This window comes from Cyclopterus lumpus, chromosome 12 (genome assembly GCF_009769545.1).
Source record: "Cyclopterus lumpus isolate fCycLum1 chromosome 12, fCycLum1.pri, whole genome shotgun sequence".
Classification (NCBI taxonomy): Eukaryota; Metazoa; Chordata; class Actinopteri; order Perciformes; family Cyclopteridae; genus Cyclopterus; species Cyclopterus lumpus.
In genome coordinates, this window is record NC_046977.1 from 7324331 (window position 1) to 7388648 (window position 64318).

Genomic DNA, 64318 nt, shown 5'->3' on the forward strand with positions numbered 1-64318 from the left:
TATATATATATATATATATATATATATATATATATATATATATATATATATATATATATATATATTATTTTGCCCAGGTGATTCTACAAATTTGCTCTTCAGGAATAAAGGCTAATCTCAACAGAATTCTTGAGATTAGCGTTGTGTTTTTTTATTTATTTAGCACATCTTCTCCCAAGATATAAGATTTGATGAAATTATGTCACAAAGAATCAGACTAAAAGTAAATGGTGATTTACGGTCAAAAAAATTGAAATGAAATCAATGTTTCTTTGTTCCCTTTTGTTCACACCTTTCTCTGAAAAATGCCAAAACGTTGTTCCTCTTGTGCACTCGGCTCAAAGGGACACAAGGAATCAAGGAAAGTCTTGTCGGCTGAAACCAAAACTAAGCTGGTGGTGGATGTTTTCATAACGATCCCAAATACGGCTCCTCGCTAAAACACGTGTGAGATGCATGAACTGTACCCTCTTGCAGCAAAATACAGGCACGTTATATTACATTGCATCTGTCGTGTCAAACCCATTGAACACATGCTGATTTTGGTTCAATTGAAGTGGTCCAGTGCATATCGAATACAATGCCCCATTCATTTGGTATCCATCAGAGTCCTGACAACAGTAAGGATGAGAGCATTTCAAAAGTATGTGTACTATATTTCTATTAGCCATTTCAAATGTTTGATTCCCACTCTACCAAAAAAATGTAGAACGCTGATTACAGTAAACTGTTCTGAGGAATGATTGTGTACAGTGGACTGCAAAATGCAAATGAACTCTGACCCGCTATAATGTATTCCCCCGTGTACGATACTTAAAGTAATACAAAGCCAGCTTCTGTTGCTACTAATAAGTAAAAACACTGGATAACTGAAGTGAATGGTGCGGGTGGGAGGAAACAAGTATCTCTGTGAGGACATCTAGTGGCAATACAGTAGTCTTGCCATTAGAAATCAGCACACAGAGAAAAAATTATGTTTTTGTTTAACATCGATAAGTGAAGGTGATCCAATATTAAACATTACATTCTGGTGTTTGTCTAATTAATCTTAAGTAAAAAGTGTTAATCACAACTCAACACATTGATAATTCATCTTGGTACAACTGACAGATGATCTGACCGATCGGACTTTCTGATTGTGCTATTCATTTGTGGTCGTTCGAATAATAACTTAAAAGTAAAAAATAAAAATAAAAAAAGCAGAAAATGCTAATTAGGAATGTGAGAATAACCATTTGCATGACTCAAGCCCCAAAACTAATCATTTACTACACACCTTAAAGAAGAATCTAGAGAAAACTAACAATTCAGAAATAATCACTGGTTAAAAAGCATAAATATATTTTTACAGTGTCAGCATACACAAGCACCTCTTCCAAATAAAGGGGTATCAAGGTCTACGAACAATGTCCACAAGAACAGTTGATTTTAAGTCATGCGACTGCAGTGACACGAGAAAATACTTCATAAAAAAAGGTTTCTTTAAAGCCATTGACAGCACTATGAAGGATGTCTGTTTGCACCCCGACACTTTGTGACTACTGCAAAGCAAAACACATTCAGTTTCCCCAATAACAGCAGATTTCATATAGTGACTATTTGAGTGAGCCTTCACACAATTGGTGAGATTAAAATAATTAACTATAAACGGCATTTGTTATTGTTTCCTCGACCTCTTTAGCCAACGGTTCCTGTAGAAATGTGGTTGTGCTTGACAGACAAAACTAAAATTTCAGATTTTTATTCTAAAATACTCTTATTCACGCCACTTTGAGGTTTGATTTGCACTTCATCTAAACTACAAGAACAATTGTCTTTTTTCTTTTCTTCAAATCTTTTAAAACACCAAATTAAGATATTATGTCCAAATGCACCTATGTCTTCTCAAAAATATAGCATTTCAGTCATCACAACAAAATAATAACAGTTCTATAAATATTAGTTGTTTTTTTTTCTTCTTTAACAAATCTTGTGTCTTCCGGTTTCTCCAGTAAATAACCACGGGCCGATTTCCCAACAACACTGTCAGCGCAAAGAGCCTTCAAGCATCTCCTCTTCACGTTTCCCCTTCAAGTTTCAGAATGGTAGGAGAGACTGTTCAGAGCTTCCCATTTCCCACCAGGCATTGCAGGCATCATTGTTTCCTTCCAACAGGCTGTAGGAGACACAGTTCACTCCCAGCTGACACAATCGGTAGATTGTTGTCACGGTGATGGCCAATAAGATGGCTAATGCTGTCAAATATATGATCTTTTGTCCGTACCTTTTGAAAAAGAGACAGAGATGTTAAATGTCAGTTATGGCCTAATGTGGCGATTCATTAAAGCAAAGGTGAGTTTTTTCTTTCTTTCATCCCCGCTACACAGTATCTCCCTGAAACAGACTCTAGGTGACCTTTAACCCCGTCTTACCGTGCCCTCGGGGTCCACCAGCAGCAGATGTTTGGCGAGTCCATTGTGCATGCCCGTCAGTACGAAGGACCCCGGGTTGGTCGTGCTCTTACGAACCAGGAAGTCCCCGTCTTCTTTCAGCAGTTTTTCGGCGTCACGGCGGCTCATTTTGCCGTGGTACCACGTCTGGCCCTCCAGCTCCTCCTGGGCCCGGAAGGCCACCGAGCGCACGAGAAGAGGGCTCGAGTTGTCCACGGACGCTGCCTTGTTGAGACCGGAGACCTGGGACTGGCCCGGACCCTGGGACGGCGGGTGGGACTGGGACTGAATGGCATCCTCGAAGGGCTCTGGGGTAGTTGAGGGCAGTGCCAGAAGGATGAGTTAACAGAGGAAGGGTATCTCTAGCCAAGGTTTTAACTGTCTAGACGTGTAAACGATGCTATCAGCTACTAAAATAGTAAAAAACCTAAAGATGTCTCTGAAACACAAGGTCATCGGTGCTTGAATTTAAGAAGGGTCTTAATTTCTAACTGTATTATTGGTGTTGTGGTAATTGGATAATCTATTCCACATCTGTTTCTACTCACACTATTCCACTGATCAACAGGTGGCGGTAACGCACTAGAAAAAGGCAGAGAAGAAGTAGACTGCTCGCACCTAATGCAAGATTTTTAATGTTTTTTTCTTTCTCACTATTTCATTTTCCACTCCAACATCGTGTTTCAAGGAACTACATCCCATTAAAATAAACCTTCTACTTCTCTACTGTTTAAACCAAATGGAATAAAGAAAGCAAAGCCACTGCTGTGGTGCTTGAGTACCATTACATAAACAATAGTAGCATAGAACAATAATACACAAAGACACATAACAGAAAGAAAGATAACCGTGAAATGCACAGCAGCTCAAGGAGGAGGGATTCATCAAAAAACAGCGCTAAATGTGCTAAATATGTCTCCCCCCAAAACTATATTGAATATACATGTTTTTAATACCCTGTTATCCTCTTAAGAATACACAAAAATATGCATGCATGCCATTTTTCTCAATTACAGAACAAATCTTCTTCTTAATCTAAAGATTAGAAAGACCCAGGTTTATTGGGACTATTTCCTTTCCATCTCTACACTCAATTTGTATGTACCGTATATCTGCATGTAAACATATATTTAATAACTATTTAATAACCTAATGAATAGTACTGCAATAAATTACTCATTCAATAACTTTAGAAATAAAATAACTGCATTTTTCCACATTGTATTGCGCAATATTCTGCTGTAGTTTGTTCGTGGAGGAACACAGTACAATGGTGACTATTCACGGCTAAATAACTACAGCAGGTGGATGATAACTCCTGCACTCAGTCTTCATACAAGAACAGTTTGAACAGAAACTCTTCATACATGGTTCAACACAACTTTATGAAACAGATCTTTTATGTATAATAATAGCAAAGCTAAGGTGCAAGTTAAAAGGAGGAAACAATATAGCCGTGCACTGACATTGACACTGATATGGTGTTATTAATGCCATGCCGACGTCACGGAGAAACAAAAGGCCACGAATCCTCTATCATTAAAAACTCTGACTCGAAAGTCATTGCAATGCAGCTCTGAACGCACGGCACAGATCCCAATGGATCGGCTCCTCGAACCACACGACCGACAGAAACCAAGACTCACTCATGTCAAACAGGTCCTTCTGTGGGCTCTCTTTGGCTGCAGCTGCCAGGCCCTTGGTCACATGGTCCGCCTCTGCCTGCAGCGCTGCCAGCACCTGGGCGTCGATCTGCTGAGTGTTCACATACGCGGGCAACTCTCCTGTTTTTGGTGCCGGACCTTTACTCTCGGGCAGACTGCTTATGTCAAATGATCCTACAGTAGATCATGTCGGAGAAACAATCACAGCCAAAGATGTTGAGTTGATGAAAATCTGCAAAGTTGCAACAACAGCAACAACAACAACAAAAGCTTGTTTTTTCTTACCCTGTTGTATGAATATAGTCTTTCTTTCATCTCCCCAGTTTTCCCTACAGTGCCGCCCTTGGTAATATGTCTGATCTACTGAACATGGGCCCATCTGATGACACACAGACACACAGGTATCAGTTAATTAAGATTGGCATTTAAAAAAAATTCATTCAAAAATTCATTGGTATTGAGATTGAGACACCTCCACATACTAAAGTTACTCTGCTCAAGTTCCTAGATTAATCCACATAAACTGAGTGGTACCTGGGATCCCTCTGGCGCTGCGTTCTGATTTGTCAGCCGGGTGTCTATAAAGCCTCCAGTGGGGGGCATCTTTCCCGGGATGTTGTTATAGTAAGGGTGTTCTGCTGACTCCTCCTCTTCCTCCGTCCATGGCAACTCCTCCATGTTTAATACCCTGGGGGAAAAAACGTGGTTTGATCATGAAAACTCAAAAGTGCAAATATGTGTGTGTGTGTGTGTGTGTGTTTGTGTGTGTCATGAACATCCCACCTGTCATGTGTGGAGGACAGTTTGCCTGACGGACACTGCAGGTACTGCTGGAAGCGGAGGTCGAAGGCCTGGCCAATGGTGCTGATGACATCCTGGGCCAGCCCGTCAGAGCACTCCAGGATGTGACATGCTGAGGAGGGCGGGAGCAACACGTTTTAATAAGCATGTTGCGTGAGCCGCTCTGTAGTATATCAAAGCAATGAACACCTACCTCTTCTGTTAACGGGGTCCTTTGCTACATAGGCAACATAATCTGTGGTGTCCTAAAAAAGAAACCCCCCCAAAAAAAGACACAAAATAGCCAAACTTTTATCTTCTGGTTTCTGGTTGTCAAATATTTTTGTTATGAAGTAGTTTTGAGTTATCACAAGACAAAGTCAATATGACACAGGCCATTGAGATACTTACAGGGTCTCCCCCTGATGCGAAGGAGATGGACTGCATGTGATGGTTTGCTATGATCTGTCAAGAACACATTTATGCAGCACATGTGAGTTTTTTAAATTCCTCTTTATACACACACAGACATACAAATGCACACGCATGCATTCTGCACGCATAGTGTAAAATGTATATCAGAATATGGTTCATTTATTTGCCTTTCGCCAATAATTAAATGAGAGATAACTGCCCGGTGTCTAAGGCAGCGTGAGGCAGCCATATTGGAAGCACTCAAGGGTCAGACGAGAAGGTCGGGACTCGTTGAGTTTGAATGCAGCTCTGAGATAAGGAACAGAGACAGCAGAACTGATACTTAAGATATCAGAAATGTTATTCTGTCGTGTCTGATTTAATATGTGTAGGATTATGAATTATATTTATTATTTTCTATATATTTTATTTGGCACCATCTGCTGGCAGTATCAAGAAAGACACAAGTGTAGACAGCAAAAGCACACTGTGAGCACTGACCACCCCCACCACATCAATAACTATTTCATTACCCCTATAAGAAAGTCAGGTCGCCAGCCTCCTCTGGTTATTCGAGCAACATATGGAGAGGTCATGTGCTCGTGCTCGTCTTCCTTCTCCTCCAACTGTTCTTTTATTACATAAAACCTCCTTGAACAAACATCCTTAATTCTATTTAAAAATACCGCTAAAAATATGTCCGCCATTGCATCAGTCTAAATTTAGAAAGCAATAGCCTCTTATCTTTTCTTTTTCTTTTTTTTTTTGCTTTGGAGATTCATTCTAATCTTGACCTTGGAGACGCTTGTGTGGTAAACAATCTAATCCACAAGGTCGCCTTACTTCAAACGTATCCCATGGCCTTCTTATTTTTGACCCTGTGTAACCCCTCCCACACACACACACACATAGAGTATATATGGTTGCTAGGAGGCAGACCCCTTAATACAATGGTGCTTCAGTACTATTTTCCTTAACATAGCATAGCATCATCTATTGTGCATCACATGTAGGTGGCTCATAGAATCAATTGTTTTCACAAGGTGGCACGCTGACCTGTTTGCAGTCAGGGGTCATCAGGTTGAGGCTACTGGTGGAGATATTTAGGTTGATGGACATGCCAGCAAACTGCAGGTTGCTCTTCCCCAAGATACTGGACAGAGCTTTTGACGGTGGCTGAGAAGAACAGAGGAAGACAGAGACAAACACAAAGTCACTTCATCAATTACACAGTATGTCAAAAAGGAATGATTCAAAAAGTGTTCTTTGCTTTCTTGCTGAGAGTTCAGATCAATGTATTGCTCTGTGAATATGAAGCTATACAGCCAGCAGACGGTCAGCAGGCAGACCGGTTTAGTTTAGCATGAAGAATGGAAACTGGGGGAAAACAGACGATATCCAACTGCGAGCACCTCTACAGCTCAGGAAAGAGTTATTTCTTCAAACTATTTCTTGCCCATGGCAAAGTGACTTTCTGGGGTCTCCACTGGCCTCCAACCACAAATTAGTCTGGAACATTAAAACCTCCTGTGAAACCAGAACTTAGTCGTTTTGCTTTTTTTGTACAAATACATGAGATGCAACATGCTAATTATTAATTTTCAGAGGCCCTGGTGAGTGGATTTTGCTACCTGTGGTCGGAGCCATGTTTGTTGTTTCCAGGCTTTATGCTAAGCTAACCTGCTGCTCGCTGTAACTTGTAAAATTGCAAACAATTTCTTTTAAAGAAGGTTTTATCATTGCCATTTCACCACTAGCAAATGTATACAGAGGAAACAATATCGTTCAATATTTTTATTGATTACAGCACATTTGATCTCATAACAGTTTTAGATACTTAATACTGCTGTGAGTGGTGATTTTTAGACGATAACAATGATCCAAACCCCGTTAACAGTGCTCAGCATGAAACTGATGTCACCATCGTGATTTGTCACACAGCCAACACAACATCATCTTATGTCTTGCATCTATTCTGAGAGAGAAACTAGTCCGTCCTCATTGTGTTATATACTCTTCTCTGACATTTGAACAAGCTCTAGAGAGCAGAGTAATGGTTCATTTCACACCCCACATTAAGACAGTCTCCTCGCACAGTGCGGACACACCATGTACATGCACTCAGAAGACAGGCGCTCACACACACACACACACACACACACACACACACACACTAGGCTCAGCCTCCTGATCACAGATATTGTGCACTACATGAGTCACTAAGCACTGTGCGCGGTGTGCAATGCATCGTGGGCTGGAGCTACGCCCACGCACATGCAATCCCATACCTCTTGATCTCTCTCCTCAGCCTCTCTCTCTCTCTCTCTCTCTCTCTCCTTTAAGCACAATCTCTTTCTCTCTCATCATGTCTTTCTCTCTCCATCTGTCTCCATTTTCTCCCTCTTTTTTACACGAAGGAAGGATCAGAGAAACTTACAGAGGCGATGCTATATATAGATTGTGGAAGGGTAAATGAATATCTAATGCCGTTTCCTCTTTTTTTTCTCTCTCTCTGTACCTTTCACTAACATTCATTTTCGCAGCTCTCTCAGTGTGGGCATCACTTCTCCCGTGCTCCCTCCATCTCCCTCCCTCCATCCCTTCCTCCCTCCCTCCATGTACCTTTCTCTTCCGCAGAGCTCCTTTGGTTCCTGGAACAGCCTCACACACCAGGCTGATGGCTTCCCTAGAGGGAAGACGAGAGGTGGATGAAGCCAAGATGGTGACCATAGACAGCCACAGACTCACTGTTATTTTAGTTGTTTTAATACAGTTACTACTCATGATTATGTACTTTCCCACTTCCACTTTTGTGTGGAATCGCGTACAGCCATGCTCGTGGTCCTATGAGGCTGTACATAAGCACAACATCATGCTAACAGGGACAATGCTCCATACTGATGTTGAGCAGTTATGCCACGTTGAGCCAAAGTTGGCTGATTAGCAATCATCACAAAGTACAGCTGGTTTTTAAAAGGAGATTTTATTTAAGGTACATGAGTTGGGGTCTTTTAGTGGTTGCTAATGGTAATGTGATAATTGAATAATTTAGGTCTTTGCATTTTTTATTATAATAATATCACTTATTATTATGGATATTATTAGTCTGGTTTGTTAATGAAGCGACTGTTTAGGAATCCTTTGAAGATAAAATATTGTATAGATGTACAGTAAATGTAAGTTCTTATATGTGTTGTCCTTGACATGCACTGTCTTGTTCTTTTATTTAATAAAAGCATCGCTTTATTTTTGAATGTATCGAATAAATGACCTGTTGCTGCAACAACATCTGTTTGGATTTGTTTTGTTTATTGTTAACATGAGAAGATGTGAGTTGTCAATTGCCAAATGGAAAATGGACAAAAAGAACAACCCCCCCCAAAAAACTGTAAATGAATACATTTACCTAAAAGTGAGGCTGAACTACAGGTTGTTGCACATAAAATGAAATCACATTGGCCACAAGAGACCAGAGTCAAGATTCAATATCCAGTGAAGAGTGTTTTATACGGTGCCATGGGGAATATTACAAATGCAGAGCACCTCTCGAAACCATGCAACTGTATCTGGTGTACAGCAACACACATTACAGAGTGAAATCTAAAATTGGCTTTCAGATGTGAAGTGAACCGTTTTATCCGCGCTATCGTTTTCATGTAAAAGACAACAATATATGGATTAAATAGTGGCTAAAAATAGAGCTGCTTTGATGCAGTCAAATCAAATCCCCCCCTAAAAAGAAGTGAATTTGGTTTCATGACCGAAACAGAAAGGTTCATTTCTGTATCCTACGCGGATAAATCACACACAGCAGTATAGGTGCTTTCAGAAAGGCAAAATCTAATAATAGCAATATTATGAGACATAAAATGTTCTCTCTGTTTGTCTGTCTCTCTCTTTATTAGAGGCAAACAGAAAACCACATACACAGAGAGAGAGAGAGAGAGAGAGAGAGAGAAATATGCTCTAGATACATAGAATATCAAAATCCTTTTTACTATTATGGATTGAACCTTTATTCATACTGAGACCTAATGTTTTGCTCGTAATTATATGTTTATATCTGTGAAAGAACGACAGAGAGCAGTGATTTATTTTGGAGTGTTTTAAGAGTAAATTATGTTTAATACTAAATGTACTTAATTTGAACCACTTTGATTCATTTGGTCACATGAAAGATTTTCACTGACCAACTTACACTGATAGCACAGTTGATAAAAGCTATTTTCTGTATATATTCTACATGTTTATCTACTGTCATCTCTTAATCACTAAAATCATTGTGGATCTGCTTAGGACACATGTTATAAACAGACACAAACTCAGGAGCATAGATATCATTAAGATAATTAACTAATGATTAAAACAGTATTCACCAAGTTCATTCACAACATGGCAAACCTATAATGTCCTTTTCTTATAAGGTAGGTTTAGAGTGTAGTCCACGAGTTCAAATATCTAGGGTTTTAGGATAAACAAATAAATAATTAAAATCTAAAATTTTAGAACTGGTATAAAAAATGTAAAAACTATTCTGACTGAGTGATATTTAAGTCAAAATGTTTGTGGTGTTTAAGTAAATCTAAAGAAGAAAATACAAATTGTCACTTGGAAATTCAAATAAAACCTATAATAAATCATTTTAGATAGTTATTTATTTATTTTTAACAAATACACACCATACTTATGTGTGCTATGTCTAAGTATCAACAATCATTTTTAAATCAAGTGAATCATGAAAAGTCAGAACATAAAAGTGTGGCCATACCGAGTAATTTGTGATCTTGTGGTGAAATCCAGGGATCTCATCGACCGAAGGACTTCTATGCAGCCCAGATACTGGAAAGAAGAAATGTCAAAAGTTACGTTCATAACAAGCACATAATATTGTACAGGAAAAAAACAACAATCAAAACTCACTAGATCCAAATACCTGCAGTTCTTCACTTGATACAAAATCACTACACCAGAAATTAAATATCTAGAAACGAGGCACTAATTCCAGAAAGGATCCAATTTGACTCAACCAATCCAAGGTACTGGTTGTTTTTGACCACTGGGAGCACTGTGGAGCAGTGTTTTTCCATAAGAGTCCCGGATTTGTTGCATCTTGTGCACATGCAGGAGGACACACATGCCCAAAAGTGTGCACACCTTCCTGTTGCCTGATGTTGGCAGTGAGGCACTAAAGATACTGAAAAGGCGGACAAAGGAGAAGGCCACTAACTAGCAAACATTGATGTAAACAATGAAGGATTCAATGAAAATCCCTTTTACAGATGTTCTATGAGGAAGGAACTACATGGACATTACAGCGTCTTCATTTACCGGGTCACTTCTTAATATGCACACTTAGAATACATTCAAGTAATGAACATTATACCGATCTTTATATGAATGGTTATATAAAGGGAGTGACTGGATATTAATTTGGCAACTTCAGTTATGATCCTTTCATCCAACCTTCCCAAATTGACTTAAAGCTGTAAGTGTATGGGGGTTTTCTACTTTCTAGTTAAAAACCAAGGCAACAAAGGCCCAAAGGCCCAAAAGGCAACGACTGACACATGAAGTTCATGCAAAGTTGTGCTTTGGAAACTGCATCAGCATCTTAATATGTCACACGAGGTGACTGTAGTCCTCCCATCCCATAAATCCACCTTCCAGCCACTTACTCACCCTACAACACCTCCTCTGATTAATACTCAGAACATTTAATGCTGACGAGTTGCTATCGTTATCACAATCACATTCATAATCTGTGTGTAAACAGACATCCAGACACCCTAACGTTATCACAATCACATTCATAATCTGTGTGTAAACAGACATCCAGACACCCTAACGTTATCACAATCATAACTTTAAGATTCTGAGGCTTCTTCTCTGCTTCTTAAGCGTTTTGGAAGCACCAGCAAAACAAATACAAAACATTTTCAACATGATTGTTTGCATATTTTTTTTGTGTTATCTATTTTTTTTGTTAGCTATTTTCAGAGCACAAAGTTTGAAGCGCACTCTTCAGCCCAACAATATATCTCACGATTCTAAAAATTGTTTGAGACCCATTCTGAGCACAACATGAAGATGTTTTTCTCTCATGCTGTACAACAAACAAATACATGGTTCACACAGCAACACTAAACCTAAAATTATGTATGAATATCAATGGGAAGCCAGCTATGAAGAGGGCATAACTGATCCCAGTGAACAATACTGGTCCTTTAACATGTACACACTTAACTCTATAACAAACAACAACCTGCAACATAGTCATATATACTGTACCATTGGCAAGGGTTATTGCCTACTGGAGTTTTAATGTTATGCTCATGAATTAATCCATTTTTTAAAGTGTCTCGCTTATCGTCAAGTTGCACTCGGGTGAAAAGATGTAACAAAACGTGTAGTTGGTCCATAACGTGCACAGTTGCTGAATTAAACAGGCCAGTTCTGTGCAGTCTAGACAGGATAAGTCAGGTCAGGAGGACAGAGCACTTATCCATGAATACCGCCAGGCCAAAGGTGAATGCAATGAGTATTAATAAATGTTGAATAAAAAAAGAAAAATGCACAGAACCTTATTTTTTTAGGAGGAACGTGAAATAAATCATTACAAATATACTAACAAACACCAAAAAAAACAGCATTATTATTTGGTTATTTAGCTTCTTGTCTTTGCATACAGACATAGTTACCATGGGCAAAAAAGTGAGTGTAAAAAGTGTCACTGTCAATCAATGTCCCTTTAGAGTAATGGTGCATGATGCGCGACGAGTGACCACATGACGCTAATTAAAAGGGCTGTGAGCAAAACACCACGTTGAACTCAATACACACAGGACCTCAAACCACAGGAAGAGCCGAGGGTGGGGGAGCACCCACCGGACACATTTCCCCCCTCTCAGTGTGGATGCTTCCAGCAGCATTGACTGGACAAATAAGCGCTGCCGTCCTTAATGCAGTTAATGGAACGTCCCGCTGGTCACAGATACTGACGGCTTTGTTTGGGCAAGTTGTGGTAGGTGTCATATGATGGCGATCACGCTGTGCAACTTGATTTTGGGAATATAACACGTCACCGAGCAATCCTCTCCAGTTTGCTCACTCAAAACCACATTCTACTTTTTGTTTTATGTGAAGCGTTCATTAAAAAAAAAGAAAAAAAAGAAAAGATGCACACTCAACTGCCAAGTTATTGTTTCAGTGAAAATGGTTTGTTCCATTTTTTTTTTCATTCCCTTTACACCTTGAAGAGCCAGGGCTCGGCATCATCACTCCTCATGCTAGTGACTCATTGCCGGCATGATGACATTCACAGCCCTCGTACTTGTGCGCCAACTTGTGCTGCTTTAAATTATGTATGAAGGCTGAGCAACAACAACATGAGAGACAAACATGCACTGCATGTGGGTCTTTTTTTTCTTCCATTTCCACCATTTCACCGTCTGCGAGCCATAGAGCTCAGAGAGATGCACAATGTACAGAATAACACATCACCATGGTTACAAAAGCATAACGCCAGTGGGTACACATATATAAGACACACTGTATGAATTGAAATGTTTACAGTATTCTCAAAATGACGCTGTTCTTGTTTTGTCATCACACTTTCCCCCCAATGTTAACCCTCTATTTTCTGGTTGCTGCTGCTGCACCTTCTGATGAAGCCAACCTACATACGCCCACTCAAGGGCATTGTTTTCTGTGCCAATAAAACATTATTTCTCATAAAACTATTATCCCACCCCCCCTTTGCATGTGGCTGAGCTTGAGTCATTGAAAGAAAAGAGAGAATGGAAAAGAAGGTGAGGACAAAAAATGGAAACGAGACGACCCACCTTCACAATGTATGTCACCCCTGGACCAGAGATCTTCTCGCTCGAGTGTAGCCATCCTCTGGCGGGTTTGATCACCAGTCCACCACCTCCACCTGGATTCCAGTCCTCTCCGCCGGGCGGCAGCTCGTCCAGCCTGCTCTTCTTGCTCATGCTGACGGCCGGCTCCAGCTGCAAGCAGGGGGTCGAATGAGAGGCCGAGCTGCACAGAGAGCCGCCCACACCAGAGGCTGCTGCCGTCGCCGCACTGGGGCTCGGGCCACTGGAGCTGCCTGAGCCCAATCCCCCACCCCCCTGCAGCTTAGACACAGCCAGGTCCTTGACAGCCGAGGGCAGGCCCTTGATGCCCAGCAGGCTGCCTGAGTTGCTGAATTTCAGGCCGGACACCTTGTTGATGAGGGTACAGAGGGTGGTGCCTCCATCTTCCAGGTGGTCAGAGCCGTGGCTGGTGTGGGTGCTGGAAGCAGTGGTGGTGGAGGAGGGCTGGACCTCAGTCGGGGGTGTGTAAGATGTCTCGGCTGCAGACTGGGGGGTGGCCGAGACCTTGGGGTTCATGGACAGGCCGTGGAGAAGCTCATCGACGGATGTTACTGACTCATTCCTGAAGCGGTTGTATTTGGTACGGTGAAGCATACCCTTCTCTCTCTTGCTCTCTCCCCTCTCTCCACCAACCGACACGCACAGCCTGCCTCTTTCACAAGTGTGCTGGCAGACGTGGCTGAGCCGTGCTGATTACCCTCTCCTGTAACATAGCAGCAGCGGTACAGGCAGCAAACGCCTTTTAGCAATCACAGGCCACCTGACTGTAATTTTCTCTATTGAGGTTACAGTGGTGGTTGTGTTGAGCTGCTGCTGCTGCTGCTGTCGCCAAAGTCCAATCTACTGTCAGTAAAAATCCAGAGCTGCAATCCAATCCGTCAGATAGAAATAGACAGACACAATCCATGAAAACACAGCATTGAGGGAGAGGGAGGAGAGGATGGAGAGGGAAAAAAAGGTCTCTAAAAGGCTACCAGTGTTGTGGTGCAGCTTGTTTGGTTTCCAGCGGTGATGCTGCTGCTGATTTCCAGCCTCAAAAATCCAAAAAGTAAGAACAGAGAAAGGTCTATGTTGTCGATGATCACGGATACTGCGAAGGAAGAGCAAATACTCTCTACTGACTGCTGCCTGCCGGCTCAGAGCTAAAGCATGACTCACTGATCAGAGAAAACCTTCTCAACAAAAGGCTTGCTGAACACTGCAAATCACTTCCTGTCGGAGGGGAAAAAAACCTCCCACTTACAGCACACTAGAACCAATCAATTTTTTAATTCCCCAGTCTGATATTTATTCTCTTTAATTCTTTCCTTCTCATTTGTCTTTCTGAGAAAATGAAATTAAGAATGAGAGGAAGCTTGATTTATTAACTTAGTAACATAATTATTGAGAATAATCGGCTTGAATTCAAGTTATACGCAATTAATATCCGATTGAAATAAACTGATAAAAGTTTAAATAAAAGGATGATGCACACAATAAATGTTTTCCAGAAATTAAATTAGTAATGAAAACTAGCATCCATTTAAATGATAGCCACAATCCTGCAAGAATATTTTAACAAAATATACAGATGTCTTTGTTACAAGAATGAAATCTCAATTTAAATGTTTCATAAAGATTATATTTTTGCTAAAAAAATTAAAAATATATATATTTATACCGTAAGTCACTGAAAGCAACAATACAGTAAAATGTTAGCGTGACCGGAAATACGCAACATCATTAATATAATGTCCATGTTCATTTATAATAGCTGCAGAATATGGGCAGACATCACTCCTCAGTTATGTACTTTCAAAAACCCATGACTTCTTAAAATACGTGTTGTTTCTGCCCAGAATATTAATATTCAAGCATTAATGCAAAAATGAATAAAGCATTTTTTTTTCTCATTAAATTGGTTTTGAAACCATTTGTCTAACGTGAAGCACTAATTCAGCATTCTGCAACAAAGGAATACAAAAAAATGTCACAACAAGGAAGCAGATTCAATCTCACAGCTTGTCTAAAATACCAGGCAATTGGTCCAGGTTGAATTACATGAATGACACAACTGAAAAAAAACACAGTGCGAACGACATGTTTCTCAAGCAGATGAGTCAATGAAACAACCAAATGGATAACAGAAAAAAAAGATCCACGAGTCTCCTTAAAACCAGCAGCAATGAAGCATCTTTGTCTCCCCGGTAGCGGAAAGCACACAGCCAGACACCATTCATGTAAAATGTCCTCAGGAGCATCTAGCAAAGCCGAAAGACTGACACTCATTCATAAGCAGCTTCCGCTCTCACTCTGCTGCAGATTTCGCACTGCAGTCCCTCCCAACATCTCTCTTTCCTGCCTGGCAAATATAGAAAGAAAAAAAAAGAAGAAAAAAAAGCACGTCTGCCTTCTCTCCTCAGAAAAAAAAAAAACAGGCAAACACAAGAAGCAGGGATGAAAAGGCAGGCCCTCGCCAATCAAAAGAGGAGGCAAAAAGACAGAGGTAAAGAGCAGAGGACAAAAAGCATGCAATATTTAGTCTTTTATGTGAATGAAATAGCCGGCTGGCATACCAATGTTTCTGTGAATGGAAGCAAGGCCTTTCTGCCTCTGCAAGGCAATCCCTTGGGATGGCATGGTCTTATCCAATGAGGAGCTGGCTGGATGACTCATTCAGGGGAGGCGAGCAGAATAGTGGAAGAGACCATTCCAGACGCAGGTGTACATTTCGTTTTCTCTTGACTGCCCTTTAAACGTGTTACGTAGATCATCAGATATGCATTGTTAGCGTGATTCAATAAGCCAATGTTCTGTTAACAAAGTAAGAAAACATATATCCAGAAAAAAGACGTTTGAATGAAAAATGCCACCCCCCTGATTTTGATTGTCACCATTAACAGTTACCACCTAGACATTTAATTAACAATATATTGTTTATATGTAAGAGGGCTGATAGTACAAATGTACTAGAACAATAAATGTATTTTGAATTGACAAATCTGGTAGATATATTGGGGCAATATTTGTCTTTTGAAAAAATATATAATTAGCATCCTATTTGATTTCATTATTAGAATTACATCCTGTATATGCTAATGTTTGATATGTTCTTGTTGATATTTTTAAGAGATATATAATAAAAGTCCTCTGCAATTGTATTATCCTTTGAGATGATGATTGTCTATCCGAAGAAAAATACCTTTTATTACTAGAACAAGGACAGACTACACCTTGTAAAATGTGGGTCTGTGCAGTATCAAACCGCAGCAAAGGACTATAAAAATCACCATGTTGCAGTTTTATGCTGGTGTCTTGCGGTTTTTCATCCTATTCCCTTTATTATATGTCAAATACAGTGTTTCAACATTGTAAATATCAATATTAAAGTGAAATCATTTCATCTATCCATTTTTAATTTGCTTATCTTGTGCTGGGTCGCGGGGGCAGCAGGCTGAGGAGGGTATTCTACACATCCCTCTGCCCAGCAATGCTATCCAGCTCTTCTCGGGGAACCCCAGGCCAGGCGACGAAATACATAATCCCTTAAACTCGTTATGGGATTACCAAGTTAAATGTGCCCGCAAAACATCTAAAAGGGGAGGCATCAGGATCAGATGCCAGAACCACCTCAGCTGGTCCCTTTTGGTGCGAAGGTGCAGTGGCTCTACCCCAAGTTCCCTCCGGATGTATGCTTGTATCCGTGATCTCATTCTTTCGGCCACGATTCAAAGCTCATGACCATCGGTGAGGGTTGGAACGTAGATGGATCGGTAAATTGCCCTCTTCACAACAGCGGTCCGGTACAACGTCCCCATTACTATACCTGTCCATCTCTCGCTCCATGGTACCCTCATTTGTGAACAAGAGCCCCAGATTCTTGAACTCCCTCGCTAACCAGAAGGCTGGTTACTCTGAGCTGCTGTACATAAGCCAGACTTCCATATAACGACTCGCAGTCAATGAGAGGCAACCCTCTTGTTTTCTTGGGGAAAACTCCAACACAGCGGCACTCAGCCGGGGGCTCGTGAGTATCCCCTCGTCCACCCTGAGCCTCTCAACCTGGGCAACTCCAGAAAAGGCTAGAGTCCAGGCCCTCTCCGGAGTTTGGTTCCAGAACAAGTGCTATGCATGGAGGTGAACTATATCCAGTTGGTACCGCTCCACCTCCTGCACCAGCTCCGCTGCCTTCCCCATCAGCGAGTTGACAATCCACGCAACTTCCATTGAACTTTAATTTGCCGGTATTTATTTCCACCATTAATTTTTTTAATATTGCCATACCAAAAAATTTAAATAGAACAACTATTAATTCTGTCAAGTAATGTTCATTGATCCTGCCATATAACCTTATATATGGAGCTAACGCTTATTAGCGAGATACAATCGATAATCACTGACTCGATATAAGAAGTCTGCTTTTCTCTACCTGTCTGAAATGTAGGACTAATTGCTTGACGGTTCATTTAAGTGACAAGATTGAAATACTCGGCAGATGTAGCAAAGGTAAAGGGGCAGGGCTCATGGAGAGGTCAGGATGAATCCTACTGACTTTCCTCTAGCACCACCAGCAGGTCAACATTGTTGTCCTTTAAATATCTCAAGAATAACTAGAAGGAATCCTATAAAAATGTTTCAGTTGTTTAGTTTATGACCAAATACCTGCAAAACCAATGACATTCGCAACAGCCTCAGCTTTACTTTATGTTTACGGCTAATTAGATAAATTAACATGGTAAAACGTATAACTGCAGAACATCAGCATGTTAGCTTTGTCGCATTCACCCCTTTACAGTAGATCTGCGAGCATGGCTGTCGGTCAGTCTTAGTTTATAATAATTTGTAAACACGGTTATTCATAAACACAATACCCTAAAACTGTATGATTCTCCTCCACTATTATCTAAATGAAGAGGTGAGAAAAGTCCTCTCAATACCCCTGAAAAAGGGTGCAGATATAAGGCTAGCCTGCTTCACATTACTATGTAGACATGGTCTCAGAGATCCCGAGGGACTGAAGGCCCACCCACTGTTTCCCTGCCACTGTGGAGAGAAACGGTGAAAAGGTGAGAATATCTGGAACATCTGCTCGACCGACAGCTGATGGCTGGTCACTGGGGGCGTTGCCTGTGCAGTCGTCTGCAGAGGCCGCAGTGTAACTTCCTGTGGTGTATGACAGGGTGGATTTGTGGACAGGTCACAGAGTGTCTAATAAATAACACACAGGATCATTCTTGTAACATCTTCACCACCTACAAGCAAGTGAGTTTTCTAGATAAGAATGCCCGACAACCCAAATATGAATGTGTCTTCCGCTTATTTCATGTATGATTTATATTGACGTAGAACATTCACAAAATATACAACTAGTCCTGATAATTACCCAAATGTAATATGTGTGAGAATAACTACTTCCAGTGATTAGGAACATAATGTTCTTTGGCAATCAAACATGTGATTTAACATCCAATTTTCATCTCAATCAGACAAACATTAAGAGTGAATGGGAAAGGAGAGACAGAGGAAAAGAGCATCCATTGGCCAGGAAAGCAGCAGACACTTCTCCACTACTGTTGCCAGGTTACGATACCAAAAACATTTAAAAAAAGCAAGAGTTATTTTCAGACTAGCTTGAAGCAAAATAACCAATGTTACAGAAAGGGCGGACACAAGCAACTGGTAAAATCCAACCTTTTTTTTTTTTTCATCAAAAAGTCCATTATTCATCGACAGCAATGAAGAGCTTCATGATTCAAATTGTAATGTTTGGGTAACAATAAAACATTCACATATGGTACATATGATAATAGACTTAATAGCATATTGTTAAGTTAAAATACAAAATTACAGCATCTCATGCATTTGTCCTGTCAAATATATTCAGAATTAGATATTTTCTTCGGGGCCATCTGATACTCATTTTCCAGATTGTCGAGACCTGGAAGACTTTTATTAGTGGCATTAGTCCTCAGCATGAAGATAACCAGTATATTTAACAAGTCCCAAACGTTGAAATGATGAACAGTCTCCAATCCCTGAAACAATGCTTTTGTTAACGCTTACCAACACATCACTCTGTTTCCACTCATAGAGGCAAGAAACTTAAATAACACTTTATTTGTGGATGGAATGAGCAGAACTTAATGGTCAATCGGTCCATATATACATTGTTATAGTTTTCTAAGATAAGACACAGCACTACAAGACTTATACGATTGGAAATCGTCCTCTTTGGTTTACACTCAGAAAACCAATATATGTTTTATGATGGGGACAGCTAGCCAGCTTTATACTAAAATAAATATATGTGCATTACATCCATTCACTGCCACTGGTTTGCTTTATTACTCTGACACTGCAGCGTTCTAACAGCCCTCCCACTTTTATTAAGTTATGCAATGATGGAAACAAACTGTTGACCCCACACATACATATATAATATCTCTTCATATTATGTGGGCCAGGGACACCTTTATGTTTGATGATAAATACAAATACAAAGTTACTCAACATCGTGTTCACACTGAATGTAGCTGAGTGTAATTTTCTTGCCCCACATCCGTGACCTAATATGAGGCTGTTTGTGACCACGATTCAATAACATTCCTGCCTGTGGTTATACAAGTGTGTAATTTTTCTTAAAAGCTTCCATGTAACATAATAAAATGAATAGCAATAAGGGAAAACAATATTTATAGCCTACTTGAAGAGAGGCGCGTGATGTAAGAATTTCCTGTGTGGACAATGTGTAGCCTTGAGAGCTCATTTTCATAATCACGTCTGGGGTATCATTTGAGCCCCTTCTGTGAATGGTTTATTTAAGAAGTGGCAGATGCAGCGGAATTATAGGGGATCATATATATCTATACGTCTGTAGCTCTATAGACACAGTCACCTTATATCGCACGCCAATAATCCAATCCATTTCAATTAAATCACAATGTGATGCAATACAAAAACTCATTTGCATTGTTTAATGTATGAAATGACTGGATTTTTTGTATTTTGACCAGCTGTCATTTACTGCCAAAAATATGCAGAGCAAAATATAAATGTCAAAAGTTGTGGTTTTTGTCATTTGTAAAAACCTACAAAATATGCTGTTTCTCCACAATATTTGTATTTTTTATATAAGTCACACATGAGACTTAAATGTCTTTCCCTGACTACCTCATATAGACTACCTACAAAAAAGACGCTTATGATCATAATTAGGCCTCCTCGCCTATGAGATGGTGTTTAGAGGGCATAATTGCACACTAGGGAAGCCAAATGATTATGAGAGGAAATGGTTTCATTTGAAATTGAATTGTTTTTGTTGTTTTTATATAACACCTATTATAACCACCGCCACCTTTTGGGTATGTTTGAGTGTATGGAATAAGTGAGTTGTATATGCTGGATGGTCTCTGTAATTCCATGATTGTATTGAGCCTTTTCATATAGAAAATACAAGATCTCAGTCATACACTACAGCCAGAAAGGAGTCTTCATCATTGTCCTTCATCTTTAATGTAAGTCTCCTTTCCAGCCAGTTAAATCGCCCAATTTTCTCCTTTTTTTATGGCTACAGTTTTTCCACCTTGAACAAATGAGCTTCTGTGGCTTTTCCCTTTACTATGAACCTGCGACAACTTAGTTTCCAAATCTTGTTGGCAACTACGTTCATAATGGTCTCTAGCATTCTTAGCCAGAAGAAAAGAAAGAATGGTAGAAGAAGGAGCATGAACTGGGAAGAAAAAAAATCTGGAGGGCCAGAAAAGTGAAAATGAAGACTGAAAGAAGAGAAGTGAGCAAAATTGGACAGAGCTGATTCTCATGCGTCCGTTAGGAAAAGTTTCACCAGCTGACTGAAGTCCCTGCTGCTCTGAGCGGCCGACCTCTGACCCCACTGAAAATGTCACAAGCACTCACTGTCACTCATCATAAAGATTCCCCACTTGAGTTGGTACCTTTAATACTTTCGTTCTTTTGCATTCTCTGTATTGTCTGAGCCAAGCAGCTTCGTTTGCGTAAAGATCTTGAACCTAGTCGGTTTAATCAACAACACAATATTAATATTTCTTATCCTTTGTTTGATATGTTAATGGTTTGCTTTAGTTCCAGGTTCACAACAGTGTCAGAATTAAAGTGTTGGGAAATTAGTAACTTAAAAAAACGGTCGTGCTGCTTTTTTGGTGAAAACTGGCTTTTGTTACCGTTATTGTGTAGAGATCAGAGACATTTTTAAACCAGTGTACTAAACATGATTTTGTCTTCCTTTTTTGCCTGTGCTCCTTTACTTGGTCACATGAGGGCGATATGACTCCAGTTGCGCTCGACAGCGCCATGAAAAATAGAAAAGCGTCACAGCTATACAGAAACCTTTGCCTATAAACATTTGTTTCTCAGTTTCATTTTTTTTCTTTATTATACATCAAGTGTCTTGTACTGAGCATTTTTTTCTGATCATCCCTAGTTTATTAATAGAATATTAAATGCCTTTTTTGTTTATAAATCAGTGAGGCATGAACATCAGGTAATATCTACAGCCTACATCTAGAGAGACATTATGTTTTCAGTCAAGGATTTTATTCCAACCGTATGAAAATGTCATAACTGGCTTCCAAGGAGAAGTGCACGGCGGTCGGTCGGTTAATAATTTAGATGGTAGAACGTGTTTCTGTGGAAAAGGCTGACGAGCGCCACTCTAGTTTAGATCCCGCAGGAGTTATAACGTGTTTATGAATCATGTCTGTGAATATTTAATCGGTCATCTGGACATAGAAAGTGTTCGAATATGCTTCAGTCAAACATGATGCATTGATGTTAAAGTCAACGTAAGCAACGGGAAGTCACTTTTTTTTTTTTATTGTGAACAAAAACTGCAGTAAAGTACACGCTGTAACAACCAATGCGAAGGAAGGCCTTTTGGATGCTCGGGTTTTCATCTGATGATAAGAGTGAGCTTCCTGTCAAACATCAGAGATATGCTGAGGTTGAAAAGAACCTCACTCCCCTCCATAAACTTCTGCATTCCTGCAATCAAAAGTCTTTGACTCTCTGGAAGGAAACCAAACACACTGTATAACCTCAAGTGAAAAACGTCAAACACGGTAGTTTTGAACCGTACAACATCCGAGACGCTTGTCAAATAAACCAAACTATTTTACAGGCCACAGATGCTGCATCGCTTTCAAATATAGATCAGTGCTCCCCATACGCCATCAGTTTTTTTTCTTCTTCTGTTCCATACAAGCAGCGCTTTCAGGATGTTCATTTTTATCAATAAAAATAGAAATAAATGCATATTCGGTGAAAAGGCAGCACACACATCCTCAGACCGATGGCCTTCATCTACTTGTCAGCTTTGGAAGGAGTCCCAACACCATCATCACAGCCAGGTGAGACCCCCCCCCCCCCACCCCTGCTGCAGGTCGGTGTCAGCAATTCGCCATCACGTGACACCGTGTCAAAAGGTGTGGTCCACCTGGGCCGAGCGAGGACCGTGTTCACAACCAGATTCAGCCAACACAAGTGAAGCTCGTGACGTCTTCACAGAGCTCAGTGGCCATCACAGCTTTCCTGTGAAGGGAAATACACAGGTGTACGGTACAAGAGGAGGAGGACGTACAACATTGTCCAAATGGGAACAGATGTTCAACGAGCCTGGTTGTAGGCCTCCAAGTCACCACATCTCCAGTTCCATCAGTCATTTGAATAATAATGAAGATAATTCAGTCTAAAGTTTACCATTTGGAAACTTGCATTGAGGGCGCTTGCATGTTAAGTTCAAACTTGTTGCATGCAAGTAGCACATCTTCATTCAAACTTAACGAGGAGGGACTGGATTCGAGTTTATCCAAACTTGTTCATTACAGCTACAGGTGGGTGATGAAATATTCCCTGAAAGATGGAGACGGAGTCCTATAAATAGATGTAATGACTTGCACCTCAATAAGAAATTCAGTAAGTTTGGTAAAAATGTCACAAGATTTGTGCGTGTATATTTTAAAGAACCCGTTGTTAATCCTTTTAAAAAGGAACATCAGTGTTTTGTTATAGCTAACGTAATTAGCTGAGTGGGGTTAATAGATCCACGTAAAACAGAAAATGTGTTAAAATATAATGCAGTTAAATGTGATGGCTAAAAGTAGTTACGCCCAAAATAAAATGCATGAAGGGCTCGTAATTGTTAAATAAGTGCGCAGTTTTTTTTTTGCCTCATTCAAGAAAAAAAGTATAATTTTTATTCATGGCATATCAATCAGCTGGCTTTAGCTTTGTGTTCCTAATTCTTTGTCCCAATAATTCTGGACTTTGCACTTTCCTTGGTGCTGAAAAAATGTGAAATAGCAGAGCTCAAACTACTCAGCTAAAGCCAAACATGCAGGGCGGATTAAAACCGGTGCACATGCTGCAAGTCGACCTGGACAATGCACAGGAACCATCGTGGCACAGTCGCATGCATGAACACAGATAGACCTACCCAGGCCTTTTCCCATCTTTTGAGCAGTTGCTCATGTACTGTGAGTGCACCTCTCCACTGGCTCAAGTCCCTGGATGGAATGCTCTCATCTGTCAAATAATAACGTCTTTTATGGAAACGATGGCAGTGGCATTGCTGAAACCAATCCCAGGCACTCCATCACCTCTCTACATGGATTACTCACAATATAGCTCACATTTTTTGAGACTTAAGCAGTTTTAATGCTCAAAATACTTATAGTCAAGGTCGACACACTGGACATTTTCACAGCCACACAAGCTTCAGGTCCAGATAAGGTCCAGATACCTCCGATAGTGAGGCGCAGGTCCACCTCAGACATGTCGTTTCCCGTGCTGGCCTCAGCGACACAGTGGTAACGGGCGTCCTTGATCAGGGGCCCCTCTCGGAGCCAGCTGCTCACTAGTACCTCCCTCTGGCCCACCGGCCGGCGGTACTCCATTATGGGGGTATCCAGGCGGTGTCCATTCATTAGCCAGTGAATGTGCACATCACTGGGACCTGAGGGACAGATTAGGACTTCATTTTGATCCCCTCCCCCAATGGTTGAGACACTGACACGCCACACTGTACGGGACATGGGAATAAGTGCCTTTGGTAGGTTCATTTGTGGCGGTCAAGTTTAGAGGCGGGAATAAAATTATATATTATATATATATATATATATATATATATATATATATATATATATATACAGTGTAAAAATATGCCTGATCTCACACATATTCAGTGCATCTTGAACTGATAACGCTAGATTTGCCACAGCTGGATATAGTTTACAGAGAATTCATATAATTGAGTCACTGATATTTTTGTTTAATATTTTCATTATATGCAACAGGATCTTAAACTTTTGGCCACTTATCGTCAGTAACGAGTCCACATTTGTTTTTTTAATAATGATGATTTTCTTCAAAAATGTAAGAAAGCAAGTCAGTGTTGAAAACATTTGACAAGATTTATTTAGCCTCCCTACCAAGAGAAATAGTCCCAAAACGCCCCCTAAATGTACAAATGGTATTTGTCTGTATATACACAACTATATTTACAGGCACAAAAATGATCCAGATAAAGTACTGAGATATTAGTCTCCAATAACACCCTGGATTTAAAAACAAATCAAAAAACTATCTTTTCTGAATTTTACAGGTTTTACTTCAGACTGTTGTTACATAATACTATAAACAAAACTGTACCTTTCATTCACATGTTATTGAGAATTGTGGGACAAACAGACCACTGAGAGGTTGACAGTTTAATATTGTATCACGTCCTTTTTAAACATTCACTCAGGCATCTCACCAGACACCTAAAATGGAGAGGAACAAGTTCTCCACTACGCCTTGAAGCAACGGACAGGCTTGTTAGAAACAGATCCAAAAACACACACACACACACACACACACTCTCTTGGTGGGTTTATGTTTGGGAAATGGTAACATGCAACGTGCAGAAAGAAAAGAGAAAGAGTGAAGTAAGGTGGGTTAAAAAGTGAGAGGAGTGGATTTCCAGTTCGGGAGGTGTGAGCCGAGTCAACGTCACCGACACCACTCACCCAACGCCAGGCAGAAGAGCAGGAAGGCCTCCTGGGCATGAACCCCCCAGGCTTGGTCCTTCAGCAGGGGAGGCAACAGTCTCACCTCTGCCTCCCGGGCCTCCACAATGTGGGGCTTGGTGGAGGTAGAGGTGGAAGGAGAGGAGGAGGAGGAAGGAAGGGCAGAGGGAGAGCTACTTCCAGAGGAGGACAGGGAAGATGAAGTGTCGACGTGAGAGGAGACTGTGAGGGAGGGAGTGATGGGAAAAGAGAGAGTATTGAGGAAAACAGGAACTCTACTCAAGGGGTGACATGCAACGCAGACAAGAGGGAGACTAATGGGCTGGGATTTGAAAGAAGAAGAAAAAAATAAACTAATTTGCTGTAATAAATAAAAGAAAAAATGAGGATGATCACAACTACTTACAAAATAGACAACATGTTATTACCACAGATATGACGCATCTTAAATAATAATTATCTGAAAAATGTTCTAAAACTGGAGGCGTAATTAAAAATAATAATAAAAAAATATCTTTTGTATAAACCGTTTCCGGGGCTGATGTTTGACATTATCAAGCATCCCGTCATATAGAACATATTTATGTTATTAACAGACCGCGAGGGAAAATGACTAGTAGAGGTTAATACACAGGACCATCACGTAGGAATGTCGACTTCACAGGAAGGAAATTAAATTAAATAGAGAGAAACTCAACATTGTCACTCAAAGACAACGCTACACGAGACAGTGGTTTTTAATTTTTTAAAGCATTATTCTATCATGCAAGTCGTCCACTTGGCTTTTCCTTCCTTCTTTTTCCCTCTGACCTTCAAACCAGACATTGGTTCACTTCACTGGGCGAGATAAAGGCCCCGTACCCGGTGACGCAGATGGCAACATCGTACAAAGCTGGGCTATAACGTGCCGAGCAAATCTTCCCTGAGAAATTACTCTAATGTTGAAGCATTGACCCGAGTCCATTAGCCTACAAAAAAAAAGATGCAAAAGCTTCAAGAGACTATCCCCCCCCCCAGACTGTACAAAAAAACATGACTCCAATTTGGAAAAACATCACAGTAACTTACCAATTTGGTAAACAGTGTTTCCAATTTGGAATTTAAGAAGTAGCTTTTCTTGCTGGACTAAGCTGAGAGGGTGTGCAGCTTCTGTGAATACAGTTTTTGCTTGATCATCATAAACCTTAGACCAGACGGGAGTTATATCTCTATGGGAAAGCGGGACGCCGGACACCTTGTGATGATTAAACTTTAAACTTCATGTGATTCTGTACACGGAACAACACTTTCAGAGAGAGGAAAGCACTTCGACTCGTGAGCTGTGGAAAGATGCACCAAGAGTGTGACCACCCGCCAATCAAAAGTCTGTGCTGAGAGAAACAAAAAGCAGGGAAGAGGCTTCTGGCTAGCAGTAAGGTTCATCTGCATCTGCGAACTGGATGGGCTGAGATTCACAGTCCACGTCGAAGGGTTTCTCCTGGGACGGGCTGTCGTCTCCAGAAGGGCCAGACGGGATCTGGCCGTTGCCGCACTCCGGCTCAGTCTCATAGCCGGTGTCGCGCAGCGCCCGGACGTTTTGAGTGGTTTGGCTGCCGTTCTGCGTCGGTTGCTCCGTCATGTTAATTTTGTCAGTCGCAGACGACTCCATTAGGCCCGCCTCGCAGGCCCGATACTCGGGCTGGTGGGTGCTCTTGTGACTGCCCAACAGAGCAGCTCGCAGCCGCAGGCAGGGAGCCGGGAGATACTGCATGTAGCAGTTGTACGCCAGCGCGGCCAGAAAGAGGAGGAAGAACAGGAGGAAGAGGAAGAGGAGGGCGGTGCTGTTGTTGTGCTGCAAATACTCAGCCGCCGGGTCCCGGCTGTCTGGGCGCGGAGCGTTGGAGCTCGGGGGAAGTTGCTGCTTCGGCTGGAACTTGACTGTGCTGCTGGGCGGCGGTGTTAGTGATGAGTCAGTTTGGGGTGGGGAGGTGAATTGGACTGTGGCTGTGAAGCTGGGAGGGGCGAGGGCCGACGTTAGTAGGGCTCTGTCTGTCTTACCATTCCCTTCAGCTGCGCGCGTGCTCGATGTCTCCTCGCCGCTGAGGGTGGTGGCAACGTGGCCCGCCTGCTGTGGGGCTCTGGGCGGGAGCTCCAGAGTGAGGACGTATCCGGCCAGGAGGCGGCTGAAGTTCTTCCCAGCAGCCAGGGCCCATTCCACTGACCAGCACTCGTAGTGACCTTGGTCTTCTGGAGCCACGCTGTAAATGAGGAGGCCGTTTTCGCCTATGAGGTGGAAGCGAGAGGCCTCGGTGAGAGCAGAGCCGTTGGATTTCCACATCACCTGCGCGAGGTTGGAGTGTCCCAGGCACGGCAACTCAGCAGAGCTGCCCGGTTTCACGGTCACACGCCGGTAGTCCTTCAAAGATGGACCTAAATCTGAGAGATAAAAACAAAAAGAAAGTAATGACTTCTGGGCCCAGTGAGAGGTTTAGTCTGTCCTGCTCGGAACACGTGCAACAGAGAACAAATCACACAATGTGGCTTAGATTCAGGACGTTTACAATTGTGATATTTGATTTCCACCGAGCATTCAAGTTATTATTAATCTGTATCCAGTGTTTTTACTCTTGCTGTCTATGTTATGAAGCTTCTTTATTCTGCCGTATAAGAGCTTGTTGCACCCTACCTGATGGACACTTGTCTGCGTCACCATTCAGGCTCTGGATTAGCTTCCTGAAAAAACAAACACGCATTGTTTTCACAGCAATCTAAAATATGCACAATCTCTGAAAAGGAAGAAATATTTAGACTGAGATCGCAAAGCAGGATAGAGTACCAGTTAAGATGTCTCTTGACGGTGGTTTTGCTTTCGTTATCCAGTGCAATAATACATGCGTGTAGAGCAAAAAGGATTACCTGAGCCTTTGGCTGGGAGCATCAAAGATATTGACACAGGCAGCAGCTTGAGGGTCCCAGGCGCAGTACGGGTCCCGAGCCAGGATGCAGTCATAGCAGGACAGATACCGGCCACAGAAGGCTGTGGGGGACTGGACCACACCCGAGTCTGAACCAGCGTACAGGGACCGTGTCTGTGGAGGCACAAGGTTGTTCACAACAAAAGAAATACACTGATAGCTTGATTTAGAATTGTACTGTTACCAATGTTGCTACTTTCAAAAGGTCACACGTATGATCCCTAAACTACACAAACAATCTACAAATAACTTTAAAAATGGCTCCCTGCAAAAGTTTTATTGCACCGCCACAAAGACACACTGCCTGTCGGTGTCATGCTTTTCTGTTGAGCTCAAAACACAATTTCTAATGCTTGTGCCACAGCGCTCTCTTTGTACGGTTTGTCACTGACCTCCGAGGACAACAGCAGGTTCTTGATGGACTCGGAGTTCTTCAGGAGCTGGATCTCCTCGACAATGTGCACTTCTCCTTCATACGCCACTGACTTGTGCATGATGCCCTTATCTAAAGATGAGAATGGTCACATGTAAATCATTCAACTGAATGAGCCTCTTTAAAAGCAAACTATTACACAGAAGGATGTACTGAATGACTCAGTTAACTGGTATCCTTCCCTTGTTTGCTTTACCACGCTAGTCTTCATCTATACTCAGCTGTTATTGGTGTTGTAAACAGAACCTCAGCTCTCTCACTTCATGCAGGCTTGTTTGTGATCTTTTTGGAGACAGTTTCTATCGTTTATTCCATTCTTATTTTAGTTTTTTTTTAATTATATATTTATTGTACTTTCTCTATTCATATGCACTACTGCTGCAACACCATTATTTACCTTCCTATGGATGAATAAAGATGTATCTCATTTAAGTTTTGGTGTTCAGCCATTGGCTTTTAAAAAGTGCAAACTGCAAAAACAATGTCCACTTAAAAAATTTGAAAACTCGGCACCTCTTCTGAGTGGACTTAGTATGTACATGCAATAATCGAATATTTACAATATTTTTATATATTGCCTACTTCCTGAAAAAAAATTTAAACAATCATATAATAGTTGTGATGCAGGAGGCTTTTTTTTTTCTTAACGCAGAGCTATTTAATTGTATAGATGAATAATTAAGGACTAAAACAAAAAATGTGAGCACTGGGGAGCATACAAGTTATACAAATTCAGTGACTCAGATCAGCATCAATATAAGTTGAACAAACTTGAAAAGCAAAACTTTATTGATAACAGTGTGCATTAATAACTGATGTGTTCTTACCCGTTCCAGTGAAGATGACGTCATAAATGTTCCCATCGAGTGCACGGACCCTCTCCACAACAATCTGAGTGTAGTTGACGTCTTTGGTGATGAGGCGAGGCCCGTTGCCGATGGGCAGGACGGGGTCCTCCAGCAGAGGGTGGTCCTTAACAAACTGGAGGGTCTTGTCTGGCAGGTTGAGGGAGCTGCTCATGTTATGCCGCCGCATGAGGTTGTTAATACACTGGTGGAGGAAAAAAAACATTAAAAAGACATTAAATAATTGTTCAGACTAAAAGACAAGAACTGGAATAAACAGATTTTTTTTTTTTCCTCCCATTCATTTTCTTGTACGTCTGTATTCTAAATACTTCATAAAGCATTTCCTGGCCAGGAAAATTCATTCAATTTGCACAAGCATTTACACCAAACTGAGCCCGGAGTTAATTATTGGAGCGGTGTGCAAGGTACTTACTGCTCCAGGACGTGGGGACGGAGTGATGCCGTTGTACCGGACCCACTTGGTGTGGGACTGCTCCACTGTGGCCTTCTGCATGTACTTGCCCTTGGAGAAGACTTCTTCCACAGCTGTCATGTTGTAAGCACACACTGCTGACAAGCCCACGTTACCCCTGGAGGACGGGGATGATGATAATGGAGACGGGAGAGAAGTGTGGGGGGAGGGGGGAGAAATTAATTTAAGGACCAGCCTGATATTGGAAAAATTCTCCTTTTTTGACCCCAACTGATCCTCTTCTCAAGATCTTTAAATCACTGACCACTGGGAGGTGAAGACCCCGTAGATGACGGTGTCTCTCCAGTCTGCCCCTTTCAGGATGAAGACGTCATGTACTACGTTGAAGACAAAATTGAGCTCGGGCATGGAGCACACCAGCTTGGCTTTCAGGAAGGACGTCCATTTCTTCTGCAGGGTGCGCTGCCCCCCGAGGTCGCCCTGTGGGAGAGAGGGTCATCAGTAAGTGGGGAGAGGCCGAGGAAAGAGACTGAAGGGAAAGGGAACGAGGAGGATGAGGGAGGGGGAATGGCAGGCGTAAGATTGTGTGCAAGGGCTTTATTTCCACTGGGGGTGGGGGATGGGGGGAGGTGGACAAGCCCCCATTACATTATTTTTCAAAATGTTATTTTAGCTTGAGCCACTTTCAGATATTACCATTCGTGAAAAGCAATAAGTGCTATGAGTGCTTGGCAGACATATTTTGCCTGGGTAATATCTTTATTCACGGTTAATATTCCCCTAAATAGATGAAAGATATGAACATCAGTTAAAGACATGACGGTAAAGTACAAGCGCTTTGTAGCAAAGATGCAAATAATACATTAATTTGTAGATAGTATCATAACTATTGGTATGAATTTAAGGTTAGTTAGTGCATTCGAAAAACAGGTTTACATAACATTTCTATTTTTTGTCATTTAAATTAAATGTAATAAATCATTAGCATTTCATAAATATACACAGTATATTGTTATTAAATGCGATTTTAGTAAAATTAAATAAATACTATTTTATGTAAATATTAATTATATAATATTTCAAGAGATTATATAAAAATGTATTTTATGGCAGATTTTTTTACCATCGGTACAGGACAGCATTTTAGATTATTTTTAGTCCAGTGGATGTGGCACTTGCATGTGAATGACACAATAAATGCCTTACTAGTTGACTAACTTGATTTGTACCTGGATCTGAGCTCAGGTGAGAGATGCAAGATAATAGAAGGAGGCAAACACAGACAGCAGGTGGATACGGGCTGAAGAAGAATGCTGCTGGGATGTGCAGATGGTCCATGACGGGTACTGACCTTACAGACGCGCGCCACCCTGGGGATCAGCAGCTTGCCAAAGAATTCGTACTCCACCGACACCTCAGTGAAGAAGTAGTAGATTTTATCGTCTTCGCCATCTACTTGGTTTCCCCCTTCACTGATCACGTCCGCAAAAACAAAGCTTGGCTCTGCAAGGAGAGCAGCGAGAGAGAGAGAGAAAGGTCTTGGTAAAAGGGAGCATAGGAAGGACAGTTGACCTGAAAGCCTCATTGTGTAACTTCTCCTCAGGGTGCCATTACACAGAATTCAGCAGAAACCTTTAGAAACGCCCCAAAATTCAAACACTAGAGATGACCCGATAGAGGTATTTTGATCAGACTCCCTTAATAATAAGTAGAAAGTCTGATCTGATGCATATCATTACCAAAATGTTGATTAAATATATATCTAGCACACTGAAATAACAGCTATAGACTAATTAATCTTAAACTCATTATTTTTCATGAGCTACTTGAATTACTGGAGGTCCAAAGGTTGAAAGATATTAAGTTTATGAGCTTCAATTATATATATGATATGAACGAAAGTTAACGTGGAGAATTTGACTCCTGAAACTGACATGACGCAACGATGAGAGAAGACGTATCAGTAAGTCCACTTGGTGTTGTACTTCATAAACAATTACATTCTGGCCTGATATCAAGTTACTCACAGAATTTACATTAATTAGAGGCAGCTGAAATGACTATTTTGTCATTTTAATTGGTGAAAGGGGCGGTCAGCGCGACCTGAATGTCTGGGTGAGCAAATTGCTCCCCGAGGACGTCGTCTAAAAGGAAGGAAGGGCTGCAGGCCGAGGTGGACAAACACAGGCGAGTAAAGGATGGACCGATATGCCTCGATAAGCACAAAAACCTCCTCTCTCATCCATTACTTTATTGACATTCATTCATCACATATTGATTGTCCCGACTCACCGTTGAGCCACGATGTGGAGTACTCTGTCCTCAGCAGGGACTGGGATGGAGAGTATCTCGAAATAATCGGTTCGCTGCCTAAGAAGTTATAAGCCGTCCCCGAGTACAGTTCTCCGTCTGATAGAAAAGCAGGGAATGAAAAAAAAAAAAATCAATTTATTGTCAAGCAATTCGGTTTTTGTCTCCCAAAATCAGAGATTATCGGGGATTATTGTGCTTTTTATAGCAGGGCTGACAACCAACAGAGCTCCGTTGTGAAACGACTTAAAACCGGCCCCAACTCACCAACCATGACGGTGGTGAAGCTCTGCGACGGGTCAAAGGAACACTTCCCCCGGCCGTCCTCAGGTCGACGGTCCAATGAAAAGTCAGCGAGGTTCTGAAAGAGGAGTTCAAGACGGCGTTTAAGTTGGTGGTTGCAGCGATGACTGCAGAGTGATGTTTCCAGTGGGGGGTTGGGGGGGGGGGGGGGGGGGGGGGGGGGGTTTGAGCGTTGACCTACCAAGTAGTCGCACTGAGGCTGGAACGCGTGGGTGCCGCAGACATACAGCCGCTCGTCGTCTACAACTTGGAGCACTCTAATGTAGTTGAGACAGTCTCTCTGCAAAGCCATCGATAAGCAAATTAAAGTACACGTGCTTATTGTATTGACACTCAAAAGAGTGATTCTAAAGACAACAGTCACAGAAATTATTATTATTATTGAACGCACCTCTTTTGACTTTCCTTTTTGCATGCACATCACCATGGGGCTTTCCGCAACTGTCCATTGCACCTTAAAATGATATATATATATATATATATATATATATTTTAAAGAAAATCATTATTCAAATACAACATGTTTTTTTCCTTCCCGTTAGAAATCTCATTTGTATTTTTTGGCACCTTGTTGTTTTTGACTGTCACGTTCTTCTTGCTGAGCTCAAAGATGGCCTCCCTGGCTCCCACATAGAGCGCATCTCTTTTCTCACTCAGCAACAGCGTGGAGTAGTTGAAGATCTCCGGCTCGGAAAACTCCATCAGATCTAAATCTAAGCACAAAAAATAAACGTGTTCTCATAAACGTGTATTCAATATTGAGAATCAAATTTGAAGCTGCATTATTTAATGAAAGTACACATTTGAACAAAATGTGTACTTTCATCTTGCGTCTCTAGCGCATCTCTCTCTTCAGAGTGAGCGTGGTGAATGGTGGCAGACCCAGAGGAGCGCTGGTGTCTGGCCGCTCTGGCCGTGCCAGGTGCGACTGGGCTCGGGTTGCAGGTGCCTGAACATAAACGCCACAACGAGGAAAGCAAATAGCCTCGCCGACTGACTGAAACCGTGACCGCGGCACAGTTAGCGCAGACACTCGGTCAAAGGGTGAGCTGTACTGGTTCTCACAGAGCGACTGGGGTTACTGGAGCTATTTATGGGCCTGGTAGCACGCAAACGTCCGTCTGACTCCTCAGCGCTCTAACTGGAGCGCTGTGGTGAGACTGAGGTTTGTCTTGAGATGCATTTTAGAAAGCAGGTGTCCCCAAACTGTGTGAACCGAGAGTTGAAAGACTTTTCATACATATGTGGCGTGAAGGCGTGGCTTTACGTTAGTGTCTCTGGATTATTTATTTAAGATCGTGTCAGCTCATAAATACCCAGTCCAAAAAGTACGACTTCCTAAATTGAGTAGCCTCTGTGACTCAAGCCGGGTTTAAATTTAAATGTTTCAAGAGAACATTGACCAGAAATGATTTGCATTTCTGAGGATGGGATTTACTGTAAAGAGGAAATGGATGTATACAAAAAAATAACTCATTATTATTATTATCAGCAAATGTTTGGTATTTTTACCTAATCATTATTTAGTTCACTTGCTCAACACCTTGTCTGTTTAATTACTCAGAAGTATTACATTTGACATCTTCTCTATGCAATGTACATGTAATGGCATCAAGTCTTACCCTGGCGTCTCCAGGAGGTTCGGGGCACAGCGTGGGGTCCGTGGGTGGAGACCTCCAGGAGCAGCCCCAGAAACACTCCCAGCACGCCGAATCCCATATTGGACTCGGTTGACTTCGGAACTGTGAAGTTTCCTCTGCAAGACAAAAAAGTAAACGCAAAACACTGAAACCGTGTTTATAAAAATGTATATTCTACGTGGACGTAGACATGACTGCTTCCTCACAGACTGAGATCTCATCTTGCGGCACACGCGCTAAAAAAAAAAAGGGGGCAGGCATCAAATCCACTTCCCTCATACTGAAAGCTGGCGGGGCCGATTCATCCTCTTTTGTATCGCTTAGCGGGTTAGTGAAGCCAAAACTCATTTCAATAAAATCAATGGAAGAAGATATTTTGGACAGAAGCTGAACAATATTTTTAAAAAGCACTCCTACAATAAAAGCACATGTATGTTTTCACGTGTACCGAACATTAGCTGGCTTCAAGTATTCTTTTACATAATATAAGTCTGTGAAAAAAGGCCACCACAATTCTGCAGTCCAAAAACAAAACAAAACAAAACACTAATATTTTAAATACCAATTGATGAGTCAATTAATTGAGATGATCTGAAGATTATCAACAACTACAATAATTGATGGCAGCCCTTTATGACACTTATGAATGAACCCAGTGAGATTTTGTATTACTTTTTATTGATGTGCTTTACTCATACGGGGTTTCAAGGAAATGGTGTACACAGCAGTCGGCTGCAAAGGTCACCTATTAAATCAGAAACTAATGCGACGCGTCTCTCCTTTACACCACAAAAGAGGATGTTCAGAAACAACTCTGACTAGTGTAATCTTGATACTGTCATTCCAGTGGACAGCTTAAAGCTTTTGGCTGAATGACGAGTTGCGTTTGGATCTCAGAAAACTTCCAGAAATGTAAAACAAAAGCAGGACGAAGTTTCTATCTGAATGCAGAATCAGACTGTTGTGCGTGTTATGACCACTGCATGACACTTGGCATAAAAAGGCTTAAAATCCCCCTTTGTTGTTTAAAGTATTATACACCTACACGAGTAGGTGTATCCGTTTGCCTCGGGTGATAATGACAACAATGAGGATGACGACAACATTCCTGGCATCCATCAGCTCTCGTCAGACGCAGGTGTCGTTTTCTGTTTATCCAATTTGTGCGGCTTTGTGATCCTCTTCCGTCTTTTAACGTCTCTCTCCTGGTGCATTCTCTCAGGATGTGATGCGCCTGATAAGGACTCCATTAGGCTGCTCTGAGCCTTTTGTGTCGGACTATCATTTATCCAGCCCCACCTCGGGAGGTCGATGCCTTTAATGAAACCTTAGGTTGTCACATTTAATTAGTTTTTCTAAATGGTTTGGTACGCAGCTGTAAAGTGAAAGTCACTCCAGATTATTCTAGTCAAATAAACGCCAAGAAGCGATATATTAAATAGTTAACGGTACTCTGGGTCACAAATGGCCTCAATGAATCATGAAATTGTATATCACAATAAAAATAAAATAATAAAATGAATCTTTAAAATGCTGTGCATTTTAGTTGCAGTCATTGTAACGAATACCATTTTTGTGTCTTCAGCCACTTGTTTGTGTCTAACATGGTGATTTCCTCTGGTTGACCACATTTCAAGTGGCCTGTTTTAGGTCAACAGAAAAGCTGGGGTGGGGGGGGCAGCTCATGCTTTAAAGCTTAAGTTAAATATTAAAATAAATCTCTAAATCTGTTCTCAATCCTGCTTGTAATACATGCAAGGTTTGCCAAACAAGGCACATGCAAAATAATCTTGGAGGTCAATTTTCACGACTGTCAACCAAATTGATTCCGACGTGTGCGGAAGAGCGATTACTCGTATCCATATGATTAACACTGAAATGCTATTAACTCAGAAAGTGATGAACTGATATAATTCAATTGGAAGACTCAAGCTTCCCGTCTCGTGATCCGATCATGCGAGTGTGGGGCGTGTCGGCACAACGGCAGCTTTGTACCCGACTTTTCGCTCGTTTAACGCAAGAGGAAGTTGGCATTTCCGATAATGGAGAGGATGCTGCAGGCCATTGGCAGAAGGCAGCTGGCTCTGGTTGGTGAATGCATGCAGTCCTCTGAGGAAGTAAAGTGATCTGGCACAAAGCAGGTTATTCTGGTTTTTCTGAAGCACACCTCCGCAAAATGCGTGGGCCGATCACGCGAAGACGGGGATAAAAGGTTATCGGATGTCTTGTAAGACGAGGACTGAGATAACAAAGCTTTTCTCTCTCAGTCTCACCACGTCTCACTAATATGGATTGAAATCGGCATTCGAGCAGCTGAAGAGAACGGCGTTAACGCGAAAGTTGGCTGAAAGAAGGCGCAGTGAATAAAGATGACATGCAAGATGCAATCCTACAAGGGAAATGTAAAGCGTTTTTTTTTGGTTTACTGCTTTATTTATTTGTCCCATTTTCAAATGTTCCAACCATAATTACAGAACAAATGAGTTGAGAATAGGACAAATGAATCATTGTCAACCACATTTGAGCTGACCTACTAGCACCAATGTGGCTCCTCGCACTACAATATAGGTTAGTAATCAGTTACACAGCCGAGGGGGAGCTGTATCGTGTGGCCCGGCACGTTCAGGCAATCAATGAGGGTCACCACAGCTCGAGGAAAAGGTAATTGATTATTGATGTGGTTGTAAATAAGAATAAATTACCCCAGCGCCACGACCCTCATAACACTGGGATTGTTGTTCTGTTTTGTGTGAGGGTTTCCACAGACTAAATCTGGCGAAGGTGGAATTCCATCCCGGCTTCAGCCCGAGCCACGGACTGCACTCTACTAAAGAGGGGGTCAAACACACAAGGACCTATTGTTTGCTGAAGATGAGGGTAGCCTCCACTCCAATCCAATCCAATCCACTCCACCCCCCCCCCCCCCATCACATCCACATCATCACTGCAGAGTTGGCAACAATGAACAGAGAGGGAGAGAGAGGAGGGAGGACAGAGGACGAAGGCATCACTTCGCCCTCTCATCCTCTTCTTTTACAGTCTTGCCAATCGAAATGCCAGGACGGCTCAGACCCGAGCCAAGCCAGTGTTTTGCAAAGGGCGCACAAGCCCATGAGATCTGGAAGCGTCCCGTAAAGATGATCCATAAACGGTCTGATGGCGGCACAAGAAACCGTTAAACAGAGACAGGGAGAAAGAAAGGGGGAGTGACGTAGGCACAGTGTGAATGGATGAGATAACAACACTAAATCCAGGATTCAATCCCAGACGGACTAAATGTATTGTCTCTCTTCTCAGCCTCTAGTTTTGGGCTAATTTCCTCCAACAGCACGCTGCATAAATAAAAGCCTTAAACTCATCCCTCCATGTGTGCACTCCTGACACCCTCCATCAATCTTTCCACTCAGAGCCCCGTTAAGGGCAAGCTTTTTTTTAAAAAAGCTTTGAGAGTCAGTGTTACAGTAGCAGGAAAAGCAAACCGGCAGCTACCCTATGCAGCTGAGAGATTTAGAGGAGTGGCCACACTGGCCAGGGTTATTCAAAACTGCTACCATGCTGGCAGGCCTCTTTGAGCCCTTTGTGTTCCCCGCTCAGCTCCTTTGGCTGAGCATGGAGGTTGACACCTGCTTGGGGCCTTGGGGTTCCCAGCACTGTCGCGTTAACTGGGCACATTGGCAGGTTGCCTCTGAGGACGGGGGGGCTCTGCCTATCTGTTCACAAGGACTGTGAATGTGTTCGTGGGTATGAAAGTGAGAGAAAACTAAATCTCAGCTAACTGATTTTATGCATTTATGCACCAAAAAACAATCATCAGGAGTGTGACAACCAATTAATTCTGATTGGAGCTAATCACGATAATAAATCACTGCATAACCAGATATACCCGCTGGGTGGGGGTTTACAGCTATACACCTTTTGATTAACGTTTTCCCCTTCAGCACACGCCGTTGGCTAAATCGAGCACAACCAAACTGACTGAGGAAGTGCTAAGGCAGGTCACTACAACTACACTCTTCACAATATAAACAATAGCTTCTTTTGCTTTTTAAGGAAAAGAAGAAATACAAGTCCAACAAGGACCAACAGATAAGAGACACATCTTTGTTTAAAAAGGTCAACAGGTGGACAAGGCGTATCTTTAACAAAAGGGTGCAGATAAAAGTCAAACTTAGGCAACGAGAACTACGGTAAAGATGAATATGGAAATATCGAGGAGGAAGGAAAGCTGAGTTCACAGTTATGCTGTGTCGTACAACCCATCCTTCCCAGTCCGTTACTGTAAATGGGGAAGCAACCTGACTTTCTGGAAATGTTAAACAACAATCAGTTTGTAACAGTAGAAGCAGTCACAGCAGTGCTGGCTGCTCCACTCCGGTTTGTCCTCGTTTCCTTTGACATTCCCACCCGATGTCATCGATAGCAGAACCAATGGATTACACGGACAACGCTGTAGTGCATGGATATTATTTTGTAAAAATATATTTCTTCATACTATTAGCGTTTACCTCTTTTTTTATTCTTAATTTAAATTATAGCCTTAAATTTGAACTTACTGTGATACTCTGTGGACGGAGGACCAAGCAACGTTTTTCATTGTACGCTGTAACCGTCTGTAACTGTGCATATGACAATAAAGATATCTTGACTCTTTGGATGTGCGCGTTCCAACAAATGTAACTATATTCTGCTTTTCAGTAACGCACATCTAGCAAAGCCGTCTCCACTTCTCACACGACCCTCGCTCACTAACACAGGGAATAAAACAACGTGAATACAGTGACGGAGCGGAATAGACCAATGTTCAGTCCCGCGGAATATAACTGAAGCTTGATACGGCCTTTATCAAATGAGCTGCATGCATTTAGTGTCGAGTGGTGCCAACAATGGGAGAAATCTGACACTGAACAATGAATCAAAACCTCTGCCTTTAACTCCAGTTAACCCCTCGTGTTGACAAGCGGGAGCCGGCTACGTCGACTTGACTGGTTTCATTCAAATGAATGGAGGGCTCAAGTCGGTCTGAAGACAAATTCAAAAGTAAATTGATGTGGACTGAAGCTGTATCAACTAAACCATCCTTCTCCAACTCAAAGATAATCAAATTCCGTGATTGATGAGCAGAAAGAAGCTCCCCGTCCTGTGAGCGGGGAGTCTGATGAGGACGCAGAGTCTGGTGTGAAGGAGTTGCACATTCAGCGCTTGCCAACAACTCGAAGCCCTGGCTTCTTTTCCCTCACTGGCTCTTTTTTTTTTCCATGCACTCATCGTCAGCATCAATGCACAGAGATGCTCTTCTTCCCTTTGCTGCAGCGAGCCAAAAGGCTGCGACTCATTTTGTTTTCTTCTCTCTGCTGCTATGACACTGATGTGCCGAGCCTCGCACACAAACTGCGTATAGGGAAATGTGCTTTAAAGAAGTTCATTTTGGGTTAAGAAGCGCTCTTTTGGGAGTTAAATAGGACATTAGAAGGAGGAATTGTTCTTTTTCGAGACCACAGCTGTTTCTTAAGACAGCAGACCAGAAACACTTCTATGTGCAATACAATTCAACAGCACCATGAACTTGGATTGGACTGCATTAGTTTAAGCAAAGCATGCCTAATAAACCACATTGTCATCGTTGCATGACCGCTGACTTTATCCAGCGGACCATCAGTGCAGTGCCCACCCAGCTGTGGGAACGCTGATAACGCAGCACTGGTTGCTCATGCAGTGGCTTTGCTCAAGGTTTTCAAATAAACCCAGTACATAGTTTGACATCATAATTGGTAATCAATCGTATAATGATCAATTAGCCGTCAGTAGATAGTGCTGCATAATGTTAAAAATCAGAGCTCGATGAAAGTGCAGGTCGCATATTATTTTATTCATTGTTTATTGAAGTGACGCATGAGGTTTTTAGTTGTCCGTTTATTTGTTTTTTTATTATTCACACTTAGATTTATATTAAGCCTTCGACTGACTTTGTAGTAACATTCTGTTGTCCTTTAGATCTAAAACAATTAAGTCAATTAATTAAATGATAGAAATAAATCACACCTATTTTGGTAATTGGTCAATAGTTAAAGCAATCTTTAAAGTTATATGTCACTAGTTACAGCTTCTCAAAGGTGTTCTTTGCCTTCTACGATAATAAACTGAATATCTTTGCACTGTTTGTTGTGGGCATATAAAATGTCACCATGGGCTGAGTGAACTTGTGAAAGGTAATTAAATTCCCATTTGCTGACAGTCTATTAACCAAATGATTATTTGATGGAGAATATACTCTAGCCTCCCCAACAGACATTTAAATAAAATGCATATTTGCATCCATGACATTAAAGTAAATGGTTAGTATGATCTGTCAGTAATCGTATGCATCATCTTTCCTTAGAACATAGATTTATTTCAGTGAGTGCTTCTCTCTCCAACAGCACTAAGACTTATATTCTCCAGGGGTTTTGTGGGTAAATTGGAGCCGGGCCTGTATGAGAAAGTGAGTGAGCAAGAGAGCCTTCACTTAAAATAAAATACTGAGACCGCAGAGGATGACACGCTGATGGGGACAGATGTGTGCTCCAATGTCATTTAGCAGATTAATAGAGTTTGGCTATAGATGTGTCAGAGAATGGAGTAATCTCACATGTGTACATGGTAATGCCAACCGCAGGCATCAAATCCCTCTTTTAAGACCAAACAGGGCCCAAAAGCCCATTTGAAAACACTGCCAGCTGCATCAGAGTTTTGGGTTTCCCCACAGACTGATGAAATGTTTTTGACATCTCCAGTATTGAAAGTCGTGGCTTTGTAGTCTCTCAGTACAAGCCGAGCTACTGGTATTACAACTCCAGCTGATGATCAGTTCTTGTTGCACTCCTATGTCATTGTGTGACCCAGAGATATTGTCTTTTATATTCAACACATTCTTCTTCCTTGTCAGAACTTGGCGCCTACATTTACCAACAATGCAACTCAATGCCCGAAAGTCGTGCTAGTAGCAGCTAATGAAGCTGCTAGCTTCAAGCAGAGATGACGCACGGGCTACAGAAGTCTGGTAACCCCACATAACTCCACACCCCAGTCCCAACTATGCCAAGTGACATCAGATGAATCAATTCATCAGACTAGATGCAGCTACCATTTGAGCCACAAAAGGCTTTACACAACTACCATGTGTGCATGTGTCGTTGTCACCTCACTTTTAATTATTTTCTTAATTCCTCCCCTTGTCTGGATAAATCAAGCCCCAACTGTCCAACCTTCAGCTGTGGTCCGTGTCCAGACCGTCTGGATTGGACTGAAGATAGACGTCAGCCTTCGCTTGTGAAGTGCAAAGCCACTTCTTGTTAACGTAGAGCCGCCTGAAAGCCAGCGGACAGCTGAATGACCTGCGCTGCACAGCTGACTGTAGCTTATACAGAGAGAATCATCTGAAAACGGCAACAGCTGACACGGTCAGTCATCGTAGGTTATCCACGGCGAGCTCGCTGGGTGACAGATGGGAGGCAAAGTTTTAAAAAGCCAGATCCAGGATTAACAGCATTATTCAATAATTGACATCTCCATTTAAGGTCGGAATGATGACTAAGGAGCACATGATGCTCATTTCTGATGCAGAAACCACTCCTGGTTGTATTACAATGAAGTAGTAGAAGTTAAAATGTAGGTAAACCATTAATGACAACCCAAATGTCTAAACTGAGGAAAAGAGCTTGTGTGAAGGCGACACTATACAGGGGATGTTAAATGGAAACCCTCCTATATAATTACTAGTTGTTGGGCCCCCGCTGAGCTAGCATGTCGACTTCAAGTGGCCACAGCAAAGGCAAATGAGGGGTCAGGTCCAGTAAAGGGTATATTTAGTCTGCCTATGGCAAGCATTTTAAAAACAACACACCCTTTTCCTGAGTCACGTGGCTTTGGAAGATCTGAAAAACTTCCCTATAAACATACAGGCAAGTGAAGTAAGCTAACTATGGGGAACAAGGGTTGCTGTGGGGTGTTCCCCGTCCGAGTACCGAATGTTCCTCTGCAGTCCGACATGGAAACATAATCACCATACACTTTTTCTTTTAATTAAAAGGAGAAAACAGTGGAGGAGGTTTTACTATTGACATCTGCATTGACAAAAATAAATGAACTCGAGAAGAAGCTACTTGTGCAAATACACATCTACCTTTGATGTCATGACAGTTTTTTCAATTCAAGCACTTTCCTAAAGCCAATTAAGGCATTACCCCTGTAAAAAAAACTGCCCTTTTTCCACAGCCAATATCAGAATGTTTTTTGTGGAAAATGCCAATATTACTAATAATGCCATAAATGGAGAAAGAAAAATGGAAGTTTCTTCCAAAACTAAGCTGAAGGAGTGCAAATATTGTACAAAACCACTTTTTGTCACCTAACTTGGGGTAAACACTGGTACAGTATGTAGCTTGGGGGTCACGTGGAAGCCACGGCTCTCAGTAAAGTCATAACCCTTTCACTTGATGTAGTTTCCTTGAGGCTGCTGTGATGCCAGCATAGCCTCGGGGCGTATAATGTGGGACTATTTTGGGAACCTGCGAAAGCCCAGCTGAAGGTCTTGTGGTCCCCAGCTGAAGGCCTTGCGGTCACAAGTTGGTGAATAGTAGTCACATTGGTGGTAGTTGTTTTAAAAACGGCAATAATAACTAAGAGCAGGTGACTTCTGGTCCCAGAGTAGAATGAATCTCAAATCGACGGATGTGGAATATCATTATCCGATTATGATTGCCCTTAGTTATATTGCACACATTTTACAGGTCTTTTGGTGCACTGGTGAAAGAATACCTAGAGATAAATGAAGATAGAAAAACAGTCTTCTAAATGACAGTTACTAGGCTTTCCCATCAGTCACAGGACATTTGAAGGGGCTGTAAACATCAGTGGCTATCTTTCCCTCCTCTTCTTTCTGCCTTTAAAAAGGGGGACTCCTTTCTCTTGTGCTTTTCTCTCAGCAGGCACCGATTTCATGGTGGTAATTCTGGCCCAGCAGAGACAAAAACCTCCTTTGGAGTGCTGTGTGAAAACTCATCCCATCACCCACAGGCTGCAACAACACTAACAGTGTGTCCTCCTGAACTTGGCATACCAGGAGATAAAACACTAATTTCACCGTTTCCTTCGCAACACAGAGAACGGATGAACAACACAAAGCCAGGCTGGAAAATTTAAAACACTTGACACACTGTTTTTCTCGTGATCTGGCGGGCAGATTTAGGGCACACTTCCGCCCTTGTCGGAATTAAAGTAATTGCAGGCATTTAAGAAAATGAGGTCACTTAAAATTCAAGCAGCTGAATAAGCAAAAATATCTTGAAATAATATAAATAAATCTTAGAATATAAGAAAATAAATGAAAGTATTGGTCCCTTGAAGACAAGTGTTGGTGAGTTAAGTTAACGTTGCTAAGCTACGTTGACATTACTCAAACTTGGCTTCATGAGTCAGCCCTGAACGGGGCATTTTGCAACAGAATCAACTACCCCACATAATAACTTAGTAAGCTTAAGATATCCTCATTGGTATTGGAAGTAACATTTGGTTATCACTGTAGGTAGTACGTAGACATAATGACAATAGACAACTTTTTATCCATTACTTTCACTGCTTGATTGTTTTTGAACTACCCTACAAGCCCCCTTCACACGGCTTCAGCATTTGGAGAAAGCTTGACAGGCAAGTCGTGTCTAGTTACGGTTGCTACGCTATGATTGGACAATCACTGTTTGGGGGAGGGTTTTTAGCAAACAATCAATTAGAGAGCAAAGCTGGTTGGCAGCTGCGTGTATGTGCACCATGCATATCATCATGAACATCATAGATAGACATAACATAGAACACCGGTTTGCTTCAAAGCAGATAAAAACACGAGCATCACAACTCAAAAGGAGAAACACAAAAACAAATCACATGAGGGAAAAGGACAAAATGATTGGTAAAAAAAAAAGGATAAAGTATCATTGGAAGGTTTGGTTGTTTTTTTTCCACCACACAGAACACACACAAGCACCAAAGCCAAGCGGAATCAAATCAAAAGGTGGATTGCCCAGGTGTGGTCGTGCAGGGGGAGAGGAGCAAAGCCCTGAGGTGGTTACAGGGGGAGGGGTTTGGAGAAGCATGCGGCATTCGTGTTGAAGCATGCGGCCCGGGAGCAGCTCAGTGTCGGTCTGCACAGCAAAAAGGGGGGAGGGAGAGGAGTAGAGTTTCTGACCTGTGACTCCTTACAAGATGCGACGCTCTTCCTCTGGAGAGAATTATAAAATCCTCAAGCTAGGGAGGGGGGGAAGAAGACAGAAAGATCAGACAAGATAGTTGTGTAGAGTGTGTGTGTGTGTGTGTGTGTGTGTGTGTGTGTGTGTGTGTGTGTGTGTGTGTGTGTGTGTGTGTGTGTGTGTGTGTGTGTGTGTGTGTGTGCCTACAAGAGGGAGGAAGCAATGTGTGTGTGTGAGGTTAGTTGTCTCGATAGACCATGGTTAGACAGATATAATGAATTGATGAAAACACATGTTACACAATGAAATTGATATCACGCATTTGTCCATCCAAGCACACACCCACACACACACACGGCAGATCATTTTGCGAAGGACAAAACAATTAAATGGTGACTTAAATATCCACAGCCTGTGATATCATATGACGTCTGTCAGGATGCTGTGCTACATTTTTATACCAAGGACAAATGAATGGTGAGCAGCCAAATGACAAACATTATCCTGTGCTAACTCCATCAAGGGATCCTGAGGCTTGTGACTGCTATTTTCATTTCCTCGTACACTCTTTGTTGTCCGCTACGTGAGGCTGGCTGTCCGCTGTGGCCTCACAGCATGTTTCAGTCCGTCTGGGATTTCTATGCAAAGATGTAAAGCTCTGGGCAGTCATGTCCGAGGATCAACCAGATGTAAATAAACTGAAAGAGCACCCCCCCCCCCCCCCCTCAACACTGTTGAATCTGCTCTGTGGGCTAATCCCATGAGAGGTCAGCCACTGCCTTAAATCGGCAAAACTTTTACTTTGAGAGAAAGTTGCACAATTCATTCAAGATTATCAATTTGATAGTGGGATGCAGAGAATCATTGCATTATGAATCCACTGTTATTAAGTTGAACTTGAATACATTGTGAGCTTTAATTGTTTTCATACCTTTCTGTTTTCCATTGCAGTTGGGATCAAACCACTCGTCTGTAAAACCACTCTGCCTTTAAATCCCCTCAGACCTTGCTTATAAAAGTCTGAGGATTTGCATCATTATTTTCAGAATTAATAGTTTTACGTTTCAGTTTACTATCATGCATGACAAATAAATCCTTTTAAATGAGAAACTGGAACCAGCAAGTGTTTTGACATTTTTGCCTAAATATGAAAACACAATTCAAACTAATCTCTTTTGTTTCAGATCCAAAAATCTGGATGATGGCACTCGGTATCATCAAAGTTGTTATAATTCATCTCAGAGAGAGACATGCAATTATGTACCAATTACCCACCTAAACATGTCTGTAGTTACGATCCACGTCGTAGATGTTGAGATATTTCACTGGATAAGTGAAAACTTTAATATGTTGGTGTTGCTAAAGGAAATGTGACTGACCACAGCTAGCACAAATAAAAACATTAGGTATCATCTATTAAAAGTATAACACCAAGGAACCCAGCTAATCTGCACAGAAGCTTATTGAGAGGAAATAAAAGGTTTTCAGAGCCTTTAGAATGTTGTACAGCTGCAGCGCTCGAGTTGTGCATCACTAATGAATCAAGACGAGAACAAAAGACTTCAGGGAATAATCTGCGAATCGGCAGAAACGGAAACAGTCTGCTGGAAAATTCTTTTGTTTCTTTTTTCCAGTGCATGAAAACAAGATTTTATAAGTCAAAAAGGGAGGAAAAGCAGAACTCTTCTTATTGCCATCGTGACAGATGGTTGGACCTCCATTCACAACACTTTCCAGTCGGTTCCCTAAGACTGCTTCCCTGAGCAAAATGAAAACCTTTACAACGAGGCTGAATACATTCTCCCTGCACAAGTAGGCAAGCTTTATTCCCACAGCCCACTACAATCCAACTCTGTTAGAGTGGAAAACTTGGACTTGCACGTTGACTTTGCCTTGACTTTCTGGTCATTTAACAGGGAATCGGTGACAAATTATCTCTACATCCTAAAACAAGTATGCAATATATCTTTAAATAAATAAAGCTGAACAAACGTCTGTAAAAAATAACCCAAAAGTGACAGACTGAAGCCGTCACCGCAGCAACGAATGCTGTCCCAGGACATGGAGACAAATCTTCCAGACAACTGAATTCAGGTCACCCAAATAAACCCAAATATGCAGATTCATTAGCATTTGCCTGGTGGGGTAAACTACTGTAATGCAGACCCCCCACCACCCCTGCTCTACTGTATAAAAGAATAATCAGATTATGTTAAGCAGAGATGATGCACACAAGACTACAAGCATGGGCAGTTAACTTAAAAAGTATCAAATGTAGACAAGAAATAACCACAGTGTCTTGTAACCAGTTAAGATGCGGTGGGGAATATATATATTACAACCGCTTATTGCATTTCTGTCATCAAATATAGATTTGAGCTGCCTGCAAATAATAGCATATTACTTCAGATCAGTTTGGTTATCAGTTTCCCAAAGCCAAGTGGATGGTTATTCCTGGAGATTAAGGTCAAGAGCCATGCAGCCCCTCAACATGCACAATGTATGACCCTTTGCTTTTCCATCTTCCTCCAGACTTCCCTTATTCGTCTATCACTTCCTCACTCAAAAAAAGAAAAGAAAAAGAACACCACGTATGCAAGCCAGCACAAATACACGGCGGAGTGAGTCCCTGCCGATCGCCCTACTCTGACAGCATCAATAGATTACTGGGAGAAGACGACAGTTGCGTAAGATTGATGAGCTGTAGGCCAAAGGGTGCAGCCCCCTCGACATCCTAAGGAAGCACTTTGACTTTGCTTCCCTCGGCTCCCACAAAACCCTGTGACAGCCGATACGGGCTTTTACTATGCACCCACAGTTCCCAATGACACCAGTGACACCACGCCGTCACACGTCTCAATTCAAGCCGTCCTGAGTGGGCGTCGAGCCCGGGTGTGAACCCAGCATTGCGCCCCCGAACCGCGCCCTCGGTGACACGACGGTCTGGAGAGAGCACAGGGAGGAAGTGGAGATGTCACGGGTCTGGATTTCTTTTTTAATTGATGGAGTGGACTTGAATGCGGACCGGGCAAAGCTGGCCTTTTGAAGACTCTTCAAGCCAGAACAAATGTATTAATAGGCCCTACTTTAGAAACCCAACCTATGGTAAACATACTGACAAAGCAGTGCCACACAACCCATATCTGGTGTGAATGCAGCATAGTGGGTGATTTAAGCTCAATTGCTGCCACCAGCATGCTAACCTTTTCACAATGCCGATGTTTAGCATGTTGATCCTCTTAGATTAGTGTGTCAGTATGCTAACCTCTGTGGATTAGCACGAAGATTTAAGTACAGACGAGGCTGATGGGAATGTCTCTTTTGCAGGTATTCGTTCAGAAACTGATGATGGCACTATATGAAAAGTTAAATCATTAAGGATAAAACCTAATGATTTTGGTGATCTGAACCAAATTTCATGGCAATCCATCCAATTGTTGTCGAGAAATTTCACCCAAAACCACATAGGGGCGCAAGAGGGAAAAGTCAGGGGATCATCCAAGTAAGTAGATTTGTCCTCTAGGTTCTGTCCCACATTTTGTGGAACTCCATGTCATCGTTATTGTGATATTTCAGTCTGGACCAAAGGTGGTGGACAAACATAGAACATCACTAAAAGTCAACGTGGAGCAACTGTTGCATGGTGAGGCAGTGAAGCACAAAGACCACTCAATATAAAACCCCTTTTGCATCCAGGTGCTTGGTGGAAAATGTGACAAATGGAATAATTTACAAACGTTCAGTCAATAGCAGATTGGATTGCACAGTGACTCTGTTAAACATGCACTGCTAACAGATCCTTCCATCGTCAAATGGCGGTTTACACTCAAGGGTGCACATTCTGACCAAACACTCCCTGGTGTTTGGTCAGAGGACATATTATAGCTTTGTGCAAGTGAAATTTAGAAAGCTTTCTCATGGTGGTTTTGGATTCTAGCTCCCCCGAGACCGACATGAATACACACACGTGGGACATTGACTGACACAGATACACCAAGCCAACATATAGACAACAGACTGGGGAAACGGCCTCTGATCTACATCAGTGTGGTTGATTAAAAGCCCCCAAACACACACACACACACACACACTCTCTCATCTGTTCAGCCATCCTTAACGTCCGTCTATAAACATCCCAAGTCTCTGACAGGGCTGTCAGCGTACACCACCACAGGTGGGGGAGGGAAGGAAAATGAGAGGGACAGAGGGAAGAGAGAGAAAACAGGGTTTGCTATGAGAGAGGATATTCGAGCGTGAAAATTCATACAGTGGATGAGAGAGGACAAAGAGAAGAACCAGGAGAAATGAGTAGGAGGAGTATTCTGCATAGGGAAAACAAAAAGGGAAACGCTGCATAAAGACACATGAGAAAGGAACATATTTCCCCTCTCGCTTCTGTTTTTTTCCCCAAAGCTCACGTGTAAAAATGTGTTTTAGACAACAGTGGCATACTTTCATGCAACTACATGCTCACTGGGCATCCTCTTTCTGCCCGACTTTCACACATGATGCAATACAGTGAACCCTGGGGCAGATCGCTTTGAAAGGAGAAAAACAGAACAAATGGGTGAAATTCAAGTTCATTAAAATCCTGGGAGGGAGGACACACACACACACACACACACACACACACACACACACACACACACACACACACACACACACACACACACACACACACACACACACACACACACACACACACACACACACACACACACACACACACACACACACACACACACACACACACACACACACACACACACACACACACACACACACACACACACACACACACACACACACACACACACACACACACACACACACACACACACACACACACACACACACACACACACACACACACACACACACACACACACACACACACACACACACACACACACACACACACCTTTGTGTTGAACAGGATTAACACAGGCTTGAGTTTCAGCAGCATGAATCCCCATCCACAAGCACTACGGCACAAATCTGGCCTTAGAAACCCTTGTCCCAGAGCATCCTGGTACAAAAGAAGGCTGAACTTCAAAGTCCTGTTATTGAAACATGTTCATTTTAGAGAATAAGAGTGCCTATTTATAGCTGGATAATCAGCTCCAGAATCAATACAGCAACACCTGCATGGACAACACGAAACAAAACTGCTACACAAATATGACGCATGTGAAAAATGTCAGAAAGCGTTAACTGCAAAGTGTTCCACTTGTTCTGGATGCGTCTGCAGGCGAGTGTGTATCTGGGAATACTGACTGGAATGCATACATCTACAGGAATGTCCACTGATATCCCGCTATGTGTAAATGTTTGCTCATGAGTGAGCTAGAGGTAAAAAAAAGAGACATTTTACTGTGTGTGTTAGAGAGAAAATAAATAGCTGTCTTCTTCTGCCCTTGTATGAATCTTAAGTAGTCCCATGTTGAGGGAGGCTTTGTTCGGGATCACCGTCGGGGGGCACGTCCTCCAACTTTTCCCCTCACTTCCTTTTGGCGTAACATTTATCATTCTTTCCCGACGAACAATCATCCTTCAACATGGCCGAGCATCTAGCACACAAAAAAAAAAAAAAAACTACCACCCCCTTTCTGGTTGCTGGGATACCTTTCATCCAACGGGACAGCTTGTCAACAACATCATCACTTACTTAGAAAGTCCCATCCTTCGCTTTGCTTTGGTCCAGCAGAGCCTTATTAAAAAAAATAAAAAAATACTGCTGCATCCTGCTTTCAAAATACAGCTTCCAAGAACATATTTATTTCTTGCTTGCCTTTTATGTCGTAACCAAAACACTTAAAACTTAAAACCAAGCCTGAACTTCTGGTTCTGCAAAAATGCATCCTTAAAAAAAAAAAAAAGTGGTACAACCTTCTAATTTGCCAAGAGGAATTCCCCTCTTGGCAAATATAGCATTATCCAGCTCTACAAAAGATGCACAATATTTTATACTGACATTATATTGTGTTGGTGGTAGCCAGGGGAACTAACCTGAGGCCTGTTTCATGGAAAGACCGAGTGAGTCACAGATCTCCCCCTTCTCTCTTTCTCTCTCTCAAAAGGGTAAACAGGTGCATTAGAAATAAGTGCAGAGATGCTGGAGGTTGACTAAGTGCATGCACACAGTGATTCACATTAACCTCACTTCATCTGCCAGTACTAACATGTATGTATTACTGTATTCCATATACATAACCCTCCTCTGGCTCTTCAAAGTCCTGCAAAAGCATACATTGTCACCATTATTTATCAAAGTATCTGCAAACAACCCGTTCCTCCTGTTTTGTTACAGGTCAAACTCCTATTTTTCAACTGCCCCGTTCATTTTCTGTTACTCAAGCACATAATAGGCCTGGGCCTTGTTTGGCCTTCGCTATGCTTTTGCGCCTATCCCTTTCAGCTGACTGGTGTGCACCACTTATTCCACTCATTATGAACGCTGACAGCAGATCATTTTGCTTACTGCACCCGACCTCTCCGTCCTCTAAGTTCGACCAAATCCAACAAAAACGCAGAACGGAGACACAAAAGGCAAACTTAACAAAAGACACAAAAAGAGATAGGGAGCATAGAGAACGTGTCCAAAATGAAAAAAGGGGCAAGAAAGAACCACGAAAAAAGAAGAAAAAAAAATTTGGAGAATACAGAGAAAGAGCAAAGGAAGAGGTAACGCGACAAAGGCTCCAAACCCTTTAAAATGAGTGTTTTGTCAGGGAAATAAAGAGTGACTAACAGCAGCAGCAACATAGCAGCACAGTGAACAAGAATGCAAATCAGCCCCGAAGTAAATGTCATACTCCCCCCCCCCCTCCCACAACACAACACACTCCTCTCTGTGCTACCAGAACCCCCATTCTCCTCCACTGCTGTACTGAAAACACACTCTCTCAAACCCCTTCCAGGAGACAAGTGTGTGCAGAGCGAGAGAAGTGTGTTCACAAGAGACAACATCATCTTCTTACTTCACACCACACAAAAGGGACACAGAGGGAGTACAGTGGGCTCTTTACACAAACACGACACAAACGCACCTTTGAAAAAAAGATGAAAAAAAAAAGATAAACCACTTACTTGTCTGTCATGGCCTCGGCTAGCGAATACTGATTCATTAATACTCCTTTTCACTTTTCTTCACACAGTGGGAAATGGAGAGGCCCGGGGCAAATGTCACAACACCGGTCTGCAAGAGAAAGAGTCAAATCATTCATTCAAACCTGCATTAGGTAGACAAATAATATCCATAACTAAATGGTAAAAAAAAAAACGTAGTTTCATTATCCATTAATAGTTTTTTTCCATAATGTCAGAAAATAGCAAAACAAATGCTCCTCACAGCATAAGGTGGTGGATTTAATCAGCTTGTTTTATTCAACCAACACAAGATATTCAAAAAACTAGACACATTAAATCATCTCATCTGAAAAGCAGCAACCAGGCGATGTTTGTTTTACAAAAATACAAAAAAACCCTATTATAATAGCTGCGGAAGAAATTGGCTTATCGTGTAATTAGTTAAAACCACTCCAATAATTAGTGTAGCAACATAATTTGCCCCCTATTAGCAGAAGTCATGTTGTTCCATTTGTCATATTATTATCATTATTATTATTATGGACATTTTATTATTTAGTATGTAGGTCAGGTGCCGAGATGAATGCTCTCTGATGAGAAACAAATACTTTATAAAGCAAGCACATCACCTCCACGGCGATGGTTACCGCACGTCTGTGAAAAACAGCGAGGACAAAAGAACTCCCCCCAGCAGCCATCGCCGGGCTGGGACGACAGCTAACTTTGTAGACACGCTTCACTTGCTCACAATTAGCCTCGCAAGTCCTGGTCTCTTCAACTTTCTGGGGGATACCGTTACCATAGTTACCAAGGCAGCCGACCAGCCAGCTAGCTAGCGTAAACAAGAGTGCACCAAGAGAAATCCACTGGGCGGCGAGCAAACGGTATGAACCCAGATGAAGAATGCGTTGTGCGACTGAGGACGACAACGATGACAGTTTTGGATCAGCGCAGCTGGCTCATCAACATCAAGGTTTGCACAATCCATAAATCATCAAGAAGAAAAAGATAATACAAGAGGATGGAACAAATGCTATGACTTTAAAAAAAAAAATTTTAAAAAGAAGAAGAAAAATCTCTAAAACACACCTCTGCTAATGATGCCTATTTGTGAATGCACATAAATCACCAGCTGCCAGCATTCATAATTTGATATTTTAATGAGGCGATGAGACGAGGCGCAACCGGTGACCTGCTCGCCGCTGAGCAGCCTCCAAAACCCGGCATTAGCTCTTCAGCTTATCTGCCTTTAAAAAGAGAACGACAGCAGCACATTAGATTAATAGATTAGTTCAACACACTGGCATTACACAGATTGTGACATGACAGAGTGGGGTTTAGGCTCCATAAGCAGATGAAGGTTCGATACCAATCGACGGACCCGGAGCAGAAAAGGGAAAGCTTATAAATGGTGTTTTACCTCAGAAATATGTTCATTTCAGTTAATAATCCAACACTGATTAAGCAAAGACGACTTTACGGTTTTATGGCTGTCAGCTACAACTGCAGGGAGACAGACGCGCGCTGGTAAACCCCACCCAATCCTATCAGCCCCAAACCCAGACAGACAGCCACCAGCCTCCGTCAGCCAGCGGCAGTCTGTCTCATGTGGGGGATCTCTGCTCAAGAGGTTCACATGGCTCCCTTTCCTTTCAACTTCTCCATACCAGATCACCCCTGAACTCTTGTTTCTAATGCTCCTCTATCTGTCAAGCCTGTCTCTCTTATGTTCCTGTCTAATGGCAGCTCAATGAACGGTCTTTCTTCAGTGCAGAAACGGGCATTAGCTGTACACACCCAAGTCATCGCCGGTAATCAATTAAGTTCCATTTCCCCTGGTCTCTCAGCCCCTGTGCGCTTATGGGAAATATGTTTATTTGAGGAAAGACGGCAACAACGCAGTCGGCTTCTGAGAAATGTGGACAAATTGGGTCAAAATGAAATGAATTGATGCGATAGTACCGTAGTTATAAAAAAAGAGGCTGCACCAGAATGTTATGGATTAAATGCCACAGCATTTCTCTCAAGAAGAACAAAGAGGACATTTCCAAATGACTGAATTGTTGAAATATGCACGAGTTCATGCTTTTGCACAATGTGGCAATCAACTCAAGTATGAGAGCTTTATATGAAAAATGTCCCACGCTCGACCACGGATGCTGTTGTGGTGATGTATGCAGTGTTTTCGTGCAAAGCCAGGAGTTCCTTCACCAGAGCCCAAAATTAAACTCTTGCCTTCTCAGGCAAACCGATACAGGGCCGGGATGCTGGCGTCCATCACAATACTGGATAAGGTGAACGATAAAGAACAGTCAAATGTTTTCTACCGGTGCACGGCAGAGATAGAGATGTACTCGGAGCCAGAAGAGCAGCACTCTTTGAAGTGGAGCGATGGCACTTGAAAAGACACATTAGCTAGCTTTGATACACTCAAACAATTATATCCAGCATCTTTTTCCAAGCGATTCAAAGCCTAGTTAAAGACTCAGCTTGAGATAGGAAAAGAAAACATCTGAAATGTCCAAGCTGGGAAGACGAGGCCACTCCTTGCCCTTGTGAGGGAGATTTATAAATCCTGACAGCCAGCCAGGGTAAGACAAACTGCTTCCACATCTGAAGCTGGGCCGACACTGGGCCATTTTCTTGTTTTTGTCTGTTATGTGAACTTACTCTACACATTTTAAAAATTAGCCTTTGTACGCAGCCAGAACCAGCGACCTCCTTTATGCTCACGCTGTTCGGATCAATTGAGCTGCCACCACTTGGCTGATCACACTGAACGCAAGCACAGAATGCCTGGTTGGCTTTGTGTTGTGACAATTGCAATAAAGTTTATTAAAACAAGATGGCTGCATCCTCAATGTTGACAAAACAGAGAAAAAGCAGCGTTACTTTGTGCAATTCTTAAATTAGAAGAAGAAAAAAACAAAACATGAGGATGTCTGGAAGATGCAGACAATATGGTCTAAAGTTTAATATGACAGTCTCAAGATTATAGTTTTAGTCACAACATGTGAAACACTACTCCAGTAAATTAAAAAAAAGCTCATTGCAGTTTGGAACCGATCTTTTGACAGCAGCCATGGAGGGAAACTGCTCAGACTGAAAGACAGCCTACCAGAATTTTCGACATGCCAGAAGTCCATCGGATCGTTAATCAGACGCTGTGAACCTCCAACTGCTCGCTAAAGACAACCAATCTGGCAGAAAGTCAGCCCCCATTCTAAAATCGTTCAGGGGGCTCGCAATTCAGGTCAAATCCACACAGCGTCTGCCCGGCTTTACTGTCAACAAAACCGTAGACAGCCGTGAAAAGGAAAATACTTTAACATTCCAAATCTCAGCTCATGAAAGAGAAGCAAAAAGCGGCTCCCTATATCTGTGGGAAATGTGGGGGGGATTTCCTTAAATAAGACGCAGCAGAATCCCACCTCGCTGCATCAGGAAAAAAACGTGCCATCAACACTGAATTATTTACCTCTCAAAATGCGAATTGGGTAAAAATAGCATCACTGTACCGGAGACTCTTCGCCACCGCACATGCTGAGCATAAAAACATATCTGGTTGCTATGGCAGAGGGACGAGGTGTTGACACCGTGAGACGCCAGCAGTCAACAGCAGTCAACACACTTGCGTGCGTCCACACGAGCGATGTGAATCTTACCATAATCTGAGAGAGGGACGATCCTGCAGGTTGAGGAAGAAGAGCGCCGAAGGAAACAGAGTCACACTGTCATTACAGGGAAAGTCTGCGATGGTTTGCATGACAGATGACAAAGAAAATAGAATATGACCATCCAGCGCGAGCAGTCCGTCACCTCCTCCCTTTCTGCTCCCCGGTCATGCTCCTTCTCTCTCTCTCTCACACTCCCTCCTTTGGTCTCCCTCTGCCTCTCTCGCACAATAAACACACAAGAAAAAGAGCACAAGAGGCTGCAAAGGGTGGAGAGATAGTGCTTGCATTAAAGGGCTGTTTCACTTTAACGCATGTGGCAGACTGTTTTCGTCTGCTTTGCCTTTCTCCTATCACAGCTCGCTCGCCAGTGGAGAGCGACAGCGCAGAGATCGAGCCTCTGGAAAGCGGCAACGCACACAGTTGCTGAGGAGGGGGAGGGGGAACTTGGGGTGGCGGGTGAGGGGAGGGAAGACAAGGGGTGGGGGGGCAAGCTTAGGGTAGTGTGTGTCTGCGTCTGTGGGGTTGCGTCTATTGTTGTGGGGTATTTTTTTTATGAATGGGGACTTCAGGTCCAGCTGCTGCCCTCGCTCAGCACAGTATTTAGCCCTGGGTGATACACACCGAGCGCAATCTAATGCAGTCCAATACAGCAAAATACGCAAATTAAAACGTCACAGTATGATTACTTTCATGGCTGTTGCATTAGTTGTACCCAGCTGTGCCTAATAAACTGACAACACGCGCACACACACACAGTTGAACCGTTAAGACAGTTTGCATCCTCAGGCAACGGATCGCTGATGATGGGTCGTATTTCTTTCTATACTAACACTAAACAAATTAAACAATAAGGGGGAAAACAATCTGCTGAAAATCTGCTGACAGACAATTTAAGTTTCTCCCCAGTAACATCTCCTCTTGGCAAAACTACCACTTATTAGGAAATGCTTCGTAAAGTTGCACAGACTCTGAGAGCACTCTCTCCATTCAGCTGTGTCCTCCTCCGCCGCAGCAGCAGAACTGTATGTCCAGCTCCCCGCTTCATTCCCTTCCAGCTCCCTGCTTTCAGCAACACATTGCTGGGAACCTTTTCAAAACATCAAGTAAGCTGTCAAATGCGCCGCAGCAATGCAGCTGTATAAGCTGCACTCAGCCAAAGCATTCATAGTTTTAGGGTGCAGCGTCTTGGGAATCCTCGCGGATTTCCTGTGCAGTTTTCATGACCGCAATCTTTGGCTGCGTACTCAATTAAATAGACGACCGCTGCGGCTGTGGATGCTAATACGAGAACTAGTTTTGATCTTTGTGAGGGATGAAAGAGGCTTAAACCTAGCAGGTTGTGGACTGTTCCTCACCTTTATTGTTATCCAACACACAAAACCAAGAAACAGGAAGCCGAGCTTAACGTCCAGTGTTTGCCTTTTTGATTCAGCTGATTTGAAACCTCCGTTCAATCATGGGACAATTTTGCTGAGACATCTCTGGAATGCAGCAATACATTATGCATGGCCAGCAACACGCAGATAAAGCACCTAGACATGCCACTGATATGGAGCCAGATGCTTCCCTCTTTGCCAATAGGAAATGATTCCAGCCTGAGGGTGTTGGGGTACTAGGGCGTGGCAGGGGAGGTTTATGCGTGTTTCAAAAGGGAGGTGGGGGTTGTCCCTGATGTCTGTTTCACAAAGCTAGCGCAGCACACCTCAACATCAGTGCACCACAGACTGGCCCCTGACCTCTGACCTCTAACTCCTGCAGGGCCAAAACAATGCGGCGGGCTGCAAGACATCAAAATCGCCCACCTTGTTTCCCCCAAAAAAGGCTCCCATGAAAAAGGACTCAACCGCTGCCGTGTGCATCTTTCAGCATGCAGTGCAGACGAGTTGCAATTTAAGTGAGTCTCGTTTGCTGACTCGGCAGCAGATTCCTTATATTTGAATTGCTAATGAGCAAGGGGGGCGGGGGGACACAATAAGGGCTTGTGTGTGCGTCTGTGTCAAAGACATAGCACCTTTTACAGTGACCTTCACAGCAGGAGGCAAAGTGTTATTGCCCACTCTATTTGCCGGTATTTCAGCCTTTTCGAGCAAAGGAGACTGGCTGACGACCAAACCCAGCAGAGGGGACGAGAAGGGGGAAAAAAAGCACCTCTGAAGGCTCATGAATGGTCACTCTCAAATCCATTAGGAGTTTATTCAATTACCTGACAGTCGAATAATTGCGTTTGGATCTGAAGAGCGACACACAAACGCTCCAGTAAGAACCGATGTCAATGCTACCAAGTTTTTATAAGCGAGATATTTGACAAACAGCCAGGACTTGTTCTGAAAACCAAACAAGGCATCCAAGGAAACAACGCCCGACATCCAAAACGAGAGCCATTTCTGCACAAAGTTCAAGTTTAAAACAAAGCTCTCTTTCAGCCAAGGCGTTCCCATTTCCCACTCATTGTAATTGATTATTGATTTTTTTTAAAAGTTAAAGGATACTATTGATGGGTTTGCGTGCTCATAAGGGGTTGTCATTAACAAGCAAAAGCGTTCAGAGTAATTGCATTTAGCACATGGGAATCCCGTGCTTCCAATGAATGTAGGAAAAAGAAATAGTTCAGTTTCTCCACTAATGGAATTTGAAAACAAACCACAGACACGTGTTTAAAAAAAAAAAAAAAAGACACGTTTTCCTGAAATGGGAAGTCCTGAGAAAGCAACACGTGTGCAAAGAGTTACTCATATAAAAAGCAGGTACGGAAGAGTCTCCAAGTGTATAAAGAGTCTACAGTTATCTTTCAGACTATTCGCACAGCGGGAAAAAGAGAACGGAAAAAAGATTTACAGTCTCAATCCGACCTATCCATTTTCACACAAAATACGTCTACCATATTTAACCTTCTCTCCGATGGCCGTTCCAAAACCTGCAAGAGTCAACAAAAACCTTAAAATGCAAACTCATCCTCTAAGCTGAGGGGAAAGTCAGTGTTACAGACATAAATGCCTGAGCCTCTCGGCGGCATGCAGCCAGTGGTTTAATGATTTGTCTGCTGCTGGTGAATGATCATACAGCAATATCCTGTTCTGGCTAGTTCTCCGGCACCCTCCGCCCTCCAGCTGACATCATTCTGGCTTGCCCGGGTGCCACTGAAGCGCCAGCCGGCCCATCATATTGACGTGATCCGGGTGGCGGCCTCAATGCCCGATACGACCCGGCAGAGGACCTGCGGTATCAAACTTGATGAGGCCGATGAATTGCTCATTGAGGCTGTGAGGAAAGGGTTGGATGAAACGCAGGAGCGAAGAGGAGGGAGAAGCGGGGTGGTCAATGTCACTGACGAAGCAGTGGAAAACACAACGGCTGTATTTAAGAAGAGAAAAAAAGAGGGAAAAATAAATAGCTGGCATGTTTCAAAATTCCACAGTGCTTATCCAATGTAAGCCTGTACTTAATGTGAGCCGCGTTTCTTTACTCTTAAATGAGCATTCATTCATTAATATCCTATGAGCCTGTGAGAAATGTTAAAGAGCCAAATCAACTAAAGATCACTTTCATAATCAATAATAATTGTTTTTCTTGATCGCCTGAAAAAATCCTCCACCCATGACAATTTCCTGGAGCCGAAGGTGACATCTGCAAATAGCTTATTTTTGACCGACCCACCATAATGTTCAGTTTATTGTAATGTAAAAGGACGGAAAGCAGCCAACCTTTACACTTGAGAAACTGCAACCATCCAACGCCTTCCTTTTCTGTCAACAAACTAATGAATTGATAGTCCCCCCCCCCCCCATCCATCCTATGCAGTCTCTCAAAAGTCTGAACTTCATTTGAGGGCTGAAGAAGGTCAAGAGGATGACCTCTGGTGATGATGGCATGCACGGAGCCAGGAGAGAGTCCACACAGTATGGACACCGGGCTTCAGCTAGCCGGGCCAGAGGCCAAAAAGGTCAGATAGAAAGCGGCCCCATAACTCATCACTCCCTCACAGCCAGAAATGCATGCAGGTGAAGGGTTTACGACCATCCACCGAAGAGCCACAGCTGCCCTCGGCCCGGGACGAGACACCTCCCAGGCTGAAGAGCGACACAACGGTGCCTCGCCGGAGGTATTAGTTTCGTCTGAGGCTCCAGACCGTCTTTATAGAAACGGTGGTGGTGGATTTATGCCCCCGGACTGTCAATAAGAAAGTCTTTTGTTGTGGCGGTGAAAGAGCCCCCTTGATTGTATGCACACCGATGGTAGAAAGCCCCTGAATGACCTCCGGGTGGCAGAATGGCATTTTGAAAAGTGCAAGGGGAGTTTAATCTTTAAAAAGACGTGTGCGAGCACGGCTGCTGAACACGTTATATTATATTCAGGAGGTATTTTTTTGTTTTTTTGCGCTTCAAGGACAGTGACAGCGTGGCTGAGCGCAACAAGTCGTCCGTTAATGTCTCTTTCTTTCTTTCTTTCTTCTTCTCCGCAGTTCGGCTTTGAAGCGTCGTGGGGAAGTATTTTCAAAGTTGCACGCGCCGAAAAAATAAAAATAACATTTTTAAAAAAACAGGTAACTGAGGCAATTAGAACAACACGGTTGTATTTGTTTCTTCTTCTTTCTTGTGTCTCAGTGGGGGTTTTCGACTCCACTGCAACAAGTGCAGCTGAGCTCCGAGGCGGCGACGGCGCGCACGAACACGACGGAATAAACTTTTACATTTGAGAACCGGGACGAAGTCTCCCGGCGCCGCTTCGCTCGCTCTTTACGGCCCCGAAGTGAAGGCGGCGGCTGCTGCTACTCACCGCGGGGTAGTGTTCCTCTTTGTCCCGGTGTGTACGGAGATGAGCGTCGCGTCAGTGCAGCGGCAGCGTGACAAAGTTTAGTTTAGTCTCTCTCTCTCTCTCTCTCTCTCTCTCTCTCTCTCTCTCTCTCTCTCTCTCTCTCTCTCTCTCTCTCTCTCTCTCTCTCTCTCTCAGCATGGCGGCTGCAGCATTCAAACCTCTCCCGGCTGTGATATCAACAGAGAGGGGGAGGGTTGCAGGGGGGAGACCCAAGTGGTGGAGGAAACCACGCTGATCGTGGTTAAATCAGGCTAAAGCATTGTTAAAAAAAATGTTACAGCAGTATTAGCATCAAAGTGCACTTAAAGTACCCAAAGTAAAGTAAAATACTCAGAATGGCAATTCATTACTTTATGCTGGATAAAGAATGATATTACGTCATAATATATGAATACATTTGTATTGATCTGAAATCATTTAGGTTATCAAATGAATGCAGTGCACTTGGTTGGAGAGTGAGACTAAGGAAACTGCACAGTATAAATATGTGTTTCTTACTTCTGCAAAAGTAAAAACCCTAAAAGGATCGTTTAACAGAGTAATTCATGTTATTTTATACAGTAGAAGTATTTATATATATTCTATAGGCCAACTAAAATCCAGGAAATGAAAGTAAACAAATACTCAATTACTGTGCATACAATCTTTTTTTATGCTAATCTTTACTCTATTTCAGAAGCAAATATTTTGGGTTTTACTGCATTACACTTATTGGCAGCTGGAGTTAATGGTTACATTGCAGATTAAAAAAGAAAAGTGTGATAGCTATAAAATTGCCAATTAAGATGGAGAATACTAATCCCTTTTCATTTGATTCAAATAGGACTGAGGACAAAACCTCAATGTCCGATGTTGTAGCCAGTTACCTTGAACCTTGGCTGAGGGGAGTGGAGCCAGTGGGTTTAAAAGGTCACCGTTGGAGGTCAAAGGTTACACAACATTTTCCTAGGAGGAGAAGTGAATCAAAAACACAGTGGAGGAAAGACAGGCTGACCCTTGTGTCATTGTGCAGGGCAGAGGAGGAGGGAGAGGGGCTTTCCATGGCACTGCAGGCCGAATACAATACCATCTTTGAGTAAAAGACAGATTGCTGCTGGTGGAAGATAGAACAGCGTCCCAGTCTACCTCTGTGGCTGCTCTGTGGGTTCTCTGAATAACACATGTTGAAAATATACCTGCTCAGCTGCAATAAGTCTATAATGTCCCTTTTCTTTGCCGTATCCTTAAGTATGCCAATACTCCCAGGCATCATCGGCTATACTACAAATGTTATTTTCATATCCGCCCCTGGTGATTTGAGAGCTATGGTTGAAGGCTGGCCGGAGTTAAAAGGGGACGGTAAGTGCTGCCTGAAATGAATACGTAAAAGCAGCTGGGTTTATCTTCACTCACTCCGTGACATGTGCTGCTAAGAGAAAACAGGTGACCGAGGAATGTGCGTTGAAACCCAAACGTAATACTGGTGCTCAAATGGTTTGTCACCACTTAGACAGATCTGCATTTTTAAAGATATTATATACATATCTGATTTCTATAAGTTTGGTCTTTCTTGTATTGTCTGCCCCCCCCCCCCCCCCCCCCCCCCCCCCAAATTCTACTTGTCGGTGGTTAATTTACTGTCACCCTGCACTACAATGACATTTTAATGCTTAGTTCATATGTTGAATAAATACAGTGACGCCACGCAGTGAGGCTTATTTTAATGCTCTTCTAGATAAGAATATCTGCTAAATGTACAACATGTAAATGTAACAGGAACAGAAAGTCACACACACACACACACACACAATAGAGATAGAGTTAAGGTGTATATTTCCAGTGTAAGTATATGATCTTCATGCCTGAGTTCTTCAGACACACCAGTTGGATATATTTAGAGTCCCTAGCTGGTGTATCCATGCTACAAGGCAGACCACAATTAGTCACAACACTGGAAGGGCCAGCACTGGTCTGAGATCAGTCAAGAGGGGAGTGCAGTGCGTGTGTCGACTGGTACGGGAAAGGATCAACACCACAAGAGTCAGAGGTCGGGCCACTGGTCCGCTCATATCAAAAGAATATGCAGTAAACTCTAGAGTTTGAACATACAAGAGGCTGCAAAGCTTGCGTTTTGAAATTCTCTCGATATATATTGTGAAGGAGTGATGTCTTTCTGTTATAATCAGTCAGTTCTGTTGCCATAAACTTAAAGAAATAGTGTAATGTTCATATATGACTACCCATCATTTGTGAACAGAAATTACTTTTATTTTTTTAAATATTGAAGAAATGTAACAAACTGTAATATCACAATAAGGCTACTAGACATTTGTTTTGTCAGATACCTGCAAAAGACTATTGTTAAGCAACTTGATCCCAATAAATGGAAATAATTGTTAGTGGAACAAATCCGAGTTTGGTACACTTTATACTCACATATTTCTCTAAACAATTAATGTGTAATATCTAAACTCTGGTCAGGTTAACTTTAGGAAATAACATTGCAGTTTGACTAACACTATTGTAATGGAGCAGCACCATCTAGTGGCAAATATCAAACATGTCATCCTTATATTTAACGAACCATTGCATGCTTCTTGCGCGTGCGCAGACAGGTGCCCCTAGTTTCACTTATAATGAAAATGTATCTGCTTCGGCAACACACACATAGTATCTGTAAATAGTTGTGTGAAACACAATGGAGATCAGGTGCAACTTTATTTGTATTATTTATTTAGATTCTTCTTATATATATTGTTTATGTAAATGTTTACTAATGCCGCTTTGCAATCTTTGATAATCTGCAGTGGGCCCAGCATCAGTGTGATGTAATGGTTGGTCAAAGAATTTGACTTCACTTTTTGCATCTCTCTCAATGTACTAAAATGTACTTAAATAAATGTCTTTATACCTGTTCTGTAAGATGTTATAGTGCACATTAATATTTACTGAATGGATTTAAATGGACTGGATGATTATCTTCAGAAGTTGACCATACACTTTGTATATATATAGGATTTATATTGACAGTGACAGATGATATGTCTACAAAAAAACACATTTTGCATTAAAAACTGTAAAATCATAATCCATAATGGCACCAGTGGATATTTTGAGGTTTGAGGGTTATTGACTCTGTGAATAGTTGATCTGCGAGAAGAAACTGTCACAGTTACAAGCTGAAGCTGAAGGCTATTTAGTTATACCAAAGATGTACAAAGAAAAGTGTTAATCTGAAATGTTTGCGCATGGACAAAAAGTGTGACAACATTATTGTGTAAACCTATAGCTATATCACTGCAGATGATTAGGCTAAAAAAATGGAAAGTATTGTGTGAGTTGAGGTCTGAATTGAGTTTTACAACATGTTACAAAAAGGGGATTACTGGGAGTGGAATCAATTCACGACATTTATACATTAGAAGTGTGTACTGACAATCTCAGGCAGTTCAATTCAATCCTGGGCTATTGTAGGATGTCATTTTTTATCCCAATTTAAACTCAAAGCAACACAAGCTTATTATGTGTAATGAAGCAGATGATCAATCTAAGAAATACTTTCCATGTATCTTATTTTGTTTTTGAAAGCCATTCCATATAGTCGATTGATACATTATCAATTTAGTATTAGTGTGAGCTTCTATAGCTTGATACCCATCACTATCTTTGATTCTTGTCGTTCCAATTTTGAATTGTTGGAAATCATGGATATTCACAACTGCCGAGCCTTCCAACAGCATTGAGCAAATCTTAAGAGAGCATGCTCACCAACAACTGATTCAAGAGCTTTTGTGATTGAACGGTGGAGCAACGTGCTTCCACCTATCAGATCAGAGCTGAAAGGGATTGCAGCGGTCTATGAAGAGCTACAACCAACATCACGAAAGGTCAGGAGATCGATTACTTACCCCGGTACCCAGAATGCCAGGACCAAACTAATGGTCAAGTATGTAAGTGCATACCTTAGACTAGAGAGTCAGACAACCAGCACCTCTCACTTTTTCTTAGGTGTTGCACTGGATCAGACTTGTTCACAGGAAAGAAGATCACCGTCAGCTTCAAACAACTTCAGGGATTTCAGAAAAGACCTGTTGCTCACACATGTGGCTGTTCATTGTCACAAAGTACCAATCCCGCAATGTAGAGCTAGTCCATTACAAGTAAAAGTCCTGTATACCACTTCAGTAAAGAGATTCAGCATGAACAAATAACACTGACACATTTTGTGACATTAATAGTTTGAAACTACTGCTGCATTCACAGCATTTTACTGTTACAGCTGGTTGAGGTTAGTTTGACTTAATACAGTTTTGGTAATTAGGCCGATGGTCCTCAACCTCATGGTTGGTCCCATCTGAAGGGTCACCAGATAAAGCTGAGGTGTTTAATGGGAGGGGAAAGAAGAAGAAGAAAAAACAAAGTTCTGATACACATCTGTA

At 42.2% G+C, this 64318-nt stretch overlaps 2 protein-coding genes across 2 annotated transcripts; both read right to left on the reverse strand.

Annotated features, from left to right (window-relative positions):
- Positions 1-2134: 2134 nt before the first annotated feature.
- Positions 2135-13758, reverse strand: shc3 (SHC (Src homology 2 domain containing) transforming protein 3). The gene is made up of 12 exons (XM_034547086.1): positions 13129-13758; positions 10056-10126; positions 7910-7973; positions 6344-6463; positions 5285-5338; positions 5088-5139; positions 4877-5006; positions 4628-4781; positions 4379-4472; positions 4076-4267; positions 2412-2737; positions 2135-2263 (listed from the first exon to the last, which is right to left on the reverse strand). Exons 1-12 carry the CDS (start codon positions 13756-13758, stop codon positions 2135-2137), a joined length of 2016 nt encoding a protein of 671 aa, XP_034402977.1.
- A 10834-nt stretch (positions 13759-24592) lies between these two features.
- sema4d (sema domain, immunoglobulin domain (Ig), transmembrane domain (TM) and short cytoplasmic domain, (semaphorin) 4D) lies at positions 24593-59943 on the reverse strand. The gene is made up of 17 exons (XM_034547623.1): positions 59862-59943; positions 51412-51520; positions 44322-44380; positions 34088-34221; positions 33033-33178; positions 32857-32919; positions 32647-32745; positions 32430-32523; positions 32145-32261; positions 31204-31355; positions 30157-30332; positions 29853-30009; positions 29399-29621; positions 28531-28643; positions 28080-28252; positions 27850-27896; positions 24593-27599 (listed from the first exon to the last, which is right to left on the reverse strand). The coding sequence occupies exons 4-17, from the start codon at positions 34182-34184 to the stop codon at positions 26590-26592; spliced, it is 2667 nt and encodes an 888-aa protein (XP_034403514.1). The 5' UTR covers positions 34185-34221; positions 44322-44380; positions 51412-51520; positions 59862-59943; the 3' UTR covers positions 24593-26589.
- Positions 59944-64318: the final 4375 nt, after the last annotated feature.

Bases quoted from the DNA above. Each gene is read 5' to 3' on its own strand.
- shc3 (XM_034547086.1), bottom strand. From the start codon at position 13,758: ATGCTTCACCGTACCAAATACAACCGCTTCAGGAATGAGTCAGTAACA. The intron at 5,007-5,087 runs GTAGGTGTTCAT...CGCCCTCCTCAG, and splicing joins GGACCCCGTTAACAGAAGAG to CATGTCACATCCTGGAGTGC. The intron at 4,268-4,378 runs GTAAGAAAAAAC...GATCTACTGTAG, and splicing joins GACTATATTCATACAACAGG to GATCATTTGACATAAGCAGT.
- sema4d (XM_034547623.1), bottom strand. From the start codon at position 34,184: ATGGGATTCGGCGTGCTGGGAGTGTTTCTGGGGCTGCTCCTGGAGGTC. The intron at 30,010-30,156 runs GTCAGTGATTTA...CCCGTCCTCCAG, and splicing joins GGGGTCTTCACCTCCCAGTG to GGGTAACGTGGGCTTGTCAG. The intron at 27,600-27,849 runs GTAGGGTGCAAC...TTTATCTCTCAG, and splicing joins CGCAGACAAGTGTCCATCAG to ATTTAGGTCCATCTTTGAAG.